This window comes from Budorcas taxicolor, chromosome 11, assembly GCF_023091745.1.
Source record: "Budorcas taxicolor isolate Tak-1 chromosome 11, Takin1.1, whole genome shotgun sequence".
NCBI lineage: Eukaryota > Metazoa > Chordata > Mammalia > Artiodactyla > Bovidae > Budorcas > Budorcas taxicolor.
The window spans coordinates 61,810,916-61,881,364 of record NC_068920.1 but is presented as its reverse complement, the minus strand read 5'-3'; the positions used below and the strand labels follow the sequence as shown (position 1 = coordinate 61,881,364).

Genomic DNA, 70,449 nt, shown 5'->3' with positions numbered 1-70,449 from the left:
GGGGTCACCCAGCCGGGTAGGCTCAGCTGAGGAGGCCTGTCTCCTCCTGCCCCAGATGCTCACACCTGAACACCCTCCCCCAAACCACCTCCACGCTCACCTCATCCACCTTCACAGAGGCCGGCTCATTCAGCAGGGTCTTTATCAGCTCTAGGGAAAGATTCAAGCTGAGTCTGGGGGCAGCGGCCCCTGCCTCTGTGTCCACCTCCACTGCCAGGCTAATCCCTCTCCGGAGGGGATCCTCCCGCCACACAGCACCCTCAGAGAAGGCAGTGTCACCACAGACCAGTGCCCACCTACCCTGGCCTCCGCAGGGATACAGGAGGGTATTTCTGAGGGCAGGCCTGGCCCAACCCTCCCTCTGGCCTCCCCCGCTTCCCCGGAGGAAAGCAGCGGGAAAGCTGGTTAAAAGCAGAGAAGAGGCCTGGTCTAGCAACCCTCCCCGCTGAGTTAAGGGACAGGCTGGGGGCGGGGATGGGGAGGTGGGGGGGCAAGTGTGGTCTGGCCGTCCCTCCTGGTCCTTGCAAGCCCCTTCGCAACACCAGTCCCAGGGAAGACCTCAGCCGGCTCTTTGAGAACTTTGAATGTATCTTCTCTACTCTAGGGCCGAGAAACGGAGGCTCAGAGAGGAACAGGGGCTTGCCCAAGGTCACTCAGGAAGGTGATGTTCTGGGAGCTTCTGGGGAGGAAGACGGGGGTGAGGAGAGCTGGGGACCCTGCCCTCCAAGTGGCTGCCGAGGGTGGGCGCGCCCCGCGGTGGACAGGCGATTAAGGTGTCTGGGGGAGGGGCGCACTCACCCGCGGGGAAGGGGTTGAGCTGCACCACGGAGAGGAAGCCGCGCACGGTGCCGTACAGTGAGTCCAGGGGTCCCGGGGCGCGGACGCGAGGGGGCAGCCAGCGGGCCTTGGCCGCCGGGGCGAAAACCAGGCGGTCCGCCGGGCCGAGGGCCCTGCAGCCCGCCGCGCCCGCCCCCGGGAGGGTCAGGACTGCCCCCAGGCCCAGGCCCAGGAGGGCCGCCAGGAGGTCAGGCGAGCGCACCATGGGGTCGGCCGGTAGGCTGCGGGTGGGAGGACGGGGTTCAGGGAGCCGAGAGTGCGAGCAGCGCACGGGGCAGGCCGCGCATCCTTCACCCTTCTCCGTCCCGCCGCTCTCCAAACCTGCCCGACAGGTTTGGGCTACCTGGGCATCCGCCCGAGCGCGCGGCCGGGCCAGGGGTGGAGGCCTGGGCTGGGGGTGGGGTGGGGGTGGGGGCAGGGCCTGCTCCCGCCCCGCCCCGCAGCGGCCTCGGGTGGGAGCCTGGCTGCCCTCTGCCCTCGCCAGACGCTCTTGGGAGGGCTTAGCCTCCGAGCTGAGTGGGGGCGCGCACGTCGGTACCTCAGGATTATGGAGGATTGCCCAATTTCAGTGCCCAGACTCAGAAGCCAAATTTGGAGCCTGGGAAAACAGCCACCAGGTGAAGGACTGCAAGGGGTGGCAAGACCAGCCACCTGGGCCCAGGAACCAGGTTCCTCTCTCAGCTTCCCTGTGGGCCTGTTCTTTTGGCTCTAGCCATGCCTGCGACCAGGCCAGGTCAGGCTGGAGCAGAGAGGCCACCAGGCTTTGTCCAGGGAGGCTCTCTGATGAGTCACTCAGATGGGTCCAATCCTTTGGGAGGGTGAATCCTGGCAAAGGTGTGCCCTTTAGCCCAGCAATGCCCCATCCAGTCATCGGCTAAAAGAACTGTCAAGAATATGCCCAGAGATGTGTCTGCACAGGCTTCTGTTTTGTCAGTGGCTGTGAGCCCAGTACACAGAGGGTGCCCGGAGCTGAGCATGTTGGAGGAAATATTTGCTGAATGGATGGATGTTCCTGGCAGCATTATGCACAATCCCGGAGACAGCCCTGATGGAACCATCGTTGGGTGGTGGAGAGACTGGCAAAATGAGCATCTCACACACTGGGCTGTCAATACAGAAAATGATGTGGAAATGGCTATTTTGAAAGGTGCTCAGTGTCTTAACAAGTGTGAGTAGCTGACGACAAATAGCGGGGTACCTGGAGTGAAGGCATAAAACCATGATCGTCTCCAAGTGGAACCTTGGGCAATTTCTCTTTCTCTTCTCATCTGCACTTACCTAATGTGTGTGCAACAAACATGCGTTACTCATGTTCAAAGAAGTATGAGAAGTTTGTGAGTGGCCACAGCGGCCACCATAGAGCCCTGAAGGAGAGGATGCACCTGTCCGCGGGACCCCCTGGCTCAGGCTTGGTTTGCGGTGTGTGTGAGGGGAATAGGGGTTTGGACTGCTCATGGGGGTCTGCAGTAGAGAGGTGACTCAATTTTATTTTTTTAAAATATTTATTTACTCGGCCACACCAGGTCTTAGTTGCAGCATGCAGGGTCTTCCATCTTTGCTGCAGCACGTGGGACCCAGTTCCGTGATCAGGCTCAGAGTCTTAGCCACTGGACCACCAGGCAAGTCCCCTGAAGTGCCTTAAGCTTAAGCCATGGCTGGGCCTGCAGCAGAGCCCCGACCAGTCCCACTGCTATCCCCGCGGAGCTGGGGGTTAGGAGGATGCAGTTGTGGAAAGAATAGTCTAGTTAATAACAGGGTGCTGACAGGAAATGGAACCTCATCAAAGGGTGACTCAGAGATGAGGATCAGGGCTACTCGGGGAATGGACTGGGGTGCCCTAGAAGGAGGGGTGTCCAGGCCCAGCACTGACCCCTGGAGCCCAGTTGCAGCTGTGGAGGGAGGCCCCTGACCACTCGCCCTGTAACTGTGTCTAAAATGCAGGCTGTGCCCACCCTCACCCTTCCCATCTGACTCCCCTGAGCTCTGCACCTGAGCTGGGGACACCAAGGCTGCCATCAGGAAGGGCTGGTCTCCCCAAAGCCTGCCTGCTCCCCCTCACTCTCCTCCTCCAGTGTGAGCTGCTGGAAGGAATGGCTTCCCAGGCCGTCACTTTCTAACCTGAGTCCTGCCGCCAGCAGATGGAAATGGCCCCTTCCCGGCTTGTTATAATCCACCTGTGCAATCTCAGTAACTGCCATTTAGGGTGTTCTGTGTGCTTTGACTTGGGTGCACCAGCAGCAGGGAAGCTGAGGTCCTAACTACCTGGCGAGGATTAGAAACCCCTGGGGCTTCGGGAAAAAAGCAGCCCAGACCCCCAGGTCCTGTCTCCCCGCCCACCCCTCTCTTAACAATTATTACTGAAGAAGGAACTCATAGGGCCTGGACTCCATCTTAGGCCTCTTCATGCTGATCATGCTCGGCCACCTTTCCAATGGACTCTGAACTCTGTGTTCAGTGCCTAAGAACATAACAACAGAAGGATAAGACCCCCTCCAGACAGGGGAACCTTGAAGATCAGATCTAGGTTACTCATCGCCTAAGAGAAAGCATACACTAATCACCCCTTCCTCCAGACAGGCCATAAATTTTTCTGCATCAATCGGAGTGTAACCTCGGGTTTATTGATTACTGGCTAATTGTTTGACTGTTTGAGCACATAGCATGTGAATGATGGGGTTATTGGGATTGTATTTTCCTTGGTTTATGTAAGTCTCAAGGAATTTGGAGTGGGGGGTTCAGACACATGCACATGGGGTATAAAAGATTTTCACAAATGCTGGTCGGGGTCCTTGGCTAAGAGGAGACTCTGCCTTGGGCACGCACTCCACTATCTGCACTGTCCTTCTGAGTGAATTTGTTTCCCGGAACGCGTGGCTACAACATTTGGTGCATTGGCTGGGAAACTCCTCACTTTGAGGAGACAGGTCTCATTTGAGGCCACCCCGAGGCTTTATGGCTTGAATCTCCTAGAGGGGGGAAGGCACCTTGCCCCTCTGGAAGAATTTAGCCTTTCAGTGCCTGGTTTCTTCGCTTTGGTAGGTAGTGAACGGCAGCAAGGGAACTGAGTGCTCAGGTGAGGAGGAACCCACCTGGCAGGGTGGAAGAGGGGGCCTGATCACCCCCCCGGAAGGGACTAGAAGGGGCATGAACCCACAGGGGCCTGGAATAGCGAGGCAACAGTGATTGCTTGGTACACAGGTCGACGAGCATGCTACAGTTTAGGAAGGAAATTTGTGAAGGTCATTTAGGAGGTGTGTGCACGCTGTCTCGGGGAAAACTATTACCAGCGATCGCCAGGGGATTTTTAGGATAGGAAACTGGTCCTTGTATGCTCATATTCTGCCCTCCCCCAGGAGATGTCCCGTCTGCTGTGAAATTCTTGACCCCCTCGGAATTGTTGGGCTAGAAGGAAGGGGATACATAAGTGAGTATGAATTGGCTTTTCCGGAGATGGCCTGGGACATGGGATATTTAACCCATCTGTGTCTTCATCCGCCCCTGATCAAGCCCACCAAGGCAGAACGGACTTTAAGGGAGAAACAGTCTTGGACCACGTGGTTTCTGGTTCGGCTGTGCTGACTGGCAGCTGAAGGCACGCCGATCCCCCTTCTCCCTCTGGGATCTGGCAGGTAAGGCTCTTCTCACCCCAATTAGGAAGGAGGCAGAATGGCAATTTAAATGTCATTGAGTGGAAATATCAGAAGTACATAGGGTGCTGAGAACTTCCTAGACAGAACGAAAAGGAAAAGTAGGTCAGAGAAGGTAAGCAAGATGGGAGGAAGTGAATCTAAGGCAACTGTATTGGAGAGCATGATTAAAAATTTAAAGAAGGGATTTGGAGGAGACAATGGGGTGAAGATGAAGCCTAACCACCTCCACATACTCTGTGAGGTTGAATGGCCCCGTGTGGGAGTAGGAGGGCCACCAGAGAACACCATGAACTTAAAAATAGTGGAAGCAGGCTCTACAGTAGGAGAGCCAGGACACATGGATCAATATCCATATATTGACTCATGGCTAGGGTTAGCTCAAGACCCTCCTACTTGGACAAGGTTCTGTGTCCAGAAGGGAAAGGGAAAAAAATATTAATGGCACAAAAATTGACTGATGATAAAAAAGGAAATTCTACAGGATTTGGACGGGTTGACCTTCCCCCTCCCCCATACTGGATAATGACGCGCTTGCCTCCCAGTGCTCCACCAGGACCGGAGGCGCCTTAACGGCCGATCCAGGGCCAGGTGAAGTCCTGCAGCAGCCGCTGCTCCTCCACCAGCTCTCCCCGAGGTCGCAGAGCCGCCACCTCGGCAGGCTCGGATCCCGGTGACAGAAGCCTTTGGCCACCACTTCCAGGATCTGGCTCCGGGCAAACCGCCCAAGCTATGCCCGTCTCTCCCCATAAGTACTGACAAGAAGGGGAGGGAGCTGTTGAAATTAAGCAGAGACTGCACTCTGCCAGAGAGCTGGAGGGAACAGAACGAAAGAGAACAGACAAGAGGTTTGCAATGCTAACTGCTGCTCTGGGAAAGTCTATCTTGGCCCCTCTGGAAAACCTGCTCTGCCCCAGGGACAGGACAGTCCTTCAGCCAGTCCCAACGGAGGCCCCAGGCCCTGTCACAGCCAAACCAGTGTGCCGGGTGCTGAGCTTTTGGCCACTGGAAGAATGAATGCCCTAAGGCAAGGAAGGAAGAGGAAGCTCCCGCAGTTGTGGGGCTTGCTGACTTGGAAATTAAATAGAGCTGCCTGAGCTCAGAGATATCAGGTCCCCGAGAGCCCAGGTAACCTTAAAAGTGGGGGACCAAAACACTGACTTGGATATAGAAGCAGAACTGTCGGTAGTAACAAAACCTGTGGCACCACTGTCCAGAAAGTCTACTGCTATAACTGGGGTATCGGGAGAAGAGATGATTAAATCGTTTTGCCAGCCCAGAAAATGTCAGATGGAGGGCGCCAACTGATTCATGAATTCCTCTACATTCCTGAGTGTCCAGTACCCCTGTTGGGAAGAGACTTGCTCTCCAAACTAGGAGCACAAGTGACTTTCTCCCCTGAGCAGAGGCCCACCTTCCGGATGGGCACTATGACTTATTTGCTCTCTCTCTCAATACCACCCCAAGGTGAGTGGAGGTTGCATGAGCCTCCGAAGGAAGAACCATGGGCTGGAAGAGCATGAGAAAGAGCTAGCTCAATTATTCCCTGAGGTCTGGGCAGAAGACAAACCCTCTTCCCCCCAGGCTGGCTAGACATCAAGCCCCTGTGACAATAGAACTCAAACCAGGCACCATCCCGGTTAGAAAGCGCCAGTACTCGCTACCGATAGAGGCCTGGGCCGGCGTACTGCCCCACATCAATAGACTGAGACAAGCGGGCATTCTAGTAGAGTGCCAGTTGGCTTGGAATACGCCGATCCTGCCAGTCAAAAAGGAAGGAGGACAGGACTCTAGGCCTGTACAGGATCTCAGGCTAGTCAACCAGGCTGCTGTGACTTTACACCCCACTGTTCCAAACCCCTATACCTTACTTAGCCTCCTCCTGCCGAGGACTAAAGTTTATACCCGCCTAGATCTCAAGGATGCCTTCTGTGTACGCCTCGCCCCAGCGTCACAGCCCATCTTTGCCTTTGAATGGGAAGATCCAGCCTGGGGCACCAAGCAGCAGCTCACCTGGACTCCCCCACAAGGGTTTAAGAACCCCCCAGCCATCTTTGGGGAAGCCTTGGCTTCTGACCTGAACTCATTCCATCCGGAAGAGTATGGATGTTGGCTCCTACAATACGGGAATGACCTGCTGCTGGCCGCCAAGACCAAGGAAAAGTGCTGGGAAGGGAAAAAAGCACTGCTCCAGCTGCTGATGGAAGCAGGTCACCGGGTGTTGAAGAAGAAGGCACAGACCTGCAAGGAGGAGGTAAGGTAGCTGGGGTTTGTTTTAAAGCAGGACACAAGGTTCCAGACCCTAGTTGGGTACTATATACTGATGGCACCAGCCTGATAAAACAAGGAAAACGGCTGTCAGGTTAGCCAAAGCGGAAGAGGCCATCAAGACTGAAAAGGGATGGGGGGAATTGCCAAGTGGCAAATTATTGGTACCGGAGGAGCTGGCACACAACCTGGTAAGCCAAGCACAACAAGCGACCCACCTAGGCCATGCTGCCTGTTCACAGGTTAATGCTGCCTCTCAGGTATTCAGACAAAAACCTCTGGGTATTTAGCGGAAAGGCACGCTGCCCTTTGAACACCTGGGAGTGGACTTCACTGAAATGAAACCTCACCGACACCACCGTTACCTGCTGGTCATGGTATGTATGTTCTCGGGATAGGTAGAAGCTTTTCCTACTGGACTGAAGGAGCATCAGAAGTAGCCCGGTGCCTGCTTAGGGAAATAGTTCCCAGATTTGGACTTCCTACCAGCATTGGTTCAGACAATGACCCGGCTTTTGTAGCTGATCTAGTACAACAAGAAAGCAAAACTTAAGACATCAAATGGAAACTGCACACTGCATATAGGCCCAGAGTTCTGAGATGGTGGAATGAACCAACCGGACATTAAAGAGACTCTCCAACTGGATCATAGAGACTGGCTGCTCCTGGGTGGACTTGCTTCCAACAGCTCTGCTCAGACTCAGGATGACGCCACAGTCCCAAGGCTACTCTCCATATGAAATTGTGTATGGGAGGCCCCCTCCTAATAATAAAACAGGTATCAACAAATTTGCCTCAGGTAAGGGGGAATACGATTTCACAGAAGATGGAACTGGGTAAGGTAATAAATCGGGTAACTAAGTTTGTACAAGAAAGGGTGCCATTCCCCCTTGGGGAACAGATTCATGAGTTTACGCTTGGTGACCAAGTATGGGTCAAAGATTGGAAACATGATTTGCTAACCCCTCGGTGAAAGGACCCTTAAGTTATTCTAACTACCCCTACTGCAGTTAAAGTTGCAGGTATTGTCCCTTGGATCCATCATACGAGGGTGAAGAGAACATACCACGCAGACCCAAAAAATGCTGAGTGGACTGCACAGAGGGACCCTGCTGACCCTCGAGAGACTAAGACCACCCTTAAGAAGAAGGAAAAGAAGATCCCAGACAAGCCCCTTCAGGATGAAGCCGCACAATCAACTCCTGCTGCTTGGCCTCATCAACGTGATTTTGAATTTAACTTCCGTTTCAACTCAGGACAATGTTTTCATCTCATGGGCACCTTCCTACGCAGACTTCCACAACACTCCCAACTGCTGGGTATGTAGGGCTGTGCCTCTGTCAGTGATGGAGGGACTTCCTTGGAGGGTGTCACCGCTCTGCCAAGGAGATTTTAAACCACTCTGCTCTTTTCTGGGATGACAAAAAGAGACCTTCCTCTCTCTTGTCAATCATAACCTCTCCTTGCTCTCTTGGTGTAAGACCTGCAGTCAATAGAGTCAGGTCATGGGGTTACATTTGATAAAAATCCCAGTGTAACAAAAGCCTAACCTACTTGTTGTAAATCTACCCCGGTAGCCCCGGTAAATCCACCTTGTTTACATGCTACGTGGACAAGATCCGTGTTTCAGTGGTACGAGTATATTGCTGCCTTATTCGTACCCTCCACAGGGACAACAGATATCGTGATTAAAGCAGAGGCCTTGACTAATTTCACACAACAGGCCCTCCTGGATAGAACAAAAGCCACCCAAGCCTTAAATGAAGAGCAACTCCAAATGAGAAAAGCAGTAATTCATAACAGAATGGCTGTGGACATACTCACAGCTTGTGCTATAATTAAGGTTGAATGTTGTGCATACATTCCTGACTTATCTGGCGATGTATCGACTGCTTTAGATGACATGAAAACCAGGTAAAAGCAATGTCAAATGGAAACATCCCTTTCTGGAGTGAAGGGCGATGGGTGGAAAACTATATTTACCACTGTTGTAGTTGTCTTGATAGTTCTGCTTTGTGGACCCTGAATTTTACAATGTATTATGAACTCTGTAACCCGAAGGTTGATGTCATTCTCCCAAATTGGCGGTCGGAGAGCCAGGGTGCAATATATCCTTATGAATGATGCTCATAATATGAGTTAAGAGCATCAGGAGAGGGGAATGAAGAAGGAACTCGTAGGGCCTGGACTCCATCTTAGGCCTCTTCATGCTGATCATGCTCGGCCACCTTTCCAGTGGACTCTGAACTCTGTGTTCAGTGCCTATGAACACAGCAACAGAAGGATAAGACCCCCTCCAGACAGGGGAACCTTGAAGATCGGATCTAGGTTACTCATTGCCTAAGAGAAAGCATACACTAATCACCCCTTCCTCCAGACAGGCCATACATTTTTCTGTATCAATCGGAGTGTAACCTCGGGCTTATTGATTATTGGCTAACTGTTTGACTGTTTGAGCACATGAGCACACAGCGCGTGAATGATGGGCTTACTGGGATAGTATTTTCTTTGGTTTATGTAAGTCTCAAGGAATTTGGAGTGGTGGGTTCAGACACGTGCACATGGGGTATAAAAGATTTTCACAAATGCTGGTCGGGGTCCTTGGCTAAGAGGAGACTCTGCCTTGGGTGCGCCCGTGTAATATACTGCACTCCACTATCTGCACCGTCCTTCTGAGTGAGTTTGTTTCCTGGAACGCATGGCTACAACATTATTAAGCTAATTTTCCTGTGTCTCTAACAAAAACACTGCACTTTCAAGATAAGAGTCTCCCCAGTGGAACTTCCTTCTTGGTCTAGTGGCTTAAGACTCCGTGTGCCCAGTGCAGGGGGCCCAGGGTTTGATCCCTGATTGCGGAACTAGATCCCGTAGCCCTCACCTAAGACCTCACTGCAGCCAAATAAATAAATAAAAATTGAAAAAAAAAAAAAAAGAATTTCCCTAAGAAAAAGCAAAACACACCAAGCCTCCTTTAGGGCAAGGAGGGTTGATAGAGATACTGAATCTGCCTATTTGATAGGTGGGCCAAGTGAGGCTCGGAAGTAGGGACTGTGCCAAGGCAGTGGTCAAGCCGAGTCTCCCTCCTGAGCCAGATCCTGATGAAGCAATCTAAGCAATCTATCGTCAGACCGGCTGGTGGCCCCAGTCTCCTCCCTCCCCCAGCCCCACCTGGGAGAGCAGGTGAGGCTCAGTGGGGCAGCCCTGGGTGCTGGGCAGAGGAAGAGAGGAAATTGCTGCTATAATTGAATTCCTAGGAAGAGCAGACCAAGGAGGCTGTGTGGGGGCTGGGCCTCTGGGCCGCGGGGTTACCCCTGCAGCAGCCTCCAAGGGTGTGGAGCTGGCAGGCATGGGCTGGAGGGCTTCTAGAATCAGGAAGGGGGTCCAAAGGAGGTTCTGTCCTGCCCCCGGCCCCTTGTAGTCACACCTTTCTGGGCACACCTGCATGTCCCTTCCTCCTGCTATCCCTGGGACCCGCTACCATCCATGGACATTCCTTGGTTGGTCTGGGATCGACTGACTCTCATTACCTTGAGAATATTTCCGGGGCCACTTTCCTACACTTGACCTCACACATCGTCAGAAGTTGGTAGTTCCCCAATCTCACAGGCCTTGAGGTTGGGAGGGAGGGGAGTGTGGAGGTGGAGACCTGCGGGGGCGGGAGCTGGGCCCAGGGACACCAGGGGGCCCTCTGGCTGCCTCGTTGCCTGCCCTGGAAACGGGAGGAAGCAGCAGACAGAGCGGGCTCCTCCCGCTTCGTTCTTTACCTCTGAGTCGATGGCTTGTAAATCATCCCAGGGGACAGATCAGCTTTGCCTTAGTCAACCCTCTTTTGATGGCAAGAACCAGAGACCCAATTAGAGATTTTAAAAGTGAGCATTTATTGCAGGGATACAGGGCATTTGAGGAGCCCACGCACGGGGAAGTGGAGCTGGGCCTTGGGAGGGCTGGGGGCCGAAACAGGAAGCCACTGAGTGCTCCCTGCTCTGCCCGGGACGGGCTCTGGTCAGAGCCCTCCTCTGCTGCACACCGGCAAGGGATCAGACCATGGGTCTGAGGGCAGAGAAGGCTGTCCTGCCAGCCCAAGGGTGCCTGTTCTCCCGGATCTGTTGGTGCCAGAGACCAAAGAACCACAAGCCACATCCTGAGCCCAAGCAGCGAGACACTGACGGTGCCAACCTGAAACAGCCTCCCCCAGGCCACTGTGGTCCAGCCCGATGAAAGCACCCCTAGAGGTGCCGTGCATCCGTTTCTTCCCATTGAGTGGTCACAACAGCAGCACGGAGCAGACCCCCAGGAGCTCCATCCAGGTGCCCAGCAGTTCCAGGCTAAAAATCTTAAAGAACTAGATCTTACATTGTATCCAGGAAGAAGTGGCTCCACCCTCTGTCCCCACGATACAGCTCTGCGAGGACACAGGCTTAGGAGTGGAGGGCTGGAAGAGGGGGGTGGCCCCAAAGATAAGCCCACCCAGCCATGACCAGGAGATGAGTGACGTCACGGAGAGTGGGGAACAAACAATACCTAAAGTTTACAGGGAGTCTTTCCTGGTGGGCCCAGTGGTTAAGGCTCCACACTCCCAGTGCAGGGGCCCAGGTTCGATCCCTGGTCAGGGAACTAGAGCCCACATGCTACAACTAGGAGTTCACAACTAAAGATCCGGCACGCTGCAACCAGCACCCAGTGCAGCCAAATGAACGTTTTTTTAAAAAGACTTTTTAAAAAACACAATAAAGTCCACAGGGAAGTTTCACGTGCCATAGTGCCTGCTTTGAATCAGAACCTGTCTCCTGCCTGATGCCAACTGCATGAAACTGGGGAGGAAAGTGGTGTGGTCCTGATGACAGAAGGAAGCTTCAAAAGAATCTCCATCCACTGGGCCGGGGGCAGGAGGCGGTTCAACTGTTCAGCATGAAATGGAGCGGGAGAACTGAAGTAGCCATTTTACAGATTCCTAGATCCATAACTGTTTGTGGAAACATAAAAGACCACGAAGGACCAGCTGACCGCAAGGGTGAGACAGCTAAGATGCCTTTGGAAGGGGAGCCGGCCTGAGGGGTCAAAGGTCTCCCCTGTGGAGGCCTAGGGCCATTGTCCCGCGCTGCTCAACCGGACTCTGGAACTTTAAGTCCCTCTGGTGATGGCCATGACTAGGTGAGGCAGGACCAGAGCACCATGCCAGGAGCAGCCACCTGTGCCCAGGACAGGACCCTCCCCCGCCTCCACCAGGCCTCAGAAGGACAGGAGTGTCAAGGAAGACCTCCTTGACTTCTGGTCTTCCGCGCTGCAAGCAGCCAAGAGACCTGCTCTCCCTGTCCCCAGCCCCTCGTGCACCTTTCTGCCCTACTGCAGACCGGGCCACAGAGGCTGCTCACGGCCGCCGAGGACGAGGATGGGCACTGCAGCCCTCTCAGGGCTCCACACCAGCCCCATTCCCCCATTTCCATGCAGCTCCTATTTCCCCAGGCTGACGATGGGGCTGAATGAGTTGGGGCCCCCCAGGCCCTGGGTGAGGACATAGGAACCCCCTAACCCCTGAGAGGTCACAGGCACTCCTGCACTTCCACAGCCAGCCCTGCGGCGGTGAGTCTGCAGCAACCACTCTCAGGAAGTAGGATGCTTTCCTCTCTGGGTGATTTACAGGTAGAACTGCCCTCGCCCTCATTTCATTGTTGTTGTTCAGTTGCCAAGTCATGTCTGACTCTGTGACCCATGGACTGCAGCAGGCCAAGCTTCTCTGTCCCTCACTATCTCCCAGGGTTTGCCCAAGTTCATGTCCATTGAATCAGTGATACCTTCCAACCATCTCACCCCCTTTTCCTCCTGCCCTCAATCTTTCCCAGCATCAGGGTTTTTTCCAATGAGTTGGCTCTTTGGATCAGGTGGCCAAAGTATTAAGGGCCATTTCATTAGAGAAGTCCAAATCCAAAGTGAAGTCTCGCCAAAGTATGCATTGATGCTAATTAATACAAGTACCACAAAACAAAGTGTGGACATATTCACCTAGGAGTACAAATTGCATAGCAGTTCTCAGGTGGTGCTAGCAGTAAAGAACCCTCCTGCCAATGAAGAAGGCATAAGAGACACGGGTTTGATCCCTGGGTTGGGAAGATCCCCTGGAGGAGGGCATGGTAACCACTCCAGTATTCTTGCCTGGAGAATCCCATGGACAGAGGAGCCTGGCGGGCTACAGTCCATGGGGTCACAAAGTGTTGGACACGACTGAGTGACTTAGCACACTGTGACTTAGCTGTGCCCCTACAACGTAAGGAAGCCACGTAAAACTGCGGGGCTTCTGAGTCATGTGCCCTCACCTGAAGTGATGCCAGCTTCTCGTTTTTAAGAATGTTGTATTTATTTATTTATTTTTGGCTGTGCTGGGTCTTTCTTGCTGTGCAGGCTTTTCTCTAGTTGTGGAGAGTGTGGACTGTTCTTCGTTGCGGTGCAGGGGCTTCTCATTGTTGTGGCATCTCTTGTTGCAGAGCGGGGGCTCTAGGGACACCGGACTTCAGTAGTTGTGGCCCCCAGACTCTAGAGCACAGGTTCAGTATTTGTGGCACATGGGCTTAGCTGCTCCGTGGCATGCGAGATCCTTCCAGACTAGGGATTAAACCCATGTCTGCTGAATTGGCAGGCAGAATTTTTACCACGGAGCCACCAGAGAAGCCCCATAATGCCAACTTTTGAGGAATGGGGATAATGGCAAAAGCAATCATTCCCACAGGAGACCTTCTCTCCCTCGTAAGGTGCAAGTCCTGAAACTTCAGCAGAAACTGGGCTTTTCAGGGCTGCAAAGGGAGCTGTCGTCTGCACAGGAGCCTTGGGCTCAGCCAGCAAGAAGAGCAGAGACAAGGCTGGGGGTGGTCTGGAGAGTCTCAACAGGCTGCAGATGCCCCAAGCTGAATCACGTGCACAGGCCTGTGTAGCAAATTTCTAGGGGTGGCGCTCAGGTGGATGTGGGTTCCTGCACTCCCCGGGGGTTCTGATGTCCTGAGAGTGACCTGAGAGCCATTGCCATGGGTGGTCCCAGCCCCCCTCACAGGAGTGCAGCCCATATCCTCACGCACTCAGGAGACTTCCTGCGGGAACACGGGGAGGGGGTGTCAGGACTCTATCCCTGCCTGTGGCCATCCCCACCTTCTCCCCACTGTAACCACTGAGCCAGGCTTCAGGCACCACATCGGTGTAGGTGTGGGGAGTACCTGTGAGCAGCCATCCTCAGGGCGTGCAGGGGGTGGGGGGCGGGCAGGAAGCAACTGGGGGGCAGAGAGGAGACTGGGTCCCACAGAACCACCTTTTGGGAAGACTTCAGTTACTTGTGCGTCAGCTGGTATTTGGGGGAGTAACACCTGTCCCCAGAATGTTTGGAGATGGGGAGACTTCCCTGCCAAGGTCCAGCAGCCTTTGGGGTTTCTTAGCGGGCTTCTGGGGGTCAGTGAGGCCACAGTGAGCTCTTTGGGGTGTGCTGCCATGCAGGCTAGGAAGCAGACGAGTCAGTGATCAAAGCAGGGGGGCCCCTACCTCGCTCCTGTTATGCCCAAGTCGCAAAATCTCCCAATGACCACCAGGGAGCCGATATCCGATGCAAAAGCAAGAGAGTTTTTATTACCAAGCTCGAGATGGGGCTCCCACCGATACCGACGCAGCAGCTAAGGAGAGGAGCCCCGAGTTTTGGGTTACACTGCTTTTATAGGGAATATTCAGGTAAAAGGGTAAAAGGGGGTGTTCAGGCTGAAGGACAACTGATTGGTTACCTTCTTCTATAGGGTTGTGTGTGGATTCCCGATCGGTTTTTACTTTCAAGGTAAATCTCAAGTTCCTGAACGTAAAGTCAGGAGGTTTAACCTAAGGGCCGATTGGCTCATGAGCAGTGGGGCAAGGTTGGGTAACATCCAAAGTCTAAGTCTGTTTGCCCGGAACTTTTAAAAAATGGAGTTCTTTTACAAGATGGAGTAGCTTAGGCTCTCCATTCCCCCCTTCTCAAGGACCCAAACAGACCCAATCATGGGTCTGTGGTTAGCTTTATATTGTCTTTTGCCAGGGGTGGGTTTGGTAGGGCTGCATATTGGGGCCTAAGCACCATGAGCTGTACCGTGTTGATGCGGCCTTTGATAAAGTTTATCAACTTATTTAGTAGACACGGTCTGAAGGTGAGCAGCAAGAGTAAAGTGATCAGGGGCCCGGCCAGGGAAGATATGAGGGTCGTGAGCCAGGGAGATGAACAGAACCAGGATTCAAACCAACTCTGAGACTTTCCCCTTTCTCTTTTTCTCTGATTCGGTCCCTCTCTTATTTTGGCCAGAGATTCCCTGATTACCCCTGAGTGGTCCACGTGGAAGCAGCACGCTTCTCCTGGCATGGCGCATAGACCTTCTTGTTGGAGGAAAACCAGGTCTAGCCCTCTTCTGTTTTGTAGTACTACTTCTGCCAGGGAGCTCAATGATTCTTGAAGGTGACTAATTGAGCTCTCTAGTCGCTCGATATCAAGATCAATGGCTGCCCTTAGGCTGGAATAGTGTTGATTTTGTAGCACTAAAGATATTCCGGTTGCTGCCCCGGCTGCTCTCAACCCCAACAAGACTGTGAGGGTTAAAGCCGTAACTGGTTCTCTTTTGACGTGGTGAGAGTCCCCCAGTCGTTGAAGGAATTCATCATTAGAGGGATAGAACAATCGGGGGACTAATAGTACTAACACACAGAAGTCTTTCGAGTCCTTTAACACTTGCCCACGTATACAAGGTGCTAGGCCTGTGGAACATGCCCACCAATTTTCTTGGGGAGGTATTAGGTGTTCAGTTGTTTCTACAGAGTCTGTGGTATTGCAGAAGTGCTGGTAGGCTCGGGGAACATCTCCTGTACAGAGGCCCTGTCCTGTCACTCTTTGGAGGGTTAATCTTGCGTCCCCTCTCTGCTGCCAGCGGCAGGCCCTGTGGTCTTTTGTTTGGATGTAATTTCCCAGGACAGCTATGCCTTCATAATAAGGGGGTTTGATGTCATAACACAACCAGCAACCATCAGTTAGGTCTGGACGGGTGGAGTTCGGGACCCAATAGGTATTAACTATCATGTCAAATAATGGGTCTTGATCGTCTTTAACATCGGGCTGATCATCTCTGACATCGGCTTCTGTAAAGTTGATCTGAGGAGGGTTGTTTGTATTGGTAAGGCTGGGCTCAGGAGGCGCCTGGGTAGGTTCTCGGGGCACTAAGACAGGATTAGGCCCTATGCCTTGGCTTGGGCCTGTCTGGATGGGTTGTACTTTCAGCCTAATAGTGAATAATAATCCATTATCATACCCAGATTGATATAGCCGGAGGCCCCAAGATTGTCCCGCCTCCCAACTAGGGAACCTCTTTCCTTTAGCTGAGAATTTAAGTCTAGTTCAGTTCAGTTCAGTCGCTCAGTCGTGTCCGACTCTTTGCGACCCCATGAGTCGCAGCACACCAGGCCTCCCTGTCCATCACCATCTCCCGGAGTTCACTCAGACTCACATCCATCAAGTCCGTGATGCCATCCAGCCATCTCATCCTGGGTCGTCCCCTTCTCCTCCTGCCCCCAATCCCTCCCAGCATCAGAGTCTTTTCCAATGAGTCAACTCTTCACATGAGGTGGCCAAAGTACTGGAGCTTCAGCTTTAGCATCATTCCCTCCAAAGAAATCCCAGGGTTGATCTCCTTCAGAATGGACTGGTTGGATCTCCTTGCAGTCCAAGGGACTCTCAAGAGTCTTCTCCAACACCACAGTTCAAAAGCATCAATTCTTTGGCGCTCAGCCTTCTTCACAGTCCAACTCTCACATCCATACACGACCACAGGAAAAACCATAGCCTTGACTAGATGGACCTTAGTCGGCAAAGTAATGTCTCTGCTTTTGAATATACTATCTAGGTTGGTCATAACTTTTCTTCCAAGGAGTAAGCATCTTTTAATTTCATGGCTGCAGTCACCATCTGTCTAACTGGGTTACAAAGAAACCCTACACAGGGCCCCGCAATGAGAGATCCCCCCCATGTCTTCTAGTCAGAGTCAGTCCGGCGGGCCCTGGGACGCGACTCAAAGTGATCAAGTCTCCTCTAGTAGGGGGTTCTCAGTCAATAGTCCCAGTAGACTCGCACCCCCAAATGGCACAGTAAAATTTATCTGCCCCCCACAGTTATTAACTGTCGCCCGGTTTCGTCTTTCCCCGGGGCACACGTAGAGGGCAGTGTCCCGCAAGGCTGCCCGTTGAATGGGGTGGCTGCATCCAGGTCCTGAGTTGGTAGGTGGTCGGGTATTACAGCGATTAATGCCGGCCCCACATTCTGGTTTTCCTGGCATTTTTACTTCCCAATCACCGATGTCCCAAGATCCTGCAGCCAGAAGACAAAGGTCAAATTCTAAATCCGGCCACCAAGTGTTTTTAGGATAGATGGCCGAGGTAGAGTTAATTACTTCCCCGGTAGTTGCACTCGGAATGATCCAAGTCCAATTCATGGGTTGATGAGGATTAGTGGCAACACTAAGCCGTAGGGACAACAGCACAAACAGTACTTTTACCGTCTCTGTAGCTTTAGTTTGAGTGGGTTGGTTGTGTCCAGTTTGGTCTTCCATTAGGGGAGGAATTCTTCTCGTAAGGCGAACAGGTCCGCAGGCCGTACGTGGGTGTAGTGAACCCAAGCGGAGATGCCGTCAACCTTGAGAGCAGTAGGTGTTGTCAAGACAACTAGGAAAGGCCCCTTCCACCTGGGCTCTAGGGTCTCTTGACGATGACGGCACACGTACACCCAATCTCCTGGCCGGTAGCGGTGGGGTTCAGGTGGAGGGCCTGATTCATATAATGCCTTAAGCCTCTTCCATGTGCCCCTGTGGGAGTATTGTAAGGACCGGAGACAAAAAAGTAATCTTTGATCATCTATCTCTTTTAGTACCTCTATTTTTAGATTAGGAATTATTGGGGGAGGTATCCCATACATAATTTCAAAGGGTGTAAGTCCCAGTTGGTAGGGGGAGTTTCGTACCCGGTATAGGGCAAAGGGGAGGAGAGCCACCCAGTCCCCGCCAGTCTCAGCAACTAGTTTTGTTAATGTTTCTTTAAGAGTTCTATTCATCCTCTCTACCTGTCCTGAGCTCTGAGGTCTGTAAGCGCAATGCAGCTTCCATTCCGTCCCCAAGGCCCAGGCTACTCCCTGGCTTACCTGCGATACGAAGGCTGGCCCATTGTCTGACCCTACCTGTGCAGGAAACCCGAACCGTTCAATCAGCTTTTTGGCCACCACCTGTGCTGTCTCTCTCTTGGTGGGGAAAGCTTCTACCCACCCTGAAAAGGTATCTATGAACACCAGCAGATATTTATATCCATATTTACCCGGTTTTACCTCAGTAAAGTCCACCTCCCAGTAGGCTCCTGGCCGGCTCCCACGTTCTCTGGGTCCTTGGCTGGTCAGATGAGGGACAGCGTTAGTGAGCTGGCAGGCCTTGCAATTTAATACTGTATCTTCTATCGTTGACCTGACGTTCTTCATGGTAATCTTGGCATGTCTAATCAGGTCCTGCATCTTGCAGGTTCCCAGGTGAGTGGCGTGGTGCATCTTTAGCAGCACCTGCTTTCCTAGTTCTTCTGGAAGGATTAGGGAGCTATCCGCTGCCCTCCACCACCTGGCCAGTTGTTAAGTCATAGGCAAACTTTTCATCCAGTCCAAGTCTTTTGGTGAGTAGTTGGGTATAGCCAGCAGTATGGGGCTCCCAGGGTCGGGCAATTGAAGGGTGGCTTCTACCACGGTGCCCTGGGCTGCCTCTCGGGCTGCTCTGTCCGCCAAATTGTTTCCCTTTGAAGTCAGAGTGCCTGACTTTTGGTGTCCCGGGCAGTGTATTATAGCTAATTTTTTAGGCAGCCATAATGCGGCGAGGAGGGCTTTTATTTCTTCTTTATTTTTGATCGTTTTACCCTCGGCCATGAGGAGGCCTCTCTCTCCGTAGATGGCTCCGTGTATATGGGCAGTAGCAAAGGCATATTGGCTATCTGTAATGATGTTAAGTTTTTTGTCCTTTCCCAACTGAAGGGCTTTTGTTAGGGCGATTAGTTCAGCCCTTTGAGCTGAAGTGCCCGGAGGTAGTGCTTCCGCCACACGATTTGGGTTTCTGTGGTTACGGCTGCTCCTGCGTACCTGAGCCCATCTTGGTCGAAACTGCTTCCATCTGTATACCAGGTAACTTCAGCATCTGCTAGAAGGTGGTCTTTCAAGTCCTCTCGCGTTCCATGTACCTGGGCTAGTATGTCACTGCAGTCATGGATTGGGGCTTCCAAATCCAGATTAGGAAGCAGTGTAGCCAGATTGAGAGCAGTAGGCTGCAGAAAGATGATTCTGGAGGGGTTTAGCAGTAATCCTTGGTAGTGGGTCAGCCGAGTGTTGCTGATCCACCTACCTGGGGGTTGTTTTAGGACGCCCTCAATGGCGTGGGGGGCGGTGATATGCAACTCTTGCCCCAGGGTCCGTTTATCTGCATCCTTGACCATTAGGGCCACTGCTGCAATCATGCGGAGGCATGGGGGCCAGCCTGACGCCGCGGGGTCTAGGCGTTTAGACAAGTAAGCCACCGGCCGCTTCCAAGGTCCCAGATGTTGCACCAGTACCCCCTTTGCCACTCCTTGTTTTTCATCTACGTACAGGAGGAAGGGTTTTGTAATGTCAGGCAACCCTAAGGCGGGAGCTGACAGCAAAGCTGTTTTAATAGTCTTGAAAGCGGTCTCCATCCGCTCCGTCCAATTGAAAGGTGTGGTACTTTTTGTGGCTTCATATAAGGGTTTAGCCAGTTCTGCATAATTTGGGATCCAGAGACGGCAGAACCAGCGGACCCTAAAAATTCTCTTACCCTCCGAGGTGAGTCTGGGGTAGGGATTCTGAGTACCGTCTCCTTCCGTGCCTCTGACAGCCATCTCTGCCCTTCCCTTAATACATACCCTAGGTAGGTGACTTCTGGCTGGCACATCTGAGCCTTTTTGGCTGAGGCTCGATACCCTAATTTTCCAAGGGTCTGCAGTAGTTCTCGGGCGCCCATAAGGCAAGTCTGTTGATCTTTTGCTGCAATTAAGAGGTCATCTACATATTGTAACAAGGTGAGCTGGGGGTGTTGTTGTCTGAACTCACCCAGATCTTCATGGAGGGCCTCGTCAAAGATGGTGGGAGAATTTTTAAAGCCCTGTGGCAGCCGGGTCCAGGCCAGCTGGCCATTGATTCCTTCTTCCGGGCCTGACCATTCAAAAGCAGAAAGGTCCTGGCTCTTGAGCACCAGGGGAAGGTTGAAGAAAGCGTCCTTTAAATCCAAGACCATGTACCAGTGATGGTCCGGTGGGATGGAGCTCAGGAGATTGTAAGGGTTTGGCACTGTGGGATGAATGTCTAATACCCGGCGGTTGACCTCTCGTAAATCCTGCACTGGCCGATAGTCACAAGAATTTGGTGTTTTGACAGGGAGCAGGGGGGTGTTCCAAGCCGACTGGCAGGGTCTCAATATTTTCTGGGCTAGAAGCCTGTGGATATGGGGGGTGATCCCCTGTCGGGCCTCTAGGGTCATGGGGTATTGTCTGACCCGGACCGGGTCAGCCCCTGGCTTGAGTTTTATGTACACAGGAGGGCGGTGTCTAGCAAAGCCGGTTCCCCCTGTTTCGGCCCATGCCTCGGGGAATTCATCTAGCCATTTTTGAATGTCCACCGGGGGCGATGTAGGTTTCTGGTGCGGCCGATATTCATCTTCTAACTGAATAGTTAATACTTGTATCGGCCTGCCCGCCTGATCAAGTATTTTAGTTTCTCCCGGGAGGAAATGAATCTGGGCCTCTATTTTGGTTAACAGGTCTCTTCCCAACAGCGGGAAGGGGCATTCCAGAATGACCGTGAAAGAGTGGGATGTCCGGCCTGCACCCAAGTCCACCGATCTTCGGGTACTCCGTTGGTGTTGTTTCATTCCAGGCGCCCCCGTACCCAAGAGGTCTTTCCAGCCAGTTTTCCCTGGGGCTTCAACAAAACCGAATATTGAGCCCCAGATCAACAAGGAAGTCAACTGGGGTCCCCTCCACTCTTAGGGTTACCCTGGGTTCGGGGAGGGGCACCGAACCCCATCCCCCCTAATCGCTCAGCTCTCCGATGGTTGAGAGGTCTTTTGGGGGTCCCTTCTTTATCTTTTGGGGGCATTCTTTAGCCCAATGTCCCTCTTCTTTACAATAGGCACATTGGTTTTTTTCCCAATGGTGGTCGTGTATGGGGGCGGCTCTTACCTTCAGTGGCCAGCTGGTGCAGCTGGCGTTCCCTCTTTTCCGAGTCAGGAACTGTTGCAGCCGGCAGGATGCGCGCCATATTACGGGTTTGGCGGTCTGCCGCTTTGGCCTGCTTTTCTTCGGGGGTTTCGCGGGTGTTGTAGACTGATTCTGCCACTGTTATTAGATCCTGGATACTCTTTTCGCCCAGGCGTTCTAATTTTTGGAGCTTCTTTCTAATGTCGGGAGCCGCCTGGTTGACAAAGTGCATTATTAAAGCAGCCTGGCTGCCTTCCGTTTCTGGGTCCATGGGGGTGTATTGTCTAAAGGTTTCCATTAGCCTTTCCAGGAAGGCTGCTGGACTTTCAGTGGGGTCCTGCTGAACATTTCCTACTCTAGCTAAGTTAGTAGGTTTCCTTGCAGCGGCCTTAAGCACCCCCAAAAGAGTCTGGTGGTAGACCCGGAGCCTCTGCTTACTTCGTGCCGTGTTGTAGTTCCAATCAGGTTGTGATGAAGGAAACGAGAGGTTAATTTCATCTATGTTAGTGGTGGGTTCCCCATTTGCCCCTGGGACCCTTTTCCGGGCCTCATTCTATATTCTCTCTCTCTCTTCTGTGCTGAAGAGCATCTGGAGCAATTGTTGGCAGTCATCCCAGGCGGGCTGATGAGTAAAAACACAGTCTCCAGAAGGTTAGTTAGATCTCTAGGGTTATCTGAAAACTTAGCATTTTGGGATCTCCAGTTATATAGGTCTCTAGTAGAAAAGGGCCAGTATTGATGAGGTTGGTTTCCTTCCTCATCAGGGGGATCGGCCACTCGTAAGGGGAGGGCAGTTGTCGAGTCTGCCGGTCCCTCCTGGGGTAGGGCTTGCCTGTGGTGAGTATTTTGTGCGGGTCCCCCACCCTGTATTTCACCCCTGGGTGACAGGATAACGGGGGCCGGTGGTGATTCGGGGAGTTGGTAAGGAGGAGGAAAGAGAAGTTCTTCTGTGCCTCCCTGCATGATGGGATATAGCGGCGCCGTTAGTCCAGTTTCCTTGGGTTTCTTCAGGTCCTCTCCCACCCGTGTCACCAACACCTGAGTGGTAGAAAGTTCCTGTTGAGGCAAGAAAGATGTTACCCAAGGAGGGCGGTGCACTATGATATTTTCCCACACTGTGATATAGGGGACTTAGTCAGGGTGTCCTATCCGCGGTCGGAAGATGCTGTCTCAGACTCGGTGCGCAGTTTCCAAGTCAAACGTGCCTTCTGAAGGCCAGCCCACATGGAATGATGGCCATTCTGTGCTGCAAAAAGTAATAAGTTTATTTTTCTTAATTTCTACACTGAGGTCATGAGCACACATCTTGACCTCTTTAAAATGCTCAGTCATGAGAGATAGAGGAGTAGGGCTAGACTGACGTTGCCCCATCGTTCCTGGATCAATCAGATGTTGGTAAATTAACACAAACAATACAGACAGCCACACAGACAGACAGAGAGACAGAAGAAATAGACCTCCGGGAGTCCAGAGGCAAAACTGAAAGTAGGACAACAGCCTTTGGCCGTTCAGCGGGGGCGACCCGCTATCGTCTACAGAAAAGAGGGGCACTCCATCCCCTCCGAGGGGGTCGGGGACGTCTCCCAACGACCCACACTGGTGACCCGTCGGCGCATCCGCGTGAGTTATATACCGGTCTCAGAAAATAGGCCTTGTCAGAAACGAAAAGAAAAGCAGAAAAAAAAAACTTACCAGTTACAGATAACTCTCCGGATCGGTCTTCCCGTGGAGCCGATGGGAGATCCCGGACGAGCCCCCAGATGTTATGCCCAAGTCATGAAACCTCCCAATGACCACCAGGAAGCCAATATCTGATGCAAAAGCAAGAGAGTTTTTATTACCAAGCTTGAGCTGGGGCTCCCACCGATACCGACGCAGCGGCTAAGGAGAAGAGCCCTGAGTTTTGGGTTACACTGCTTTTATAGGGAATATTCAGGTAAAAGGGTAAAAACGGGGTGTTCAGGCTGAAGGACAACTGATTGGTTACCTTCTTCTATAGGGTTGTGTGTGGATTCCTGATTGGTTTTTACTTTCAAGGTAAATCACAAGTTCCTGAACGCAAAGTCAGGAGGTTTAACCTAAGGGCCGATTGGCTCATGAGCAGTGGGGCAAGGTTGGGTAACATCCAAAGTCGAAGTCTGTTTGCCCGGAACCTTTACAAAATGGAGTTCTTTTACAAGATGGAGTACCTTAGGCTCTCCACTCCAGCTGGTCCTTCAGCGTAGAAGGACTTTTAAATCGAGACAACAGAGGGGCAGGGACAATGGAACCCTGTGTTTTCTAAATGCAGAAGACAGTGGGCCAGCGCCTCCTCCGAACACAGAGGAGGGTGAAGGAGTCTTTCCCAAACGCAGAGGTGAGTAGACCAGCGCAACGATGATGCAGAGGATACAGGAGCAGTTCCTTCAAAAGCAAAGGACTGTGGAGCAGTGACTCCAGATGCAGACGCTAGCAGAACAAGCCAGGGAAGTGGCCCGCGGAGCTGTGCCACGTGTTCAGAGGATGGTGGGCAGTGCCGTCAGAGCACAAAGGACACCGCAGCTGTGTCTTTAAAGCACCCTGGACAGTGGAGCAGGGACTGTTGACCAGAAAATATAGTCACAGAGAGTTATGTTATTTGGTGGGAATGTTTAGGACTCCGAGCCCGGGAGAGTAGCTCTGAGAAAACTGTCCCCAGGAAGCAGAAGCCCCCAGGGAAGATAGCCTATAGACAAGTTTGCAATAAAGGTAGCGGGTAGCCTGAACATCAAAGATCAGGTTTCAAGTTGAGGAATTTAGCATTCTATGTATGGGAAGATGCGAGCCTCTGAGCTCAGCTAGTTCATTCCTTTCACATGCACCTCAGCTATCTGCGGCCAACTCTGTTTCCTTGTTTACCTTGCTTCTTGTATTCCCCAGCTCCTCAGCAATCACCATGCGGGAGGGTATGGGGAGTGGGAGCGTGGGGGTGGGGGGTGGAGTGGCAGCATCCGCTGGATCCGTTTTGGGAGCCCTCATTCACATTTGGAGGCCAGAAATTGCTGATAGCTGTGACATTTTTTTGCTTATTGATATGGCATGAGAGCTTTCCACTTCACACCCCCTTAAGCCGCGAGAGTGGCAGTGATGTCCTAATACAAGAGCTAGTGGAGCAGAGGCTCCGGATGCAGAGGTGGGGCTCAGCGCCTTCCCCACGAGGAGCAGACAGGAGGACCACCTCCGGATGCAGAGGGTGATGGAGCAGGGACATCCCAGATAGTTGACAAAGGAGCAGTCTCTTGGGAAGACAGTGGAGCGGCGCCTTTTCACCCCAGATGACAGGGGAGCATCAGCTTCCAAACGGAGAGGAGAGGGCAGCGGGGCCTCAATCTGGGGCCCCCAATTCCCAGCCAGCTGTCAGTCATGGGCAGATTGTATTGGCTGCTCTTTGCTCCCCACAGGTGGGACTCTACATCCCTCAGCCAGCTGAGATGGTGGGACCCTTCCCACGCTGACTTCCTCATCTATCATACTTCTCCTGCCTCTTCTGCCTCCTCTCGCTGCTCAGCTCCTCTGCTTCCCAGTCTGTGATTAGGAACTCACACCTGAATGTTCCAGGACTGGCTTTCTATCTTCAAGCCAGATGATTAGTGACCTTAATTACACTGGCAAAGTCCCATCACAGCAGTGCCTAGAATAGAATTCAATTGACTGACCAAGGGACAGGACTTCCCTGGTGGCTCAGTGGTGAGGAATCTGCCTGCCAGTGCAGGGCACACACGTCTGACACCTGGTCCAGGAAGAGTTTCATATGAGATCTGCGCTCATGGGAGCTCTGGGGTCGCAACCACTGAGCCCGCGTGCTGCAGCTCCTGAAGCCCCCACAGTGAGAAGCCTGTGCACTGCAACCAGAGAGGCCACCGCGGTGAGAAGCCCGCGCACCGCAGCGGAGAGTAGGCCCTGCCAGCTGCAACTAGAGGAAGCCCACAGGAAGCAAAGAAGACCCAGCACAACCAAAAATAAATGAATACATAAATCCTTAAAAAAATTAACCAAGGGACAGGAATCTTCAAGGGACATCTCTAGAATTCTGTGTATGATAGATATCTTCATTGTGAAGCTTCTCATTTGTTTTGAATTGGCTAATATGCACTCTGACTCTTACAGAAGGAAGTCTTCTATGCAAGCCGTTTCTGTTAGGATTACATTCAACTGACTACATCAGAAAATCCAAAATGACAATGGGTAAGCCAAAACAAAAATGGATTCTTATGTAAAGTGAGACAGGAGGTTGGTCATCCAGAGCTAGGCCAGAAGTTGGATGAAGTAGCAGTACCCAGGCCCCTCCTCCCTTTTGTTTACGCCGGCAGTTTCTAACCTCATGATTGCCTCATGGAACAAAATAAGAGTTGGAGGTCTGGTCATCACATTGACATCTCAGGCTGGCAGACGGCTGGAAGGGGCTGATATCCCTCCTGGCTAAGGCAACTTCTTTAAAGCACCCTCTACCCCACCACTCTTAAACACCCACCCCAAGTCACTCCCAGACCCTGAATTTACATTTCATTGACCAGAGCTTAATCAGAAGGCCACATAGGGAGGCTGGGGAGTGCTGTTTGGGCTGTGTGCTCCGTGCCTGGAATAAAGCCAGGGTCCTGTGACTCCAGGAAGATGTGGGGTGTGGACACTGCTTAGATCCAGCTTTCACTACCACCCTGGGTTCTCCAAGAGTGTGTAACTACAGATGACTCATTTTCAGAGCACAGTGCATAAAGTGCCTTTTCCTTTAACCTGCAGAAAAATGTGTTATGTCTAGCTGCCCAATTCATTTATGTTCTATCCTCCTAGTTCCTGAGTAGTGAAAGTATTTTAAGGCCAAATGAGGCAGCACTGAAGAAAATATGGGCTTTCCAAGTGGCTCAAATGATAAAGAATCTGCCTGCCAATGCAGGAGACACAGGAGATGTGGGCTTGATCCCTGGGTTGTGAAGATCCCTGGAAGAAGACATGGCAACTCACTCCAGCATGCTTGCCTGAAAAATCCCATGGACAGAGGAGCCTGGTGGGCTTCAGTCCATAAGGTCGCAAAGAACTGGACACGACTGAGTGACTGAGTAGGCATGCACAAAGAAAACATAAACAACCATCCCTGCTGCTGCTGCTGCTAAGTCGCTTCAGGCGTGCCCGACTCTGTGCGACCCCATAGACGGCCTCCTACCAGGCTCCCCTGTCCCTGGGATTCTCCAGGCAAGAACACTGGAGTGGGTTGCCATTTCCTTCTCCAATGCATGAAAGTGAAAAGTGAAAGTGAAGTCGCTCAGTTGTCAGGGATGAAGGTCGACTCTGTGCGACCTCATGGACTGCAGCCTACCAGGCTCCTCCGTCCATGGGATTTTCCAGGCAAGAATACCGGAGTGGGGAAACAATCATCCCTAAATTGTATCAAAAAAGAATCCTGTGTTCGTCAAGCTCAAGCCACGTCATTCATGTCTCCCTTTTCCCCTTTCACTCATGTTTGATGTGCTTAGTCACTTGTGTCTGACTCTCTGCGACACTTTGGACTGTAGCGTGCCAGGCTCCTCTGTCCATATTTGACTGTGTTGTTTTTCAGATGCGGTACAGCATGTGTGGCCAGTACAACAGCTCCAGGCAAAATGCTCAAGGCACAGGGGAGCTGCAGGGCCTATCTTGGGGCCCATCTTGCCAGCTGCACCCCCAGGCCTGGACCTCTGAGAAGGAGGGTCCCCAACTCCTCCTCTCCACTTGTGTCCAACTCAGATAGCTCAATGCCCACCCCGCACCACCCACCTCCACTTCCTCTCAAGGTCACCTCTGTGGCGGAGGTCTTAGAGCAAAGGAGGCCTGTCTCGGGTTCCCTGTTCACCTTGCAGCTGGCCACCACCTGGCATCTGGGAAGCTGGTCCTTTTTCTTCATCCCTGACTCACCACTTAAACAATTATGTAAGGATCTCTGACTAATAGCTAGGGGGTAAAGGAAGGTGACTGCAGCAGAGGAAGGGAAAAAAAACAGACTTCAAATTGAAATGTCCGTCATTATTCCTAGCAGCCAGCTCGGCTCTCTCCAGGGGGTCTCTCCCGGGCTCTCTGCCCTCAGGACCCTCCCCCTCTGTGTCCCCTTATGTCTTCCTCCTGCCTCAGACCCTGGTATTGGAAACCCCAGCTTGTAACCTGAGGGTACTAATGTCAAGGTTTCATTCAGGCTGGAATTCAGGCTCCCTCTGTGTACACAGCGGGTGACACTTCATGGGCACATCACACCAGAGAGGCTGACTCTGGTCCTGGCCTCCCACTTCAGCCTCGTTAACCTCTAAGGATCTCAAACGCAGAAGGGAGGTTTGGTCTTGCTTGATTGCTGAGGTTGGCCCTTCAGCCTGACAAATTGACTGACGGCTGATTTCTGCTGATGGCCAGGAGGGTGAGTCCTGGCCCAGAGAGCATCATCCCAAAGAGGAGGCAGGCTAGAGGCAAGGACACTCCTTTTCAGGGCTGAAGGGGACAGAGCCTGGGTCTTCCTGGCCCAGAGGGAGGAGGGGTGAAAGCCCAAGAGACAGAGAACATCAGGGCATCAAAGGACAGGCTGAATGCTGAAGCCCTGTGACCCGTGGGATAAATGACTGCACACTGGGACTGCTGCAGGGGGGCCAGGTCGGGAGTGCACCTTGGTGATGGGGATGCTGTGCCCCAGAGCAGACTGGTCCTTCAAAAGGAGGTGGGAGAAAGTGGCGGTGTGGGTGCAACAAGAGGAAGAGCTAAGGGAATGCTCTGGAACCAAGGATCTAGGTTAAACTGGGAGCCAGGCAGCACGTGTGGAGTCAGAGTCAGTGAGACAATGAGGTGGTCAACCAGCGAAGGGCAGAAGTTCGGCATCAAGAGATGGCAATACGGAATTCTCCGGAGGCCCTGTGGTTGGGACTCTGCACTTTCACTGTCGAGGCCACAGGTTCAGTCCCTGGTCAGGGAACTAAAATCCCCTGCAGGCAGCAGGGTGCAGTCAAAAAAACAAAAACAGGTAAAACACAGTAGCATCAGGCTAAGCACAGCAAGAATTAGATACACAGGGGGCACCCAGGTGAGCGCAGGTATCAAGGCTCTGGCAGGCGAACGCAAGTCTCAGCAGGCAGGTAGCAGGCATCCAGGGCACGAAAGCTGACCCAGGGCAGCAGGGAGAAGGAGGCTGTGACTCTGGAGCCTGTGGAGAGCCCTCCAGGGTCAGCTCAAGAACCCAGGTTCCACCAAACCCAAGTCCCCATGAAAAGCCTCGGGCCCAATGGGGCTCCTCTTGGGTAGATGTCGGGCAACCAGAAGCACCTGGACACTTTCAGGGAGACACGGCCTTTGTTTCAGGTCAGAGAGGGGCTTCCCTGGTGGGGCAGTTGGTAAAGAATCCACCTGCCAATGCAGGAGATGCAGGAGACTTGGGTTCAATCCCTGCGTTGGGAAGATCCCCTAGAGTAGGAAATGGCCACCCATTCCAGTACTCTTGCCTGGAGAATCCCATGGACAGAAGAGCCTGGTGGGCTACAGTCCATGAGCATTACCCAGGGAAGTGGGAACAGCGGGAATCCCTCTCCTGCTTCTCTGGCTGGTGAACATCCTTGTGATTCAGCAGCACCTGCATACCCTCTGCTCATCCCGGGGCCAAAGGCAGAGGAGGAGCACCCAGACCTTGGCTGAGCCCAGCGGGGACCCCATCTGGTCACAGCACTTCCCTCCTTGCAACACTTCAGGGCTGCTCATGCCCCTAGTAACATTCTGTCCCCAGTGCTGGTCAGATGCTGCACCAAAGACAACTTCTGTGTTCACCAGCCCCATTCAGCCTCCTCTCCCGGAGGCCTCTGGGAAGACTGCATTTCCCAGCCTCCCCTGTAGCTGGGCTGAGGCCATGTGATTGGTGGGCCATGGTGGACGCGCTGTGAGCAGAAGCAGAGGAAGTCACTTCCTGGCCACAGCCCAGGAGGGCAGGTCCCAAGACTCTCTCACCAGGTGAGGCCCCTCGGCCACATGGTGTTGAGAAGGAGGTGTGACACGCAAGTGGCCCCTCCATCAGTTTGGATACCAGAGCTGCCAAACCCAACACCCCTCCACTCCTGCCCCAGACCACATAACCCCAACCTCAGCCACCAGCCTGAAAAACGCATCCTTGTTAGATTAAGCACTGAGATCTAGGCTCCTTACTGAATACGGCCCCCAGTGGATCAGGCAGTCTCCCACCTCTTCGAAGGCTGGTCAGACCTCTCCCAGGGGACTACTATCTCCAGTGACATCTGCTGTGCCCTTGCATCCCCAGACGGCCTCACTGGAGCTGCCCTGCCCCCAACCTGCCAGGCTTTGTGCCTGTCTCTCTGCCCATGAACAGACTGTGTCCCAGAACTAGCGCCCTCCTGAGGTTCTCAGTGGCTAAGCCTCAGACTCGGGCTTCCCTGGTGGCTCAGTACTAAAGTAGCCACCTGCCAAGGAAGGGGATATGGGTTCAGTCCCTGGGTCAGGAAGATCCCCTGGAGAAGGAAATGGCGACCCACTCCAGGACTCTTGCCTGGAGAATCCCATGGACAGAGGAGACTAGGGGGCCACAGTCCATGGGGTCACAGAATCGGACACGACCAAGTGACTAAAAACAACAGCCAAGCGTCCGATTGCATCACCCAGCGAGGCCAGGGCCCGAGTGTCCATGGCCAGACCTCTCCCCTGAGAGCGATTGTTGCTGCTCCTCCCTCCACTTGACTCATGTTCCTGAGACATGAGTCTACACCACCGGGAGGACTCAGGGCAGGCTCAAGGGGAGGCTGGGCTGGGTTTCCATGAGAAGGCTTTGCTGGGGGCAGAACCACTCAGGGGCCCGTTTCCAGGCAAGGGGTCTTGGGCCTCCCTCCTACGCACAGTCAAAAGGAGCCTCAGCTCAAGGCACAGGGGCCTCATTCTTCCTCACTGAAACGCCGGGGCCAGAGCCATCTCCCCACTGCAGGTTGTGTTCTGCCCCCTCTCCTGGGGCCTCCAGTCATTTCTATGGCAACAGCTTTACAGACCTGACTCTGTGGGAGGCTGGGTGATGAGCCACGAGCCACTGTTGGCCTGGAGAGGCCACAGGAGCAGAAAGCAGCAGCCCGCCCCGGCTGAACAAATGTGTGTACTGAACGGGAAAAGGACCATTTACAACCTCTGGGGTGTGTGTGTGTGTGTAAAAAGCTGAAACAAAGAGCTAGGATTTAGAGTCCTTAACAGAAACCTTGGACAAAGCTGTGCTTCTAAAATCTAAAACCATAAGTCCTAAATGTGACTTGAAGTCATCCCCAGAGAAAAATGCATCTTTCAAACCCAATTAGTCCAACAGAGAACAGGACATCCCACATAATGAGGCAAGCTAGAATTATAGAGCTAAAAATAATTTCAGGTGTGTTTTGCCAAAAGCCCTTTCGGTCCACCAACCTTCGCTGAGTACCCATTGTGTACCTGCCACTGTGCTGAGAGCTGGAAGCACGGGTATGTGGAGGAATATTTCTGCAATACAGGGCATGGAGGGAAGGGAGCAGGGAGGAGGTGTGCTCTGTGATGACAAGAGAGAATCAGTTTTCTCGATGCTGTTTCTCCATAGACAAGGCTTCTAAAGAGACATACCACTTTATTCCTCTTTGAAGCAGACAGACTGAAAATCCTGTTGGCAAGCCCACAGGAAGCACTAACCTTGACAAGCATTGAAGTGGGGAGGCCACCCCAGCGTTTGGAAGGGATGAAAAGGCAAGTCCCGTCACAGGAACGCCAACTAAAACCTTTCTCTTGTTGCTTTGGAGAGGCCCAGGCCTTGACCATGCGCTTGGAGCCCAACTGCTGGGGCCACGCCCAGCTCCCCTCTTCCCAACATTGGGACATCACAAGGACTCCTTTTCATCTGTTTTGTAACCTGAAAGTTTGGTCTATGAATAGTCCCTCCCTCTGAAAGCAGAAATGATTTCATGTATATTCAGCACTTCCACAGTCCCTGCTGTGTGGCAAACGCTCAACAAATGTTGGTAATTACCAGTATAATGAGTCTGGGGCTCATTAATAAATTGAAAATCGCAGGGGCATGGCTCTGTGAAGGTAAATCGTTTTTCAGACTCCTCCGCAGGCTGGAAAAAGATGAAAGGCATTTTCTGCTGAGGCTGGTAAGTTAAATAGGTAATCGGGATGAGTAATATCATCTGCCCCAAAGTGGACGATGATGATAACAAAACCTGTTCTAAGGTCCTTAGGGGCTCCGGAGACCACAGGTGTCTCCAGTGAGCTGACCTGTCCTAGCTCCAGACTGGTTGGTATGACAGTGCCACCCGGTGAAGACAAAGGGAACTACAGGGAAGTTCTTAAAAGGACAGTGGTTTTAGTTTAGTGGCTGAGTGCTGTCTGACTGGTTTGCGACCCCGTGGACTGTAGCCCACCAGGTTCCTCTGTCTATGGGATTTTCCAGGCAAGAATACTGGAGTGGGTTTCCAATTCCTCCTCCGGGGGATCTTCTTGACCCAGGGACTGAACCGGGTCTCTTCATTGCAGTTCGTCTCCTGAATTACAGGTGGATTCTTTACCACTGAGCCACCTAGGAAGCCCCCATACGTCTGTAGCTCATTCTTTTTATTGTTGAACAGTAGTCCATTGTGTGACTAAGCCTTAATTTAGTTTTCCATTGTACTGATGGTGACATTTGGGCTGTTTCCAGTTTTGAGTGCTAAAAATAACACTACTAGGAAAAATCTTGTGTAAGTATTTTTGTGAACAAGTGTTTTCATTTCTCTTGGGTAAATATTCAGGAGTTAGATTTCCGGGTCAACGGGTAGGTACACGTTTAACTTTCTAAGAATCTGCTAAGCCATTTTTCCAAAGTGGTGGTAGCATTTTCACCTTCCCATCAACAGTATATGAGTTTCCTTTTATTTCCAGTTTGGAGAAGTCCAGTTCTACGTGAGCAGCAAAACAAGAATGAGCGTTCCCGTGTTCATGTAAACTATTACATCAAGGTTTGCATGAGGCAGCTTTTCTTTCTAAAACTCCCTGCACAGAGACTTTCCTGGTGGTCCACTGGTTAAGGATCTGCCTTCCAATGCAGGGTACATGGGTTCGATCCCTGGCCAGGAAACTAAGATCCCACATGCCATGGGGCAAATAAGCCTGCATGTGGGAACTACAGAGCCCACAGGCCACAACTGGAGAGAAGCCTTCACTTCATAAGAAAGATCCCTTGTGCCGCAACTAAGACCCAACACAGCCAAAAATAGATAAGTAAATATTTTAAAAATAAAATCCCTACACAAATGGAAATGGTGGATTAAACATCATAGGTCTGCTTATAAAAATGTAAGAGCTACCTTCAGACATCAAAACCAAAAGAAGGACTTCTTACTAAAAGAAACCAAGGATCTTTGGAGAAAGGCTGGTTTCTGATTTGGTACAAGGAAAGAAAAAAAAGTAAGCCTGGAACCCCTTCCATGTCAGACTAACGATGGAGCAGCCAGCAAGAAGGATTCTCACTTTCCACATTTTATTATAACAAAATGATGGGAGATAATATTCCTAATACAGATAACTAACAACTTATATCAAGAATACATATAAAGAACTTCCACCAATGAATCAGAATCTTTTTTAATGAACAAATGACTTAAATAGTTGTAATAGGGAGGAAACTTTGTGTTCTATTATTAAGTCAATCACTAAAGGGATGCTGCCTATAAATTAAATCATATCTACTGGTCCATCTCTGAGAGGGGCTTCCCAGGTGGCTCGGTGGTAAAGAATCCACATGCCAAGGCAGGAGGTGCAGGTTCGATCCCTGGGCTGGGGAGACCCCTTGGAGAATGATATGGCAACCCACTCCAGTATTCCTGCCTAGGAAATCCCATGGACAGAGGAGCCTGGCAGGGCTACAGTCCATGGGGTCAAAAAGGAGCTGGACTCGACTGAGTGACTAAACAACCGTCTCTGAGAACCCTGCCTCCCCGGTAATGAGTTTTCAGTGAAAATACCTTTGTTTAGCTCACAGTAAACATCCTGACCATACCCACCTGTGAATGGCTACAAGCAGGAAGAAATTAACAGTCTGCGCTGGAGTCTGGCCAGAATCAGGACTTTACATCCTCGCCTATTAGTATAAGAGGCCTGAATTCTAACTCAGGGAAGATGGTTCTTTGAGGCGTTAGTCTACCATCTTCTTGGTCTGCCGGCTTTCTGAACAGGTCATTACTCCTTGCCCCAACAACTCGTCTCTAGACTTATTTCCCCGTCATTTTGGCAAGTCATAGTAGCTTGGACTTGGTAAGATAGTCACTTAAAAAAAAGAGATATCCAAATGTTCAATTAGCATTTGAAAAAGTGATCAGTATCATTAGTTATCAGAAAAATGAAAATTAAAACCACCACGAGAGACCACTACACATGAACCAGATTGTTAAAAAATTTAAAGACTAAAATTAGAGTGTAGACAAACTGGAATGCTCATGCTTTAATGACAGAGGTGTTTTAAATTGGTAAAAGTTGTCTGGAAACCACTTGACATTATCTTCTAAAGCTAAATATATGTCTGCTCCATGACTCAGGAATTTTCCTCCTAGGTATACGCTCAACAGAAAAGCATAGGCCTAACAGGAATGTTCATAGCAGTTATATTTATAATAGCCCCAAACTAGAAACAACTCGAATATCTGTCAACAGTAGAACGGACTGTAGTATATTCATACAATGGAATACTATACTGTCAGTGGAAAAGAACAAATTACTGATGCATACAAGATAGTTGGGCTTCCCAGGTGGCACTAGTGGTAAAGAACCTGCCTGCCAATGCAGGAGACATAAGAGATGTAGGTCCGATCCCTGGGTCGGGAAGATCCCCCGGAAGAGGGCACGGCAACCCACTCGAGTATTCTTGCCTGGAGAATCCCATGGACAGAGGAGCCTGGCAGGCTACAGTCCATGGGGTCACTAAGAGTCTGACACGACTGAAGGGTCTTAGCACTAATGCACAATGTAATAACTGATTCGGGCAAGGATCTTCAATGGAGTCCAAAACACGAGGTGAACTTTTGTTGGGAAGTAATACATTCAGGTGCCTTATTAAGTTGAAAAGGAGAGATGATTAATTATAATGAGGGAATTTGGACAAACATGTGAACAAAGTAATCAAACTTAGCATTAGGAACAGCAGGACAAACTGGCATTTTGAGTTTCTTGATATGATTTGAGGATTACACAAGCCAGGTAGCTTTCTTGCTAAAAATGCTTAATCTGGTTCTAATCATGAGAAAATAATCAGAAAATACAGATTGTGGGACATTCCACAAAATGACTGGCCTTGACTCCTCAAAATGTTAATGTCATGAAAGACAAAAAGAGGTTGAAAGATCATTCTAGACTGAAGCTGCCTACAGAGGTAGGGCAAAGAAATTCAATGTGTTATCATTGATTGAAAATGGATGGTGGAGCTGTAAATGACATTTTGGGATAACTGTGGATGAAATAAAACTAACTATATATTAGATACGGCTTCCCGGGTGGCTCAGTGGTAAAGAATCTGCCTCCCAATGCAGGAGATACAAGTTTGATCCCTGGGTTGGGAAGATTCCCTGGAGAAGGAAATGGCAACCCACTCCAGTCTTCTTGCCTGGGAAGTCCCACGGGCAGAGGAGCCCGGCGGGCTACAGTCCAAGGGGTTGCAAAGAGTTAGACACGACTTAGCAACTGGGCACACACTTAATTCTTGTATTTAAGACCAAGGACAACGTCTCTTCCACCACCACTCTCAACTCTGGACAGACAATGCAAATTGCCAACCTCTGATTTCTATTCAGTTTGCCTAAAAGGACCATTTATCCCTTTAAAATGTCATCCCCTTAGTATTATGAGAACATCTAGCCCAGTCAAAATGTCCTCTTTCCATCATGGCACACCCTGTTTCTTGTGCAAGGATTTGGTAGCTTACATACACATCAGGGTGTTGGAAATAATTTTCCTCTCTCCCTAGGGAAATTCAGTGTCCTCTGTCAGGAAATTTTTTAAAAATGCAAAACCCTTTTCTCACATTCTGAGTAAGCTGTGTCCCATATCACCAATGACTTCTCAATTAAATCTCTTTTGTAACATATTCTTAATTCCTTTGTAGCCCTCACAGCATTATAGTAATTGTTCAGTAAGGATGTTCTGAATGTATTGCATTTACATTGCTTTTATCCAGTATCAATTCTCTTTTGCTGGTTGAAGGCTGAATGCTCACTAAAGGCTTTTCCATATTCCCTGACTTTCCCTCCAGAATGAGTTTTCTGATGTTGAGAAAGGGATGAACTCTGGCTGAAAGCCTTTCCACATTCCTTACACTTATAGGGTTTTTCTCCAGTGTGAGTTTTCTGATGCTTTGTAAGAGATGAGCTCTGGCTGAAGGCTTTTCCACAGTCCTTACACTTGTAAGGTTTCTCTCCAGTGTGTGTTCTCTGATGACGGATAAGGGCTGAACGGTCACTGAAGGCTTTGGCACAATCGTTGCACTGGTAGGGTTTTTCCCCAGTGTGAGTTCTTTGGTGCTGAGTCAGGGCTGAGCAGTAGCCAAAGGCCTTCCCACATTCGTTACACTCATAAGGCCTCTCCCCGGTATGTGTTCTCTGGTGCTGAATGAGGCCTGAGCGATCACTGAAAGCTTTTCCACACTCATTACATTTATAGGGCTTCTCTCCAGTGTGGATGACCTGATGCTGGGTAAGGAATGTGCTTTGGCTGAAGGCCTTCCCACATTCACTACACTCGTAAGGTTTCTCTCCAGTATGAATTCGCTGATGTTGAGTGAGGTATGAACTCTGATTGAAGGCCTTCCCGCATTCGTTGCATTCATAAGGTTTCTCCCCAGTATGAATTATATGATGCCTAATAAGGGCTGAGCGGTGACTGAAGGCTTTCCCACATTCGTGACATCTGTAAGGTTTCTCTCCTGTGTGAATCCTCTGGTGCAGAGTCAAGTGTATGCTCTGACTGAAGGCTTTTCCACATTCATTACATTCATAGGGCTTTTCTCCTGTGTGAATTCGCTGATGCAAGACAAAAGCTGAGTAATAACTAAAGGCCTTCTCACACTCATTACACTTCCAAGGTTTCTTTCCTGCACAGATTTTTTCATGTTTCATTAGATCTGAATTTTGCTTCAAGTTCTTTTTAAATGAATCATGGCTGTGTCGTCTCTCTCCTTGCTGTTGGACGAGTAATGACCTCCGACTAAAACTTCTTCCAAATTCATCACACTGGTAGCTTCTCTCCCCAGAAGGTTTTGTCTGAGGGCCAACCTCTTGTATTAAATGTTTCTCATGGTTTTCCTGCTGATTCTTTAAAGAATCTTCACATTCACTGGAACTTTCCTTTGGAAATCTCTCTACTAACACCCCAGGGGTTGATCCTTCTTCAGAAATATCCTGCTCTGGGGTTACCTCCTTGCTCTCTGGTCCTGTACCCCAGTCTGAAATAAACAAAACTACAATGTCATCATTTCTTACATTGGGAGAAAAATAACTGCTGTGAAAGGAAAATAATGAAGCAAACAAAAAATGCTTACAGGGAACAGAGGAGCTTGGAAGTTCTCACAAATAGCCTTGCAATCTTGAGAGAGTATGAGAAAAGAAAGATGACTGCGCAAAGGGGTGCAGAAGCATAAAGGGAGAAGTGAGCAGGTACTCAACAGTCCTGTGTCTAGCAGGGGAGGAAATGAGAAAGAGAAATAGAACAAGACGAAACAGAGGTGACGCGGAAAACAGCAGATAACAAACATGGTCTGGTGGAGACTGGGCTGGGATCAGAGAGGGATGGTCTTCCAGGGACTGCCCACTGTCACCTTATCAGAGCATCACGTTCTGAGAATGTCCATTGTCAGCTGACCTTCCCACCCATCTTTTCTTGTTTTAGTATGTCCCAATCACTGCTAGCAGACTGAACTTCTAAAACCATACCTCTTCACACAAAAATCTTTGTTGGTTCCACTGTCTCAGAGTGTGACACAAATCCTAGAAGCTAGCATTCAAGGTAGTCCAGATCTACAAATTAAATTAGTAATTGAAAGGCAACTTAGCAGCTCTGATCACTCCATACTGAAAACACTTGAAAGAGTAAGCCAGAACCAAGTTTTTTCAAAAAACGAGCAGTGTGTGGGGAGGGGAAGTTCAAACCCCTCACAGACTCAGATTAGTCCAGACTGAGCCTCAAATTCTGGACTTTTTAGTAACAGTTTGGGGGAGGGGACAGGGAAAGTTGCACCGCTAGCAATGTTTAAATATTCCAGGCTTAAATGGTCATCAGCATCCATTCCAACCAAGACTTTACATGACATAAATCAATACAATACAATGTTCTCAATGACATATAATCAGGGAAGTGCTGGGATTTTTAAGGACAAGTAGGTAGAAACAGGTTAAAGGCAAACGGACTTTCAGCTAAGGGGAGTGGAAGAACCGAAGCCCCAAACATTCATAGAGAACACATGGTTAGTGCAGGGTAGTCAGAGACTTGCCTGTCTGGTGTTAAGGGTTCAAGCTGAAGAGAGAAGGTACAATGACTAGGCAGGTAGATTAGCAAAGGTCTTGAGGGCAGGAAGAGGAATACAGAACTGGAAGAGTTAAGTAGCTCACAGTGGGGAATCTGGCAGTAATATGCTGCCTAAGTAGACAAGGATAAGAAAATAAAATTAAAAATTAAAGAAAGTATAATTAGCTGGTGGTCTATCACAGCATCCAGTTTGATAGAAGAGACAGGCTCAAATCTTTTAAAGAGTTAGCAGGACTTAATCCTTAGTTATCATTTGCTTAGCATATAGCCAGGTACTGTTCTAAGCATTTCTCTTCGACTATTTCATTTGATCCTCACAACTACCCTATGAGTTAAGAGCTATTGTTATCTGCATTACATATTCCCCATTTTACTGTTGGGAAATTTGAGTCACAGAATGGATAATTCCCAGATGGCTCAGACGGCAAAGAATCTACCTGCCAATACAGGAGACATGGGTTCAGTCCCTTGGTTGGAAAGATCCCCTGGAGAAGGAAATGGCAACCCACTCCAGTATTCTTGTCCAGAAATCCCCCATGGACAGAGAAGCCTGGCAGGCTATAGTCCATGGGTAGCAAAAGAGCTCAGTACAACCTATTGATTAAACAAACAAATGGATAATTCACCTGTTAGAGGTTAGAGCTGATGAGTAGTTCAAATTGGCTTTCAACCCAGGAAAAGTGGTTCCAAAGTCTGCACTCTTAACCACTATGCTATGCTGCCCCCATTTAGATAGACAGTAAGGCAAGGGAAAACTCAGAGACCAATTTATGGTCACTGGTCTGAAACAAAAAGTCAACTTATCCTGAAGAGATATTAATAAAATAGCATATATTAAAAAGCCTGGTTTAGAGCCTTGTACCCAAATTATTAATAAATATTTAAGAGTTGATTTCACTTCACCTTATTTGGAGAAGAGAACTAATTTGAAAGGATGGAAAGTATTTGTTTTCCAAAAAATAAACCTACGATTTTATAACAGATCATTATCCACAGAGATACAATGAGGCCCAGGAGAATGGCATTTTAACCTTTCCTTGGGTCTAGCAAAATCAAGCATTTCTAAGATGCTGTTCCCATCTGGGTTTTCTGTTCATGGTTTCCAACAGTCACTCACCTGGATTAGCTGCTTTTGAGACTTTTCTTTCCAGCGCCTCCCCGCTCTCCAACTGAGAGATTACATCAGGCTTGGAAATTGGAAGCCCTGTTTACAGGGAAAGAAAAAGGAGTCTCAGTATATATGTTCAGTGTTAGCGACTTGCTTGTCAGAGAGAACAGGATAAGACAGGATTTCTCTGAAGAAGTTAGGAAGATTGATATGGGATCTGCTTGAGTTCAGAACCAGTCAATCACTTGTTTTCACCTCTCCCTATTAAAAGAATAAGCACCCATTTCCTTTTTTTCCCCTTTAGCCACAGATTTATTATTTGAATATTTGCAACTATTATTCTATACAAATTTCTTATAATATTCTATATTCCATATTACTAGGTCACTTCACTCTCCATTTTATGTACCATTTTCACGAAGAAATACTTCCCAAATTACAATCTAATTGATAGTATTTGCTGTTGTTTAGTTGCCAAGTGTCCAACTCTTTGCGACCCCATAGACTATAGCCCACCAGGCTCCTGTGTCAATGGGATTTCCCAGGCAAGAATACTGGATTGGGTTGCCATTCCTTCTCCACACCCATTTCTTAAGAGGTATTTCTCCTAGAACTTTGTCTCAGCATCCTCAGTCAAGAAATAGGGAAGAAGGATGGCTACTGCCTCGGCAAATACAATTTTTAAAAGGTGTTCATTTCTGATTCTAGAAGTGTTAAGCTTGTGTTTAGAAACAAAGAGTAGCAGATACCTGCCTTACACCAGGATTAGGAATCATTGCATCTAAGAACCTCAGAGCTCCTAGGAACTGAGGAAGCCAAGGTACCACACTGGGTAATTTCACAGGGTGGGGGTGGGGTGGGAGTGCTGCTTACCGAGCAAGACCAGATTCCTAGGCTTCTCAGGCTCACCTCCCTGCGGAGGGTTCAGCTGTTCCCACTGGGTGAGAGCCTCAGCCATGTCCCTGAGCATCGATCCCTGAAAACCAACCACATCAGTGCTCACCAAGGGACCTCCTACCAGAAGCCTCTGGGCAGGACTCAAGAAGATAGCATAGGAGAAGGAAGACAAGGAGAATATGAAGGTTAGGCAAAATGACCTCTACCATTCCAACACTGATGTATTTACAACCACAGACTCGCTCCTGACCTCCATGCACCAGAATCGAATATAACCTGCAGCTGGGAAGGAACATCTTCAGGGTAAAATCCAAGGATACCAAGTTCCTAGTTTATGTATCGATAAGTTAAATGACAGAACTATAGAAATCCTTACTATTTAGACATGGGAGGGTAGAGGAAATATAATTATGAATTACTTTTCCTTCTAGTTTTCCTTTGACAATATAATCAGTCCAATATATTAAAAAAAAATTAGGATGCTTGCTACACGTGTCACAGTATATAGATTTATTTATAAAACAGCATTTTAAGCCCCAATTATTATGAGTTCCCAGTGTTTTCGCCATTTCTCCCCAATCAGTCTGACTACTCTGCCACCCAGCCCCACCATCTACTCTCTATCCCATCTCACTCCACTCCTCCTATATTCTCTGTGCTCCAGCTGGTGGCTGCCTGAAATGTGGACCACAACTACTTCTGCCCCTTTATACACGTTGCTTCCTGTTCCTGAAAGTGCCCCCTTTGCCCCACACTTTCAGCTGTTTTTAAAAAAATTGTATTTATTTTTAAAATTTTTTGGCTATGCCATGTGGCATGAGGGATCTTAGTTTCCATACCAGGGATCGGACCTGTGCCCCTTGCTTTGGAAGCATGGAGTCTTAACCACTGGATCACCAGGGAAGTCCCCCTTTCAGCTATTTTGATCCTACTCACACTTTGGCTCTCAGCTCAGGGAAGCCTTCCCTGACTCTCTAGGTTGTAGCACCATGGGTTTTCCCTTTTCCTGGGTTATGCACATGGGCAGAGGACTCTGTGATGAACATCTGTCTGTCCCATTAGACACTAATCTCCACAGGAGTGGAGACCAGGTTTAATTTGGCTCAGTGAAGCAGCCCTAGTCTCTGGCACAGAGCAGGAACACTGTAAATATCTGTCAATGAGTTGAAAGGAGGAACGTTTGAACAAGAATGAATAGAAACAAGTTTAAATGGGGTGTTCTATGAAAGTGTGCATGGGGACAGAGGTGGGAGGGGAACGGAAGTTTATCAAATGTTGAAAACACTGCAGAAGTGTTTACTTTACCTTCCACTGACCTAGATGACAGGCAAAAAGTTTAGATTGTTCACTCAAATGTAGGGAGAGTGAGCAGGGTGGGTAATGTTCCTTTGAATCTATACCTGAATCTGTTCATGAACGACAAATGTCTCATAATTTTTCTAAATTAAAACTTTTTTTTATACAACTTCAAGTTAAAGGAGACACATTGAAACAGACCAATCCCTGGGATGCTAGCAAATGAACCAGTTACGGGTTTCTCTGAAACACCACTTTTGCCACAGCCCCTTGAATATAAATGTATTGGACTGGCTAAAAAGTTTGTTCAGTGTGTATATATTAAAAAAAATTAAGATGTTTGCTACACATATAGATTTATTTATAAAACAGCATTTTAAGCCCCAATTATGACTACACACACACATATGTATATATATCCTCTAAAAACAACTGGTAAAGTAATTCACGTAATGAAATAAAGTTAAAAGAACTACCTACTTGAATATTCTCTGCTCAAAATACGTGAACTATTTTTCTAACGCTATTTTCTAACTATGAAATCACTTCCCATTTTAAGTTAGGGTCCCTTAAGGTCATATGCTTCAGGAGTGTTCAGCACACGAATATAATTCGTACAGTGTCTTTTCTTCACAAGCAAGGTAGCAGGGACAGACTACCTAGCACTTCCTTTCAGGCTTTAGTTCTGAGAAAACCTCAGCAACCAAACTCATTTTTGGAGGGAACTGCTGCTCAGTGTGCCTGCGTGGGGCCTGCAGGGTAAGTAAACCCATCACGCACTGTCCCGTAGACAGCAGATCTCCCCTCTTTCCTCTGAAAGCTGTTGTTGCTCAGTCTCTCAGTTGTGTCGGACCCTTTGCAACCTCATGGACTGCAGCACACCAGGCTTCCCTGTGCTTCACAGTCTCCTGGAGCTTGCTCAAACTCATGTCCATTGAGTTGGTGATGCCACCCAACCATCTCATCCTCTGTCACCTACTTCTCCTCCTCTGAAAGATATCTACCCATTCAGGTCCGAATCAGTACTGGTGTTTCCTCCCAGAGTTTTGCATAAATCGTCAGCACCTGGATGCTGTGAGGCGGGTATGAGGATGACGGGCAGTCCCAGTGCCTTTACCGCAAGGTCTGCTGTTCTCCCAGGGTCCTGCTTCAGATCCTACAGGGCACCTTGACTCATCTTCTCTGTTTAATCAGTCATGGCATGCTTTGTCTTGCTGGGACTCTAAAAACTTTCATGGGGCTTTATCTGTCTTTGGAATAAGATCCTGTGTGAGATTTCCCTGGTGGTTAGGAAGGGTGGTTAACCCTTTCCAGTGGTTAAGAATTTGCCTGCCGATGCAGGCGACACGGATTTGATACCTGATTCAGGAAGAGTCCACACACCAAGGAGCAACTAAGCCCGTGCACCACCACTACCGAGCCCCTGAGCCATAACTACTGAAGCCCACACACGTAGAGCCTGTGCTCTGCAACGAGAGCAGCCGCCACAATGAGAAGCCCGCGCGCCACGACAAAGAGCAGCCTCCACTGTGGCAACCAGAGAAGGCCCGAGCGCAGCAACAAAGACCCAGCACAACCGAGCATAAATTTCAAAAAATAAATGAAAAGTTAAAAAAGATCCTGTGTAGACTTTCCTGTGGTCTGGCTACAGCAGGCATGTGCTTTTCTCACCACACTACATCCAGCTTACTCCACAGCAACACACATTTCCTCTGAAAATCTCTGACTCTCTCATCACTTGGAGACTTTTATCCAAAGCTGTTCTCTCTCTTGGAATATTCCTATATTCTATTTTCCAACTATGTACTCTCTCTTGTCTTTCAACATGCAGCTTTTATGCCAGCACTTCCCCCCCTAAATAGAGGACGGAAAACCTCTTCAAGGCCTATGATGACTTGTCTGTACTACTAATTTATTTCTATTCTTTTTTTTTTTTTGAAAAGTTTCTTTATTTAAAAATCTTACTATCTTACAGTCAAGAATTAAATCCATATACACAACTAATGAAAGGAAATGATGTTCTTTTGGTGGCCACCACTCTTACAAGGCAACGTAGAGTCTGTGGTCAGAAGTGAAATTTTTTTGTAATTGATTAATTTATTTTCAACTGGAGCATAATGCTTTGTTGTACTAGTAATTTCAGTATTTAACAATTTTCTGCATTTAGAAAAACAAATATTTCTTCTTGCTGTTTAATTATTTTTTAAGAAATATTTGTTTTTTTGGTTGTGCTAGGTGTTTGTTGCTGCATGCAGGCTTTCTCTAATTGTGTTAGGCAAGGGGTACTCTCTAGCTGCAGTGTGAGGGCTTCTCATTGTGGTCATTTCTCTCATTGCACAGCACAGGCTCCAGGGTGTGCAGGCTTCGGTAGTTGTGGCACATGGGCTCATTAGTTGCAGTGCAAGGGCTTAGCTGCCCCAAGGCACGTGGGATCTTCCCTGACCACAGATTCAGCTAGTGTCCCTTGTATCGCAAGGTGGATTCTTAACCATTGGACCACCAGGGAAGCCCCTGTTTAACTGTCTTCCTTATCTATACCTTGTTTCCTCAGCAAACTTCAGGAGGCAGAGGCAACTGGCTTTTATTCCTTTGCATCTCACCAGCAGGCCAATTACAGCTCAGAAGAGTGTGTGCACATCTAGAACTAAGCAGACAGAGAAGTCACGCCAGGGAAAGTTCTGCATAAGACAGGAGCAATTACTATCAGGTTCATCACTCATCAGTTTATCAGGATGAAGCCAGTGGGCTAGGAATCAGGGCTGAGCAAATCCGTAACAATGCTGGAAATCATATTCATGTCCTGAGAACAGAAAAAAATAAGAAATTTAAACCCACCTGGGATGCCCGGGTCAGCAGCACAGTGGTCAGGCCATTTTCTTTGGGGTTTCCAGCCTGAGGAAGGTCTGAATCCTCAGAAAGTGACCCTATAAATAGAAACAGGAACCAGGGTGACTACTCTTGTTTGCAGTAAACTCCCAGAAATGGCCAGACACAACTACTTGTTACCTAGGAAGAATCAACACAGGGAACCAACGGACAATTCCACAACATCTCTGAAGCAAGACAGCCGTGACTATGGCTGCCTCAGGAATCTCCTACCGCTGCTGCTGCTGCTGCTGCTGCTAAGTCGCTTCAGTCATGTCTGACTCTGTGCGAATCCATAGACGGCAGCCCACCAGGCTCCCCCTTCCCTGGGATTCTCCAGGCAAGAACACTGGAGTGGGTTGCCATTTCCTTCTCCAATGCATGAAACCGCTACTCTGCCTTTAAATTCCAGCAGAACGTTGCTGTAAGATCCTGGACACTTAAAGACATATTTATTTATATCTCTTATCTGCTGAGTGACAGTCAAAATAAACGCTGAGTCCCGCCTACGTCAATCCCTGCCTCACTTAATGAGTCATTCCTGTTCTATTCCAGGTTTACAGGATGAAAGACTAGTTAAATTCTTTTTGGATACTGGCTTTCTCAGAAAAGCAATAGGCCATGTGGAAAAAAAATCCAGGAAACTAAACAAATCCTGCGACTTCTCAAATCCTCACTTTCCCCATCTGCCAAATGGGTCCGTTTGGATATTCTCCTTCCTCTACAACAGCCTTACGGGGCTCCTGTGAGAACAAATGTCATTATCAAAAAGCCAAATGTTCAGATCTGTCGATTTTGTGGGCAAAGAAGGCATACATCAACTTAGAGACGGCAGGGCACCCGAAAGACCGGGAGGGCAATGCAGGTCGGGGCCTTAAACCCCAAAGTGAGATCAACTCGTAGGAGACGTTCTGTGCGTTCTTACTGAGCCTGCCCCAGCCAGAGGGCAGCCTTTCTCCTTTTTTCTCTCCAGCAGGCGGCATCCCTCTGAAATCCTCACCTCTGCCCTTCGGCTCCACGGTGACTCCCTCCACGCTAGCGCTGGTGACGACTGCGGGAAAAGGGAGCAGGGAAGCCGCGAGGGGCCTGGGGTCCACCGCGCCGGTCCACCTAGAGGCCCGGGAACGCTCGCGCGACCCTCGCTGGGCAGCTCGGCGCCCTCCACCCCGGGGCCTTCCCCGGCCCTCCTTCGGGGCACTCAGACTCAAGAGAACACGCACTCAGTCCTCCTGGACCCCAGGCTCGACCTCATGAACAACACTGAGTAAGCTCGGCGGGCGACAAAGGCATCTAGGAGCCTGCGGGGCTGAGTCGCGCCCGCCCGAACTCGCTGCTGAACTACAATTCCCAGAATCCTCCGCAGGGCGCGGCGCGCATTACCGGATGCTGCTTCCCAGAGGACCCTGCGGGCCGCTGGCCAGGCTACATTCTGCGCTCGGGGTTGGGCATCCGTGGAGCCTCGGGGCTGTGCTGGGTCTCTAGAGGTGCTCAGCCCCTCGGAGAGCTCGTTCCTGGACGCCACAGGGGCCGCCGCTTCCTCAGTGCCTACTCTGGGCTCCGACCCCGGAGGACGTGCTCTGCCGAGCCAAAACCCGGCTCGAGAGGGACATTCGCTCCGCAACTGTAACTGGCAGAGGGCGCCATCCACCCACCAGCATTTCTCTCTGACCTCTGTGCTCCGTCGGAGGGTAGGCGCCCGCATCCCAACGGCTGTTCACTCCACTCCGTCGCTTCCCCTCTACAGCGCCTCCACACCATTGCGGCTTGGGGTGGGGGTGGGGTGGAGACAGATTACCTCAAGTAACCAGGCAGCACCTTGGAATAAGGAAAAGTAGAATCTCAAAAATTAGATCTTGGTCTCACAAAACAGCAGAGTGGAGTTGGAATCGCTTGGTCCCCAGTGAGTCCTCATTGTTTTAAGGGTGGATTGACCTTGAGTTCTCCTAAATTTATTAGATTTCCTAAATTTAAATTTGAGGGTCACTGTTGCCTTCTAGTCTATCTTTGTGTTTAGCACAACATCGTTCCAATAAAGCATCCCTGTCTTCCTTAAGAAGCTTCAGTGCCATCAGAGGCCAGTAACTTTGACGTGAAAGTTGATATTAAGAGAGGGAACCAGTGAATCACCATGGAAGAGGGAAAAACTGGAAAGGATCACCTCAGCTCAACATGGGCCACTTCAACTACTTTCTGCTTTTTTACCATAGAAGTCCCGCCTGAGTAGCAGAGACCACTTAGGAATTTAACACACACAGCTGTTTTTCTCTTCGACTTCTTGAGGAATCACGATTCTGGCTTTATCAACATGTTACCTAGTGACTGGCACCTGGTAACCTTGCTCTCCAGCTCCTCCTCACTTCTGGTTATTCATATGAGTTGTGGGGGTAAATGTATTCTTAGTAGCACAGGCCTGGGGGTGAGTGAGGGAGTGAGTGCTGCAGAGCTCAGAAGCTGGCCAACCTGGCCATCCTGGCATCCCAGATAAATTTCTGGGATTAGTAGTCCCACCAGTTATCTGCCCCAGGCTTTGCTGCACAGGTTTGCTCTACCATATTCACTTCATCTCAGAGTTCATCCTTTTCTTTGAAGAGGTGATTCCTGGAGTGCTTCTGGTAATATGTATGGTAAGTTTTCAGTTGTCTCTTAAAACTTAGGGCTTATTTAAGCACCAGAGAAATTATTTCTTCAAAACCACTTTTAAAATCTTAGGCTAAAACCCTACGAACACTACAAAATCTTTTGCCTTATATGCTCAGAATGCCAATTTCTGATTCCGAGATTTGCTCTTATTAGTGGCCATCTGGTGAAGCTAAAACCTCAAAATGGAAAGCCTCCAATACTCCATGTCTTACTGGGAGGTATCAGTTAAGAGCTAAATGGCCCTTTCCTCAGAATTGTTGGCAGGAGATGGAAAGGTACTTTACCTTTTAAAAATGCTCTGCACATCTCCCAAGTTTTAAAAGGTAACAAAAGGAGAACTGCTGAATTTATGTTCCCACTCTGTTTCAATGATCACTTTACCCAAATGTCGATTAGAATTCTGAATTCATTCTTGTCTAATCTTGCTGACAATGGCAGAGCATCTTAGGGAAATACTGGACCTTCAGCTTACTTTTAACAAGGCAATAAAGATTCAGAACTCTCAGAGACAGTCACCAGCCAAAAGTTTGGCAGTAGTTCCTTTTATTTTCTACTTGACATTATTAAATAATAGCACATATTATCCACTCCAACAGATTCTGCACTCTGGTTTTAACTCAAGTTGCTTTGAAAGTCTGCATGTGAAAAGTCTTCCCTGCTGCTCATCTGCTTTAAGACAGGTAGACCAGTAGGGTTGAGCAGATTAGGGAAGGGTCTGTTTGGCAATCCAGTTTCTTGAACTAGATTTCAACTCCCAGGGAGAAATGGATCTTGGTCCATTAGGGTTCATGCAGGGTAGCTACATTCCAGACAGTGTTTCAGAATCAGGTCTTCTGGGCTTCACCTTAAGTAAACAGAAAGGGAATGCAGATGCCTGGAGTCAAAGTTGCCTGGTGCCTCCCCTTCAAGAAAATAAAAATATAGGGCAGGGCCTAGGAAATAGAGCTTCCCTGGTGGCTCAGTGGTAAAGACTCCCCCTGCAGTGCAGGAGACATGGGTTCTATATCTGGGTTGGGAAGATCCCCTGGAGAAGGAAATGGCAACCCAGTGCAGTATTCTTGCCTGGGAAATCCCATGGACAGAGGAGCCTGGCGGGCTACAGTCCATGGGGTCAAAAGAGTCAGACATGACTTAGTGACTAAACAACAGGGAACAGAAGGATCTGGGAAGTCAGGGCTTCAAGTTGAGTAATGCAGAATCATATCAGTGCAGACTTTAAATATTCAGAGACACCTTCATTAAACAGGGAGCTATTTTAGGTCTTGAATAAGGCAATGGTGGGCAGGAAGGGGTCACTTGGAAAGGCTGACCTAACAGTGATATGGAAAGATGTAACCTGTGACAGGGGCTGTTGATATTAACCAATTACTGAGGTGCCTGTTGACCTTCTAGCCTTTTGGTGCTGGGTTCTGATTTATGAGATATAAGTGATGGCCCTTAAAAATATCCCAGAATATACCCCATGATGACATTGGAGGCTACTGCTGCTAAGTCGCTTCAGTCGTGTCTGACTCTGTGCAACCCCACAGACGGTGGCCTACCAGGCTCCCCCCTCCCTGGCATTCTCCAGGCAAGAACACTGGAGTGGGTTGCCATTGCCTTCTCCAATGCATGAAAGTGAAAAGTGACAGTGAAGTTGCTCAGTTGTGTCTGACTCTTTGCAACCCCATGGACTGCAGCCTACCAGGCTCCTCCGCCCATGGGATTTTTCAGGCGAGAGTACTGGAGTGGGGTGCCATTGCCTTCTCTGGACATTGGAGGCAACATATTCTAAATGATGAAGGTGAGGAAGAAAGACTGACTCACATCTGATTTTATGTGAGAAATGAATCTTGGTTTATTTGGGGTTTGCCTATTATTGGGCCATAGCTTGATATCCCCCTCCTCAATAAACAGGAGGAAAGAATTCAGATCAGGGAGTGACGACTACAGTAATAGAAGCCCAAGATGACAAAAGTACAGGTGAGACAAATTCAGAGAAAGGCTGTGACTCTAAGAGGTGTTTTAAATAGAATTTGGTAGTCAAAAAGTTATTAATTCAGATAAATATTTATTGAGCACCTATTATTTGCAAGGCACTGTGTGAGATACAAAGACATATGTCATGTCTCTGCTTACAATCTAGTTGAGGAGATAATACACATACATAAATTATAAAGCAAACCTTATAGCCTTATAGTAAAGAGATTTTGAAGGAAGACCTGTATTCAAGACCTGACTTTCCTTGTACTAGCTGTTACGTTGGACAAGTTATTTAATCTCTTTAAACGTCAGTTTGTTCATCTGTAAATTGTGGGGAGTAACAGTACCTACTTCAAAGGGTTGTTGAAAGGACCAAATAATTTACTTCTTGCAAAACTCTCAGCTGAGTGCTTAATCCATAATAAGCGCTCAATAAGTGCTAGCTACTAGTAGTAGTATTAAGAGATCTAGATGATGGGACACAACAGGACAAGGTCAGTGCCCAAAATCCTCTGAGAGAGGGACTAACGGTTATAAAAAAAAGAACTTCTGGAAACAACAGTGCTGCTCTGACATAAACGGTGCCTTTCCTGTCCAGCTGTGGCCTCCAGTTATATAAAGTGCAGAGATGCCTGGGGCTTTGGACAAGAGGTTTGTCTGAGGACTGCCTCCTAACCTTTGTCCCTAGTGTCTGACAAATGTCTTCAGAATGCTGACTCTTTAAAGTCACATCCTAATTTCTGGCATCCCACATCACCTCTGTAACACAGTGGATGGACAGTGTTTCTTCAAACACTGTGGCTGCAGAGAGGCAGAAAAAGGAGAGGGGTAGCCAGCATAGGTGTGATGACCAGGTGATGGATTTAAGAGGGGGAAGACCTATCTTGAGTTTTCGTGGAGATCCTTGGACTAAAGCTTTCGCCCCACTCAGTCTATTCCCTGTTTGGCATAACGCCGTTGATGCTGAATAACTGATGATTTAGAACTGAAGACTTTCCCACACACGCTGCATTCAAACGGCTTCTCTCCTGTGTGAACTCTCTGGTGTCGGGTGAGCCGGCACCTCTGGCTGAAGGCTTTCCCACATTCGCTGCATTCGTATGGCTTGTCTCCAGTGTGAATCTTCTGGTGCTGAGTCAGGGAGGAGCGGTCAAAGAAAGCCTTCCCACACTCGCTGCACTGGTAGCGAGGCTCTCCAGCATGGGCTTTCTGATGTCTGTTCAGTGACGAGACCCCATAGAAGGCTTTCCCACACTCATTACATTCATATGGCTTCCGGCCTGTGTGGATTAGCTGGTGTCGCGTAAGAATACTTTTCTGGCTAAAGGCTTTCCCGCACTGGTTACATTCATAAGGACTTTCTCCAGTATGGATTCTCTGGTGGCGGGTAAGGGATGAGCGGTCAAAGAAGGCTTTTCCACACTCGCTGCATTTGAAGGGTTTCTCTCCAGTATGAATTCGCTGATGTACGGTCAGCATCAGGTGTCTACTGAGACTGCTCCTGTGGCTGAAGGCTTTCCCACACTCGGGACAGTCATAGGGCTTCTCACCAGTGTGAGTCCTCTGATGGCGAATGAGGGAGGAGTGGTCAAAAAAGGTCTTCCCACAGTTGCTGCATTCCTGGTCTCTCTCTTTAGTGAGAAATTTCTTGGGAGGGGTTGCCCTGTGCTGCAGGCTTTCTTCCAGAGAAGGGGGTTTCTTGCAGGCCTCAACTGTAGGGCTTTCCTTCTCTGTTCCCAACCTGCCATCCAGTACATAAACTTCAAATTTAGGAGATGGAGGACCTTTTCTTCCAAGCTTTTCCTTCAGTGATCCTTCTGATTTTCCTTCTTCTGAAGCACCTTGAATCTCAGGCTTAGTCTCCCAATCTGGAATGGATAGAAAATACAGATGCATGTTTCTTTCCTGGGTTAGGAAATGTTAGCACAGAAAGGACGGATACTGTGATAAATCTGAAAAGTAATGACAGTCACTTTGCTTGCTTCCACAAATAGTATTGCACTCTAGGGAGAAACCAAGACATGGGACTGAAACAAGGTATAGAACTGGTAGTGAAAAATCTCAAAAAAGAGGAGAATTTCCATCAGGAAAGAGCCAGATTAATTAGGAGTGTCAGCTAAGTGGAGGGGTTTGAATGGACAACATGACAGGTCTGAAAAAGTAAACATTTGGTGAATGAAGGTGAACAATACTTTAAGGTATAGACGGGGAAAAAAGAAAACTTGTGGGTGACAGAGAATAAAAAATATACGAGAAGACTTGAATTTGAGGAAAAATATGATACTCAATACTCCCTCCCACATGCACCCAAATACCAAACACAAAGCAAAACAAAACTCTCCTGCCCAGTTCATACTCGATTACCTAGAGAGACATTCTCTGCACCTTCTTTTCCCTCAGATTCATGAAACTCCACTAGCCAAGGCTTGTCCCCTCTCTTCAACTGAAAAATCACATCAGGTCCGGGTATTGGAAGTCCTGCTTGTGGAGAAAGAAACAAGCCAGGTGGTCATATGTGATGAAAATACACAACGATTCCAAAGCAAATTCCAGTATTTCAGAGAGAAAATGCAAAAGGCAGGAAGTGCACATGAGGTATGCAGAAGTGCAGGAACCTCTGAATGGAGGGCAAGACTAAGGTTCTAAAAGGGAACAAGTGGCATCTAGTCAGAGTGGATAGACTCTATTTGAATTAATGTGTTTATTCTTCCCCCATGAAGTGACTGGGATGCTTCTAGCTCTAGCACTGGTAGGATGGCAGGAAGAGTCCTTACCTCAGGGAAGATGAGAATGAAAAAAGATTACCTTGAATAAGAATGTGTAATGTAGGTGCCCATCTTTGCTTATTTATGCTTTAGTACAATTATTTTTGGAGAATAAGAATGTGTAATGTAGGTGCCCATCTTTGCTTATTTATGCTTTAGTACAATTATTTTTGGACACAACTGAGCAACTAACATAAACATATTAAGTATGATTTTACTTAAACAAGTGGATTGTGTTCACTGTAGGAAAACTAGAGGCATAGACAATAAGAAAAAATCACCTTTTGTATTTTGTATTCATTTCTTCCTTTTTTTTTTGCTGTGGACCATTTTTGGTCTTTATTGAACCTGCTACAGTACTGCTTCTGTTTTACATTTCAGTGTTTTGACTTGAGGCATGTGGGATCTTACCCCCCAGACCAGGGATTGAACCGGACTGGGGATTGAACTGGCGCCCTCCGCTTTGGGAGGTGAAACCTTAACCCCTGGACCACCAGGGAAGTCCCTATTTCTTTCTTTCTATTCACTTTAATACAGAAAGATACCTATAGATACATTTTGTTAAAAACTGAGTAACACAATTACATCTCAATTTTTTGGGGGAAAAAAACTACTGGAGAGCATTATTTGGAAAATAAGGCTACCCCATCTAAAATAATTTCTATTTGATTTATTTTGATATCTACAAGTTGATAATTTCTAAATCCATCATGACTTATTGTATGTAATACATGCCAGACCCTTTTATATGTAAAAGATCATTTTAGGCAGAAGTCTCCCAATTAAAAAACAAAAGTTAAAACTGGAGGCCTTCCCTGGTGGCTCAGATGGTTTAAAAAAATTGGATAATGAAATAATGCTGAATTGTAAACTTGATTTTTTTCACATAATAATAAATTTAAACTATTATTTTAATTAGCACAGCTCTGCCTCACCATTAAAAAGAAAATTTATTTGTGGCTGTGCTGGGTCTGTACTGCTGTGCAGGCTTTTCTCTAGTTGTGGTGAGCCCTCTGTGGTGCATGGCTAGGCTGCTCAGTGAGGGGGGCCTGTGGTTGTCCAGTCTGCTTACAGCTCAAGGACCCCTTGCAGGCTGGGGTTCAGGATTAAGAAAGCCACTGTCACTGTAACTGCTAAGTTACATCCCTCTACTCTTTCATCTTGTCTCTCAGGGTTTCCAACTCAGGTGGGAGAAGAAGAGATGTCAATATATTAGCCTCTCAACTCCACATCAACTCCGTACAGGGTCTACTTCTGGTGGAAAGCTCTCCTTACCCAATGAGACGATGCTCTTGTAGTTCTCCAGCATCACCTCCTTGTAGAGGTCTCTCTGAGTAGGGACCAGACTCCTCCACTCTTCATCTGTGAAGACTACGGCCACATCCTCGAATGTCACTGGGTCCTGGAAACACAATCATGTTCTCCCTTATTCATAATCCTTCTCTTACATGGACCAGACTAAACTGTCATATATGACAACAGCTTGGAGGATGCTGGGGGAGTGGAAAGAAAATGGTTCTGACAAAGAACAGTTTTGAAGCATTTGGGGAAAGTGCCATAAAGCCCTGAGGCATGACTTTTTGGGCATAACCCCACACTACCTTTCTAGCTGAGCCTCGGAGTATCAGGGGCTCTTTTATCAGACTTACAGAAAACTTGGAAGAATAGAACAAAGACCCTTCACCCAGCATCCCCAAATGTTAACATTTTCCACATTGGTTTTATCTTTGTCTCAGAATATACACATTTGCCTATCTTTTCTCCAAACTTCTTTAAAGTAACTTGTAAACATGATGCCTTTTTACTCATTAATGTTTCAGTGTATGTTTTGTAAAAATAAGGATATTCTCTTGTATAATGACAGTATAATTGTAAAAATCAGGAGAGGAGTGATATTATCTAATCTATAAACCTAGTCCAGTTGCACCAACTGTCTTTATGTGAGTGTGTGTACATGCGTGCTTAGTCGCTCAGTCGTGTCCAGCTCTTTGTGACCCCATGGAATGTAGCCTGCCAGGTTCCTCTGTCCATGGAATTTTCCAGGCAAGAATACTGGAGTGGGTGGCCATTTCCTCCTTCAGGGAATCTTCCTGACCCAAGGATCGAACCCAAATCTCCAGCATCTAGCATTGCCAGGCGGATTCTTTACCACTGAGCCATCTGGAAAGCCCTTATGTATGTGTTTGTGTGGACAAATCCTTCAAATAGTGGTGTTGATTAGATCATCTCTAGGCTTTCTCTCAATTCACTCTGATGTTCTTTGATTCTGTAAGTTCCATCTTTATCCCCAAGTCTAAAACCTAGATGAGTTTCCAGAGTGTCTGCAGAGGTTCTAAGCAGAGCTCAGAATTAAAAACTCTCTGCCCTGGGGCAGAAAGGGGGTAAGCTGTGTGTCCCTACCCGCACAAAAACTCTCTCTCTAGGACTATTTCAACCTCACTGGGGTGCTTTATAGTATGTGTCACATTCTCTGCCTAACCCAACACTCCCTGGAATATGGGGGCCTACTTTCAGTCCATTTGTGGATGTAGTAAAGGGAAATCAGAACTAGAAACTGCCTGCTGCTCCACAGACCTTCTCATCAGACCCCTACCATCAGTTTTAATGCAAAATCAGAGTGAAGGCAATGGAGGCTGTGTCCCTGGTGACAGGCTAGCAGGCACATATTCAAGGCAAGAAGGGGTCACTGAAAGATACCAACACAAGTCAAACGGGAAGGAGACATTCCTTACGGAGTCCTTTCTCCACCTGGTTGGGTTTGAGCAAAGAAGCCAAGAAGCCCCAAGACGGAAAGAAAAGTGGTTACATTCTGGAGCCTAACAGTATTTCAGAAACACAAGAGTCTGCCTCACCTGGCATCTCGTTGGAGACACAGCAGCCATTCCCTCCAGCGTGCTCTCCTTGCAGAGAAGAGCTGAGTCCTAATGAGGTAGAGAGGTGGGATGAGAAGCAGGATGTGAGAAAGACCAGTCTCGTTTAGTAGTTTTGTGACCCATGAAGCAAGAAATCTCCACTCACCAGTGAGTTATGTACCCACCCTCATCCTCAACACCCTACACAAAGGGAAAGCAAAGAAAAGCAAGGCCAAGAGCAAGCCCACCCCATCCCAGAAATGGAGTGCAAGGCTGTGCAGAAAACTGTGGTGCTTGTTTTTACCATGATCTTAGAGGTAAAGTTCTATTCCTGGCAGTTCTATTAAGGCTCATATTGTCTTTATAAATTCACATTAAATATTGTTCATCATGGGGCTTCCCAGGTGGTGCTGAAGGAGAAGGAAATGGCACCCCACTCTAGCATTCTTTCCTAGAGAATCCCACGGACAGAGGAGCCTGGCTGGCTATAGTCCACGAGGTTGCAAAGAGTCAGACATGACTGAGCATCTGAGATCAGATCAGATTGTTCATCATGATTAATCAGACGAAAAGTATAAGAAGTTTTATGAATGGCTATATGGGCAAGTCCTGTCAAGGAAACACCTACAGCCTCGTCAAAAGAAAAATACCCCATTCACAGCAACACCCGGTGCTAATGGAGCAACACTGGGGCAGCCACAGCTTGTTCCACATGACCCTGAGTCTCAATCCTGGGGCCATGCTGATTAGGCCACAGGTGGGCAGTCCAGAGGCTGACCCGTGGACTGATTTGTGGTCTGGCTTCAAAAGATGACATCCATCCTCAGGATCGTGAACTAAGAAATACCAGGACCACAAGTTAGATGGGCGAATGCATAACAAGGATCAGTGAATACACTGCCTTGACTGCAGGACAGTACTCGGCAAGCCTCAGACACATCTTTCCCTCTTCCTTCTCAGGACCACACAGTCCCCATGCCCCACTCGTGAATCCCCCAAATGCTTGATTTGACTATGTCTTAATTAGACCCTTTATGTGAGAAACTGAGATATACTCAGTTAACTCAAGTAAAGTTTAATTACAAAGATTCACACAAAGCCTAAAAGGCTTTCACAAAATAAAAGGAACCTAGTTCCACCAGTGGGCAATGAGCTGAAAGTATATCATGAGGGACAGAAGTAGCCATGAGGGTCAGAGGAACCAAAGGTACCAGGAGGCAGAATCCATGAGTATGTGGGGGGCACGGAGTAGAGAACAGGCTGTAATAGACTAACACAAGAAGGTATGTTGGTGGTGAAGCATTGAAAGCAAAGCCCCAAGAATCCCTGGCCCCTGAAACCCTACTTCACCCCAGCATCAGCCTGGACCCCAATTTGCATGTAGACTAACTGTATTTATTCTTAGAATTCCATAAGGCTCTGACCCCACCAGAAGGGCTTCCCTGGTGGCTCAGTTGGTAAAGAATCCGCCTGCAATGTGGGAGACCTGGGTTCGATCCCTGGGTTGGGAAGATCCCTTGGAGAAGGGAAAGCCTACTCACTCCAGTATTCTGGCCTGGAGAATTTGTAATTTCTATCAGGGGCCTTAAAACACATACTTTTGACCCAGCAACTTCTTTGGAGTCTTTCCTAAGGAAAAACATACGCAAAGCTTTTTATTAACTATCATTAACGCTAACCTTTACTGAGTGCCATGTGAGGCAACCTCCTAAGCACTCTATATGTCATCTCATTTAATCTACAGAAGAGCAAAAAAAAAAAAAAAAATTACTTATTTTTGGCTGCACTGGGTCTTGGTTGCAGTGCATGAGCTTTCTCTAGCTGTGGCAAGTGGGGGCTACTCTTATGGTGGAGTATGGGCTTTAGAGCTTGGGCTCAGTAGTTGTGCACAGGCTTAGCTGCCCCATGGCATGTGAAATCTTCCTGAAGCAAGGATTGAACTGGTGTCCCCTGCATTGCAAGGTGGATTCTTAACCAGTGGACCACCAGGGAAGTCCTAGAAGAGCAAAAACTTGAAATATCTTAAGTTTCTAAAATACAGGATTTGATGCCATTGTGTGTATGGTCCAGTTCATACACACAATGGAATACCACTGATATTATCATGTTAATATAGTAATGGTATCATATTAAAATATTATTTTATGATATATTAGTAATAACTAGCATTTACTGAACTTTTGCTACTTACCAGGCACTATGCTAAGTACTTTTTACAAGAACAGTTGAATTGCATGTTCGTAAATTAGTAAGGTAGGTACTGTTTTACAGATTAGGAAATTTAGGCTTTGTAAGAGGCTGAGGCAGAATTTGAACCCAGGAACAGCTAGCACTTTTGAATCTCTACAGTATAATGATTTATTTTCATGAAAAAGATAGCCATGTAAATAACAGACTGATAAACTAGAAAATCCCCAAACACATCCAAGTATGTAGGAAACCTTGATATACGACTGCAGTGGCAACACAAATCTGAAGTGGGGAAAAGATCACTAGGGTAAACTACAAACAACTTGCATGTTCATTGATAGGATAAATTGCAATTTTATATATGTGTGTTTTGAGTATTTACACATTGATTAAGATACATGGCAAACAGAAGATGAAAAAAGCAGAAGCAATGACAGATTTTCTTTTCTTGGGCTCCAAAATCACTCTAGGTGGTGACTGCAGCCATGAAATTAAAAGATGCTTGCTCCTTGCAAGAAAAGCTATGACAAACCTAGGCAGCATATTTAAAAAGCAAAGATATCACTTTGACGACAAAGTCTGCAAAGTCAAAGCTATGCTTTCTCCAGTAGTCATGTATGGGTGGGACAGTTGGACCATAAAGAAGGCTGTGTGTTGTGTGTTAGTCGCTCAGTTGTGCCCCACTCTTTGCGACCCCATGGACTGCAATCCACCAGCTTCCTCTGTCCATGAGATTTTCCAGGCAAGGATACTGGAGTGGGTTGCCATTTCCTTCTCCAGGGGATCTTCCCAACCCAGGGATTGAACCCGGGTCTCTTGCACTGCAGGCAAATTCTTTACCGACTGAGAAGGCTGAGTGCTGGAGAATTGATGCTTTCAAATAGTGGTGCTGGAGAAGACTCTTGAGAGTCCTCTGGACTGCAAGATCAAATCTGTCAATCCTAAAGGAAATCAGTCCTGAATATTCATTGGAAGGACTGATGCTGAAGCTCCAATACCTTAGCCACCTGATTCAAAGAACTGTCTCACTGGAAAAAACCCTGATGCTGAGAAAGATTGAGGGCAGGAGGAGAAGGGAGGCGATAGAGGGTAAGAGGGTTGGATGACATCACTGACTCAATGGACATGAGTTTGAGAGAACTTCAGGAGACAGTGAAGAACAGGAAAGCCTGGTGTGCTGCACTCCATGGGGTCACAGAGTATTGGACAAACCCTGCACACACCTGAAACTGTATGCTTGAAAACTGCCAAGGCATTTATGAGCTCTGATTCCAATAGTCCTCTTCTCGTTATTTCTCTGAAGCTTTTTGACTGTTTTGGCAAGTTTCTCATGCTGCCCAGTGCTCAGACTGTGTACAGTTTTTTTGCTGTCTCGCAGAAAGTCCATGCACACCTGGTACTTAATTTTCCACCTCTACAGAAATGCTTCTTGAGTCCCAATCTCTCTTCCAAACTCATCCTGCATTTCCAAATGACTAAGTATTTCGAGTTAGGCATTCTGTCAGCATCTTAAAACCATCTATCCCTATGCAGTTCCCCACATCAATTCCTTTCCCTGCCCTTACAGTTCTCCTTATTGTTTAGTCAGTAAGTTGAGTCTGATTCTTTGTGACCCCATGGATTATAGTCTGCCAGTCTCCTCTGTCCATGGGATTCTGCAGGCAAGAATACTGGAGTGGGTTGCCATTTTTTCCTCCAGGGGATCTTTCCAACCCAGGGATTGAACCTGCGTCTTCTGTGTTGGCAGGCAGATTCTTTACTGCTGAGTCACAAGGAAGCCCTTACACTTACAGCAGATGTTTTATTATTTTCCCAGGTGCCCCAAATTCAAACTCTCTCCTGGCTCTCTTAACTCCCAAAGTTACCAGGTCCTTCAGACTCTTCTTTTGCAATGTCATTTGTATCTTTCCCTACCACTGACACCATCATAATTCAGGCTCATGACAGCTTGATTCAGGACTATGACCACTACCAAGCATTCCTGACTGGCTCCCTACACTAGTCCCTTCCCCTCTCGAATTATGAATGTGACCTCTAGAATAAAAGCACCAAAATTAGCTTTATTCCTGTCAATCCCCGATCAGCCCCATAAAATCCGTCCTGCTGACCATGTCTTGTCCTGATCCTCTATGCCCTGACCACAGTGTGCTTTTCCCCATCCTTGTCTCCCACTATTCCTCGACGCTTCACTCTTATAAAAAGCATTTCCTTCTCAAATCTGCCTATCACTTCTCTACTTCTTTCGTATTTTTTTTTCCCACAGCAAATCCTACCTCCGCCACGAAGGCCCTCTGATCACTCGTACAGAGGTCTAGGGAGGGGAGCTAAACGAGACAATCTGAGGCGCTTTTTGGAAAAGAGAGGAACTGGAGTGGGCGGAACACTAGATTTAGTGTCAATTCCACCCACGTTTATTAAGCAATTGTTATGAGAAGAAGGTACCGGAGGGGCGAAGGAAGCCTCCAAACTTCCAACCGCAGAGCCGGGATCTGACATATAGTGGGGGCACGCCGAAAGGCCACTGCTAACAGTGCCCACACGAAACACGCACACACTGGGATGCGGGTACAACTTTCCTAGTCCGCACTTGTTCGAGCAGGGACGTCGCCGCACGCACAACAAACACACACACGTTCTGCAGGCTGGCTCCGCCCGCTTCACCTCTTCTACTCCTACTGCACCTCCCCCAAGTTCTCAGTATCCCATTCTCTCTGCCGCCGCGCTCTCTCGGCGGCTCAATAGCACACACCGGCAGCTCTCACCTCCGGCACAGACTGCTCAGGACCCAGGAAGACGGCGCCTCTTCGGGTCGGGAGACCAGTGCGCCTGCGCAGAGAGTTCTGACGCCCGCGCTCCCAACCATAGTTTGGCCTTGGGGACTCCATTTCCCAGAAGTCTCAGCGGTGGGAGCGCTTTAATATGACGTTTAAAGATCTGCGCGAGCGTACTCTTCTGAGACGAGTTGGCGGCGCTGGACCGAATCCTACGTGCTAGTGCGGCAGCTTGGTCATGAAAAAGCAACCGGTCTTGGATGCTTGTGAGGCTTGTGTTCCCCCTGGAAGTACTGCTTATGTGTGATGTCACGTCCCTCTGGACCTCCGATGGGAGGGCCGTCCTAAGGAAATATGTCTCTCAGCCTTGGGACTCATCCCTACTGAGAAGGATTTCTAGTCTTCTGACCCTCCGAAGGGCCTTGTTTCTGCTTCAGGTTGTTTTTTAACTGTCGGTTATAAAGTTTGGGCAGGAGAGACGCAGACTTTGGGTCTGAGGATGGGGCTGCGCATGTGCACATTTTTCTGCTTAAGAGAGAACTCAAGATATACGTGTATTTAATTGGGCAGCAGTGTGGACTCCCTACATTTTGAGCATACAGAAGCCAGCCTTCCATGGTACTACTGGAAGGACCCTCGTTGGAGACATCGTAGGGATTCTCAACCGTAGCTGCATGCCAGAATCACCTGAAGAGCTTTAACTTATTGATGCCTGGTCAGTCCTTCCTGAATGAATATTCAGGACTGATTTCCTTTAAGATTGACTGGTTGGATTTCCTTGCTGTCCAAGGTACTCTCAAGAGTCTTCTCCAACACCGCAGTTCAAAAGGATCAATTCTTCAGCGCTCAGTTTTCTTTATAGTCCAACTGTCACATCCATACATGATTACTGGAAAAACCATAGCTTTAAGTAGACAGACCTTTGCTGGTAAAGCAATGTCTCTGCTTTTTAATATGCTGCCTAGGTTGGTCATAACTTTTCTTCCAAGGACTAAGCGTCTTTTAATTTCATGGCTGCAGTCACCATCTGCAGTGATTTTGGAGCCCCCCCCCCCCCCCCAAATAGAGTCTTTCAGTGTTTCCATTGTTTCCCCATCTATTTGCCATGAAGTGATGGGACCAGATGCCATGATCTTAGTTTTCTGAATGTTAATTTTTAAGCCAACTTTTTCATTCTCCTCTTTCACTTTCATCAAGAGGCTCTTTAGTTCTTTGTTTTCTGCCATAAGGGTGGTATCATCTGCATATCTGAGGTTATTGATATTTCTCCTGGCAATCTTGATTCCAGCTTGTGCTTCATCCAGCTCAGCGTTTCTCATGATCTAATCTGTGTATAAGTTAAATAAACAGGGTGACAATATACAGCCTTGATGTACTCCTTTCCCAATTTGGAACCAGTCTGTTGTTCCATGTTCAGTTGTAACTGTTGCTTCTTGACCTGCATACAAATTTCTCTGTATGCAAGTGATCCTAATGTGCAGCCAAAGCTAAGACCATTGATCTATAGCTCCAGGGAAGACTTGAATTATACCCCCCAAAAATGTGATAAAGTCTACAGTCAGGAACAAGTCTACACTTAAACTAAAAAAAACCCTAAATTGCCTACAATAGTCAAGGCATTGGTACAAATAAAACACAGTTACTGCCCCCAAAGGAACTCATGGTCCAATGGACAAATCAGAATTTGGAATTATTACAACACAAAGCAGTGTGTGGTACAATTATGTCATGTCCAAGACACTATGGGAGTAGAATGGAAGAAGCAATAAATTATGGCTGAGAAAGTTGGGAAAAGGCTTCCTCTAATTGGTACACTTGATGATTAATTACCTTAACATTAGTTCAGTTCAGTTCAGTTGCTCAGCCGTGTCCAACTCTTTGCGACCCCATGAATCACAGCACGCCAGGCCTCCCTGTTCATCACCAACTCCCGGAGTCTACCCAAACCCATGTCCATTGAGTCGGTGATGCCATCCAACCATCTCATCCTCTCTAGTTCCCTTCTCCTCCTGCCCTCAATCATTCCCAGCATCAGGGTCTTTTCAAATGAGTCAGCCCTTCACATCAGGTGCCAGAGTATTGGAGTTTCAGCTTCAATATCAGTCCTTCCAATGAACACCCAGGACTGACCTCCTTTAGGATGGACTGGTTGGATCTCCTTGCAGTCCAAGGGACTCTCAAGAGTCTTCTCCAACACCACAGTTCAAAAGCATCAATTCTTTGGTGCTCAGCTTTCTTTACAGTCCAACTCTCACATCCATAGATGACCACTGGAAAAACCATAGCCTTGACTAGACAGACCTTTGTTGACAAAGAAATGTCTCTGCTTTTGAATATGCTATCTAAATTGGTCATATCTTTCCTTCCAAGGAGTAAGGGTCTTTTAATTTCATGGCTGCAATCACCATCTGCAGTGATTTTGGAGCCCAGAAAAATGAAGTCAGCCACCGTTTCCACTGTTTCCCCATCTATTTCCCATGAAGTGATGGGACCAGATGCCATGATCTTAGTTTTCTGAATGTCGAGCTTTAAGTGAACATTTTCACTCTCCTCTTTCACTTTCATCAAGAGGCTCTTTACTTCTTCACTTTCTGCCATAAGGGTGGTGTCATCTGCATATCTGAGGTTATTGATATTTCTCCTGGCAATCTTGATTCCAGCTTGTGTTTCTTCCAGCCCAGCGTTTCTCATGATGTACTCTGCATATAGTTAAATAAGCAGGGTAACAATATACAGCCTTGATATACTCCTGTTCATATTTGGAACCAGTCTGTTGTTCCATGTCCAGTTCTAACTGTTGCTTCCTGACCTGCATACAGGTTTCTCAAGAAGCAGGTCAGGTGGTCTGGTATTCCCAGCTCTTTCAGAATTTTCCACAGTTTATTGTGATCCACACAGTCAAAGGCTTTGGCATAGTCAATAAAGCAGAAATAGATGTTTTTCTGAAACTCTCTTGGTTTTTCCATGATCCAGCAGATGTTGGCAATTTGATCTCTGGTTCCTCTGCCTTTTCTAAAACCAGCTTGAACATCTGGAAGTTCACGGTTCATGTATTGCTGAAGCCTGGCTTGGAGAATTTTGAGCATTACTTTACTAGCGTGTGAGATGAGTGCGATTGTGTGGTAGTTTGAGCATTCTTTGGCATTTCCTTTCTTTGGGATTGGAATGAAAACTGACCTTTTCCAGTCCTGTGGCCACTGCTAGTTTTCCAAAGTAATTACCTTTTTACTTTTCTTTAAGAAAAAAGCAACTTAGGCAGAGAGTATAAGACCAGCAAAGATATAGGCTAGAGGATAAAAGTACAAAGAATCTGAAGCAGTTTAATTTCTGGTTATGTCAGCCACCAATGAGATGACACTCTTCTCATGTGTTCATACCCTCACCTTTTTTGGTTCCAGAGCACAGAAGAGAACAGAAACTCCTGTGCCAGCCATGGTTCCCAGGCAGCGCTGCCCCTCTTTCCTCACTCTGGCTCCGGAGTAGGAGGGCTTACTTGCTGGACACTTGCTGAACCATCTTGGCCATCTTGCGTCACCAGAAGTGCTGGCAGAAAGGTGAAACATTAAAAGAGCAAGAAAGGAGAAAAGGCCTTTTGCCCTGATAGGTTATTTGTCCCAACTGTAAGATATAGTTAGAGATGAGGCAATGAAGAAGGAAGACGACCTCAACGGAGACAGGTTACCTTTATTCAGGCAAGGAGGGGCCACAGTCGGTCAAACGACCAAGCTGAGTGCGTGCAGGATCAGGGAAGCTTCATATTTAAGGGGCAGTTTTGCAGAAGCGATACGGGAAGATTTAGGCGAATGAACAGGGGTGGAGGGTCCCGGTCGGGGATGGAGGGTCCCAGGATAACGCAATCTGCCCGGAGTATGGGGTGGGACTTAAAGTTCAGTTTTATCATCCTGGAAGTCAGGTGGTTCAGCAAGGGCCCTTGAGTTCTTTATCTTCTTTTTTCAGGCCCGAGGCCTTTGAGGTCTTTATCTTCTTTCTAAGCCGAAAGACTCCTTCACCAACCTCTCAGTCCTCAAGTCTCCTCTCTGGTCGAAGTGCCCCCGGAGAAACATCGTTTTAATATCCAGATCATTTCTCTATTTCTTTTAGGTCCGAAATGATCCTCGCTTCTAGAGGAGGAAGATGTCCAAAGTTCTGTCTTTGGGTTCATCCTTCGCTGAACCTAAACTTGGGGGGAGGCGGGCGGGGAGCAGTGGGAGAAACACGGAGAGGTAGGGAACAGCCTGTCAGGATCTCCTGGACATTTTATAAGAAATTCACATTTCTGGAGACCCTCCTAGAAATTCTTATTTGGCAGGCTCGGTGTTTAGGCCAGGATTTTTTTTTTTTTTAACTCCAGTGGCTTCTGTTGAACTGCCCCAAACCCGGCGGCTGGGCCCAGTTACTAAAGGCACTTCCAATAAGGGGATTGCTTCCGGTTCCTAGCCCGTAGCGGGAAGGGGGGGGGGGGGGGTGAAAAGGAGTTAGGGGCAGAGTGAAACCTCTGTCCAGGTAGCTGGTGCGCACTTGCCCAGCCTGCAATTTGCCGGAGCAGAGCACCCAAGGTTCCCAAGCTGCCAGTGCGCAGGCGCCGCTCGTTCGACCTCCCCCCGCAGACCCGCCCCCGACGCTTGTTCTGGAGACCCCGGCGTGGTGGCCTTCCTCTCGCGCAGGCTCAGGACGGGTCTCGGGAGGCGGGGCTGGAATCCGGGTGTTGCTTGGATCTTTGTGGGTTCAGCTACTCCTGGTGCGCAGGCCAGCCCATGGGCATTGCGCCCTGAGCCGGTGACAGAGTGCGAAGTGTTCCTCCGTCTGCCCGCCCGCGAGGGGCTGAGGAGGCCTGGAATTGGGCGCAGAGTTGCAGGGCCCGTCGGTTCCCTGTGAGCTCTGCAGAAGCAATTCTGGAGGAGCGCGGGGCACCGAGATCTAGGGTATGGCTGTGGCCATTTCCTAGTGGTCTCCGTGGAAGCTGGGTCCCAGAGTCCGGTCTCCAGAAGGAAGGCGGCGGCCGGGCTTCTGAGGCGTCTGGGAGTCCGAGAGGGGAAAGAGCATCTCCCCCCGCAGCCACAGCCGCAGCCGCACTGCGCTCAGCTGGGACGCCAGTCTGGGTTTGACAGCCCAGCTCTGGGTCCTGCGGGTCGGCTGGGCGTCCCTGCGCGAAGTGGGGAAGCCCGGTGTCATCCGGCTCGCTCCCCGCTCCCTGAGCCCCGGGAGGATCGCAGGGCCGCCGCAGAATGACAGAGATTTGGGCCTAGTGAAAGGACCAGCCCCAGCTATGGACTCCAGAGTTTCAGGTTTGGCTCTCGAGGGTGCCGCGGGCCGGAACCCTTCTGGGGAGTCAGTCTGGGTCCAGGAGGAGAAGGACCATAGGATGGGGGCAGGGAGTCCCACTGGCGGGGCAGAGTCTGTCCTTGGGATTTCCCAGGCAAGAATATTGGAGTGCGTTGCCATTTCCTTCTCCAGACCCAGGGGTTGAACCCGAGTCTCCTGCATTGGCAGGCGGATTCTTTAGCACTGAGCCACCTGGCCTTATAATAAAGGGGCTCTTAAAATATGCTTCAGAGACCTAATGATGCTTTAGAACACTCAGGAAAGCGTCTCAGGATGACCTGGCCTCTGCACTACTTCCCAAGGAGAGGTGTGACTTCTGCAAAGTCCCATATCTTTATGTGGTTTTGTCCTAGGCCTTATTTTGTCTTGTTAACCTGTCTTATACCCTCAGGTGACATTTAAAGTTCCTTGAAGTACTTCTCCATGTTTATATTTTCAAAAGGCCTAATATAGGACCTGCATATTGGAGATCCAGTGACCACAAAGGAGTGGCCAGACTGGTCACCCTCCAGCTACCTACAGCTTGTTGTGGCCTATGGACAAGGCGGGGGTGGGGGGGGTGGGGCTCATGCAGCAGTGTGCACAGGCAGCCTGTAGCCTGTCCCTCAGCTCCCGTAGGTCCAGCCTTATCCCCAGAAACCATGGGGGCGACACACTGACTGGGGGAGTCTGGGAGCTGTAAATCTCATGTTAGCCTTATTACCTTCCTTTTACCTTCCTAGTTCTCCCTTCTCAGGACCTTGCTCTTCCTCCAGAGAGATGCCTAGGAGAAAAGGGAACAGCCAGTTTATTCCTGAAAGCCAGACCGCAGGTGAGTTGGGGTTCTCTTTAAGTTTTTCTTAAATGCCTGAACTGTGGAGAGTTTTGCCTCCTTTTCTCTGGAGCCAAAGGGAACTGGACCCAATTCCTGCTCTGCAGGAGGCAGAGCCCATCAAGGCTTTTGCTGGTCTCCTTGCCCCAGGGCTCTCTGCTGAGTGAGACTGGGCCCCTGTGTACCTGTTATCTTCCTGGATTAGTGTGGTGACACACTGAGGACCCTGGCCTTGGGATTGGGGGGCGGTCTTTTATGTGTCCTGGTTTTGCTGTCTGAGTATAGCTCCCAGTCCAGTGTTCTCCTTGGCTCTTGGCTCTGCCCTCCAGAAGTTTCTTCCTTTTGCAGTATGTCCCTTGGTTGCATATGAAGATGATAACTGAACTTTTTTTGAGGGCTAAGCAGCTTTTTTATCCTGAATAGTTTGATGGCCCAAGGATTGTTTCAAGTCTTGCACCTTCAGTGTGACTCTCAAAAACCTGACCGGCTTTTTGTGCATTTGCTTCCATTAGCTCCGTATATCAGCAGCTTTTCCCACAGTTGTTATTGAAATATGCCCCTCTCTTTAGACTTAATTGTGGAGCTTCTGGGGTTTCCTTGGCAAAACCTTACTTTTAATCACTCTGAGCAATTTGGTCCCACTGAGAGGATTTACTGGGAGCCATAACTGAACTGAAACAAAAGGTCTGACAATCACACTCATGACTTAGTCCTTGCCATTAGGCTGGGTTTTAATCATCTTTTGTCATGCAAAAGCTATATCTATTTTGTCTTTGACCAGTTGGAAATGAGTATTCATTAAGTCTCCAACCTTGCAAGTCCTGGAATTTCTGGGACACTTTCTTCTTCTTTTAAAATATTTAAAAATATATATATATATTATTTTTTGCTATGCCATGTGGCATGTGGGATCTTAGTTCCCCAACCAGGGATTGAACCCACTTCCCCTGAATTGGAAGCCCCGAGTCTCAACCACTGGGCAGCCAGGGAAGCCCCTCTGGACACTTTCTTTGCCTTACATTTTAATTTTGCAAATCAGCAAACTCTTAGACTAATTCTTTTGTGTGTGTCATACTTTTGCCACATGTAGCCAGTGACAACCAGCTCATACCACTGATGTTATGTCTCCCTCCTTGTCTCATCACATCACCTGCTCATGCTTGCATTGTTCCTCTTTGAAGTTATTGCATCAAGTTTTACCACACAGTTCACCACCAAACTATATGGGTTGCCATCTTGCCAGTGTTTTCTACTGCCTGACCCTGAAGCCACTATCACGTATTTTAGGCTTTTTTATTATGGCAGAACACCTGGAGTACCAGCTTTATAAATGAGTCAGTTGAGGCTAGTTATACTGTGATAACACAGCGAATCCTGAGACGCTTACACCAACAACAGTTTATTTCTTGTCCACGTTACATGCAAGCTGTGGTTTTGCCCCACATTTTCACTCTGGGATCATTTGCCATTCTCAGAGCAGCAATTGTAGAAGCTGACTGTGAAAGCTTTTGCTCATAAGTAGCTCATGTCACTTGCTTCACATTCACCAAATGTGAAAGTGAATGACTTGAGTACACCTGAGTCAGTGGGGTAGGAAAATCAATTCTGTAGGGAGGGCCAATGAATATTTTGCACAAATAGTACAATCTATCATTTGGGTCACTAAGGTAGTGAGTTTTCCACATTTGATTATTTTGGACTGCCTTTAATGTAAAATTGTTAGTTTGGCTTGTTCTGGGGAATCAGTATCTAAATGGGATTTGACTTTTAAACATTTTGAGGGGAAAGTAAAAGGAGTTGATACTACCTTCACTTACTTGCTTTTTAGTTCATAGTTTATAGCTTATTGTACAATGTAAGTCAATTGAGAGTATTTTCGTTATAGAGGCTGACAGGATAGTTCTGGCTGGGACCCACAGAATGGTTGTACCTTGTGAGGCCCTGAGATCTGGGGTTCTCACTCTCAACTTTGCACATTTAGAAACTGCAAAATGATTAGGCTTTTTGGGGAGATGATTTCTATTAATCAGACTCACAAAAGACTTACTAATTCACTGTAAGTCCATTTTACATACTTTCACTGAACTGTATGCTGGCAGCTGTTATGGGATAAGTTATTCTAAGCCCCAAATGATTTTATTTGGCCTTAGTAAGAATTATCATCGAAATCCTAGGCCACAGGTTTCAGAAATACTTAATTAGAAGACTGTTGACACTATAATACACTCAGAATGCAGAGTCTGTTTTTATTTTAATCAGTTTGTTATTTTTATTGATTCTATTTAAATGTCACTAAATTGTGAGACATTCTGAAAATTGAGGAAATGGATTGTGTTTATTTCTCTCACATAAGTGGAGTGTCCCTAAAGGTTTGATTCTCCTGAGGCCCTGATTATATTTCTAAGCAGTTGGATGTTGAGATCTGTGGGCATTGCGTGGGATACTGAGTAGTAAGGATGACACAGTCCCTGGAGCAGCTTAAAATATTTTTCAGGTGATAAAACCTGGCATTGTGATAGCCAGGAACTCTTGGCCTTTTTGTACACCCTAAGGTTCTATTCAGACACCCGTCTCCTCTCCTCCCAGGGCCATGAGTGTACTCTCTGAGGGTGCAAGATTGTCTTCTGTGTTTCAGGGCCTGATGACATTTGAGGATGTGGCTGTGGAATTCACCTGGTGGGAGTGGGGGCAGCTGGACCCTACTCAGAAGGACCTGTACCGGGAGGTGATGCTGGAGAATTTCAAGAACCTGGCCTCCCTGGGTGAGCTCAGCTCCTCCAAAGCCCAGAGCCTGCCCATCAGGCCATCTTTAGTTCCTTGGTGTTTAAAAGCTAGGGGTGTCTGGGCCTGTTGGCTGGCGTTTGCCCTGAAATTCCAGAATTAGACATTTATTTGCTCTTGGGGCCCAGGAGATTCAGTATTTCTTCTCCTCGTAGGAAAGTCTCACTGTATGCGAGATCAGAGTAAGAAGCTTTATGATTTCACCATGCTTAGTTGCAGGCTGTCCACAAGCGTTGGCCTCTTACATACCCATACCATGATCCTTTTCCTTCTCTACCACCAGGGTTTCCAGTGTCCAAACCATATATGATCTGCCAGTTGGAGGAAGGGGAAGAGCCCTGTATTTTAGAAAGAGCAATCTCAACAGGTATCCACTCAGGTGAGAGTCAGGCTAAAACAAGAGTACACATCATAAGGGCCAACTGTGACTGGAAAGTTCCTTTAAACCGTTGGTCAGGGGCCTCTTCTTTGAGAAGGTGTGGTCACTTGCCAGGAGCCCTTTTCTTTGAAAGGTGAAGTTGCTTGCCAAGAGCCCTCCACTCCAGTATTGTGAATACCTGTAGGCTTCTATAATGTTTTCTGGTATGAAAAGATGTCCATTTTCTTCTCTAGTGTTTATCTTTCCTTTGTTTCTTGTGAGTAATGTGGATAAGAAATAAACATCTGCCCATCTCTGCCCACCCTTCAGGGTTCTTGGGACTATGCGTCATCAGTAGATGTCGCACGATCAGTGTTAGATGGAGTCTAAGGACCAACAGTTGTTAAGCCCTGTATCAGCAAGGAGAACAAAGAGTTAGCAGCAGATCAAACAGAACGGTTAAGTAGCCCAGAAACTAGAGGGCTACCAGCAGGGACATCCTGACAGATGACGTCAGGAAGATCAAGGTGAAGACACTTCAGGCTTTATTAAGTTGAACTACAACAGAGGTGGTTCTAAGAACAAAGACCACGTCTTACCAGCTCTTGATGGCATCTCTTTGAATTCCTAGGTGACTTGAGTCCTCGGGGTGGTAGGCTCCACCCCTTGGGACAAAATTCCGGACACAAAGCTCTCCTGCCTGCCATGTGCAACCCAAGCATACTGCAGGAGATGACAGTCTGTGTCCGTGTCCATCTTTGAAACAGAATCAGCCTCAGGCCAGAGCGGAAGCTCCCCAAAGCAGGGCTCAAATCCTGAGAGCACAGTCTGGGCCTCAAGACTTCAGAAGAGGACAGAGAGAGAAGATGCTGATCTCTGTATTGGTACTCTCTTGATTGTGTTTCCTTCCAGAATGAGGGCAAGGGTCTGGCATCTGGATCTAGTCTCATCATCAGTATCTGTCTGTTTACAGTGTTCTACAAATATAGTGTGTTTCAGAATCTCTAGGGGAGCTTGTTAAACATTCAGATCCTCAGGATCCCCACAAGACCTACTGGCTTAAAATCTGGCCTGTGGGAGCCCTGCTTAGGCATTGCCAGTCATTTCTCTGTTCAGAAGGGTCACTATTATTGTATTAGCTTTCTATTGTTGCTGAAACAAATTGTCACAAACTTAGCGGCTTTAATCAACACAAGTTTATTATCTCATAGTTCACAACTCAGAATCAAGTATGAGTCTCACACTGTTAAAATCAAGGTATCAGCATGGCTGAGTTCCTTTCTGGAGTGTCTAGGGGACAGTCTGTTTCCTGTTCATCTGTGTTGTTGGCAGAACCAATTCCTTACAGTGGTCAGACCGAGTTTCTCATTTTCTTGCTGGCTATAAGCTGAGGAGCATTCCCAGCTTCTAAAGACTACTACATTCCTTGGCCCGTGGGTCCCTTCCTCCACCTTCAGAGCCAGAAGTGATGGGTCGAGTCTTTCTCACACCACATCTCTCTGACTCAGCCAGGAACTGTCTCTGGTTTTGAGAACTCATGTGATTAGATGGGGCCCACCTGAATGACTCATGATAATCTCCCAGCCTCAGGGTCTGTGCCTTTAATCACATCTGCAAAGTCTCTTCTGCCATTTAAAGTAACATGTTTATATGTTCCTGGGATTTGAATACATAAATATGTTCAGATGGACTTGGACATCTTTGGGGGATAATTATTCTGCTATCACAGTTACATGCAGTAATAGATGTTAAATGTATACAGTATGTATATTATACTATGTATATGATACACAATAATGTGTGGTGTGGACTGAGGTGTTGAGGGAAGATTTTGTGGAGGGCATCTTCCTACCCTCCTCTCATCTTTACAGTCTTTGGATTTACCTTGTGTTACTGTTGTTCAGTAGCTAAGTCATGTCTGACTGCAACTCCATGGACTATAGCCCTCAAGGCTCCTCTCTGTCCATGGACTTTCCCAGGCAAGAATATTGGAGTGGGTTGCCGTTTCCTTCCCAGAGGACCTTCCTGACCCAGGGATTGAACCTGCATCTCTTCACTGCAGGCTGATTCTTTACCACTGAGCCACCAGGGAAGCCCTTACCTTGTGTACTGGAGTCCCAACACTGTTCTCTCAAGTTTTTCTAATCTCCAGTTACCTGCTTATCTTGTTCTTGGCACTTCCAAAATGTTCTTCAGACATACACCATTCTTGGAAGAGACTGTACCCTCTTTTAGGTATTATTTTAAAGGTTAATTATCTTACGTCTATCATAGGACTTTACTTCCTCTTGGCACATAGAACAGG

At 48.3% G+C, this 70,449-nt stretch overlaps 4 protein-coding genes across 4 annotated transcripts in view; all 4 read right to left on the bottom strand.

The window, feature by feature from the left end:
- PROM2 (prominin 2) overlaps positions 1–1,042 on the bottom strand; it is a 14,628-nt gene extending 13,586 nt beyond the window's left edge. The window contains exons 1-2 of the mRNA XM_052648327.1: positions 799–1,042; positions 101–150 (exon numbers count right to left, since the gene is read on the bottom strand). Of these exons, the coding sequence (XP_052504287.1) occupies positions 101–150; positions 799–1,042 (294 nt within the window). The remainder of the gene's footprint in view (positions 1–100; positions 151–798) is intronic.
- Positions 1,043–17,337: 16,295 nt separating this feature from the next.
- LOC128055648 (uncharacterized) lies at positions 17,338–21,249 on the bottom strand. The gene is given in 6 exon segments (XM_052648220.1): positions 17,338–18,361; positions 18,458–18,842; positions 18,845–19,573; positions 19,576–20,703; positions 20,706–20,756; positions 21,000–21,249. Coding segments are annotated over 6 exon segments (3,567 nt in total).
- An 11,354-nt stretch (positions 21,250–32,603) lies between these two features.
- On the bottom strand, positions 32,604–36,875 carry ZNF892 (zinc finger protein 892). The gene is made up of 3 exons (XM_052648219.1): positions 36,864–36,875; positions 35,224–36,184; positions 32,604–32,653 (listed from the first exon to the last, which is right to left on the bottom strand). The coding sequence occupies exons 1-3, from the start codon at positions 36,873–36,875 to the stop codon at positions 32,604–32,606; spliced, it is 1,023 nt and encodes a 340-aa protein (XP_052504179.1).
- Positions 36,876–48,421: 11,546 nt separating this feature from the next.
- On the bottom strand, positions 48,422–53,941 carry ZNF2 (zinc finger protein 2). The gene is made up of 4 exons (XM_052648330.1): positions 53,912–53,941; positions 52,335–52,461; positions 50,659–50,772; positions 48,422–50,162 (listed from the first exon to the last, which is right to left on the bottom strand). The coding sequence occupies exons 1-4, from the start codon at positions 53,939–53,941 to the stop codon at positions 49,222–49,224; spliced, it is 1,212 nt and encodes a 403-aa protein (XP_052504290.1). The 3' UTR covers positions 48,422–49,221.
- Positions 53,942–70,449: the final 16,508 nt, after the last annotated feature.

Coding starts and splice junctions, on each gene's coding strand:
- ZNF892 (XM_052648219.1), bottom strand. Junction 32,654..35,223: donor GGAATATGGAAAAGCCTTTA/GTGAGCATTCAG, acceptor ACTTAATAATAG/AACACAAAGTTTCCTCCCTA.
- ZNF2 (XM_052648330.1), bottom strand. CDS start 53,941: ATGGCTGCTGTGTCTCCAACGAGATGCCAG. Junction 52,462..53,911: donor TGTCTCCAACGAGATGCCAG/GTGAGGCAGACT, acceptor TTGTGTTTCCAG/GACCCAGTGACATTCGAGGA. Junction 50,163..50,658: donor TGCAGAGAATGTCTCTCTAG/GTAATCGAGTAT, acceptor TATCCATTCCAG/ATTGGGAGACTAAGCCTGAG.